General features: G+C 54.4%; 1 protein-coding gene across 1 annotated transcript; it reads left to right on the top strand.

The window, feature by feature from the left end:
• The first annotated feature begins 12,086 nt into the window (after window positions 1-12,086).
• On the top strand, window positions 12,087-54,371 carry Ccdc187 (coiled-coil domain containing 187). Its single transcript, XM_074052660.1, is given in 26 exon segments — window positions 12,087-12,552; window positions 16,311-16,403; window positions 17,431-17,538; window positions 21,275-21,409; window positions 21,908-23,058; window positions 23,167-23,261; window positions 26,202-26,385; window positions 26,387-26,903; window positions 27,234-27,318; window positions 29,749-29,769; window positions 30,951-31,063; window positions 34,873-34,970; window positions 35,330-35,443; window positions 36,562-36,686; window positions 36,814-36,905; window positions 40,458-40,528; window positions 41,029-41,225; window positions 42,117-42,204; window positions 42,798-42,944; window positions 43,790-43,950; window positions 45,994-46,127; window positions 48,153-48,263; window positions 50,281-50,396; window positions 50,761-50,870; window positions 51,313-51,389; window positions 51,946-54,371. Coding segments are annotated over 26 exon segments (6,810 nt in total). The 3' UTR covers window positions 54,147-54,371.
• The last annotated feature ends 2,352 nt before the right edge of the window (window positions 54,372-56,723 follow it).

Raw genomic sequence — 56,723 nt, 5'->3', positions numbered from 1 at the left:
ACCTCCATCCCCAGGGGCAGGGCCCAGAACCTCCACAGTCCCTCCCTCTCCCCTTGGAACTAAGATACCAAAGCTGAGAGCCCAGCTAGTTCTGCAGTTAGGGGGTGGATGCGCTGTTCTTGTCCCAGGTGAAAACACCCCCTACTGACGAGCCTGCAACAGCCACAGAGGATGGAGCTGAAGCCATTAAAATGTGGAGTGAGGCTGGAGATGACCAAGGTTGGGGGATGCCAGGCAGGCAGACGTTCTGAGCAAGTGTGGCCTGCCAGAGTGTCCCCCTTAGTTGAAGTAGCTGGGTCTTGGTCCTCCCTTGCTCAGTCTCTGGACTCAGCTACCCTGGGAGCAGCATGGTTATGGGTGAGTTGGCTCTGTAGTTGAGGGAGCCCCCGATGGTATTGGGGCTGGGGGTGTCTATCTACTGACCATGCCCCTTCAGCTGCACCTTGTCCTCTCTTGAGGGGTATCCATTCTTCTTGGGGACCACTCCTCACTTGTGGGTCCATATGAAAGAGTAGCTGTCCAGGATACCTATGGGTCATGAGTCTACTCCAGCCACCTTAGTGTAAGTGGTTCCCTTATTCTGGCAAGATGTTGTGGGGGACCGGGCACCCGAAAACCTCCGAGGGTGGTGCTGGCTGAGGTCCTGCATCAGCAAAGGCAGACCCATGCCCAGAAAATGTTGTTCCTGTGTGAAGGAACCACTGGCTCTTCCAGAACCAAAGAACCAGTGTTGTGACTGAGCTTCAACCGCAATGGGTCTCAGGGAGCACAGACCCCTCGAGGCTCTGTGGCTGGCAGCTTGGGCCTCTGCGGATAGCAGTGCTGGACCAACCTTGGTCCCTAAGGTCTCTGCCACTGAGGGCAGCTCTATTCATGAGCTGTTGGCCAGCAGTAGGGTAGTAGTGATGCCCTTGACGGCTGGCAGTGCAGTGGACATCATTGCTTGGTGTCTCTTCTCGGCAGATGCTCTTGGTGGGAAAAACCCACAGTGCACAGATTGTCACACATTGCTCTGCTCCCATCGCCATACCTGCACCTTTGTGTCCTGCCCCAATGGCTCAGTCTTTCTTGGTTTTGGTCCCCAGCTGCCTGAGGAGACCATTTGTCACTGCCTGAGACTCTTCATACTCTCCCCTCTGCTCTTCTCTTCCCACATACTGCCACAAGCTCTCCCCCGGAGCATGCCCCTCACCTCAGCCTTCCAAGGCTGCTGCAGGGGAGAGTGATGTATAGCCGCCATAATCTGGGCTTGTGCTGGACCAGCCCATCTGTGACTAATTGTGGCCACCTACTCCCATCTGGTCCCACAAGACCACTCTACAGCCAGAGGAGTGACTGAGGGAGGGTACAGATGCCCTGGGACCCTCTGACCCTGCCAGAGCTGCATCCCAGATGCACCCACTTTCACTGGACAGTGGACACCTTGGGCCCACTCACCTTGTGATTGGGTGGGTATGACTGTACCCCAGTCATGACGACTGGTTCCCCGGCAAATGGCCAGAGCTTGTTACTGGTGTGCTGCCTCCAGAGTTTGAGCTGGCCACTGGATGTAGTGAGCCTTCTCTGTGTGGCAGCAGGTTCTGGTGCAGCCAAGTGGCTTCTGGGAAGAGGAGGTCCAGAAATATTCCTGACAGTCAGGGGCTCTAGAATTGTTACAGATGAGGCTGACCTTGGAATCTCCGGGTTCCCAACCATCATAGCTGAGTGACTGAGTTCCAGGAATGCAACCACCACGAGGCCCAGAGGCCACCATACTTTTGGGTGCATGTGTGTCACCAAGGTCTCTTGCTCAGAGGGCCCAGAGACATTATCCACTGAGGCAACTTGGAAGAATGTCCAGATGGCCAGGCAGGAGAGTGAAGCCTAACCCTGGGCTGGACTGCAAATCCATGTCATAGCTGTCATCTAGAATGCGGGTGAGGGACTCTACACAGCAGGGCTCAGAGGATGGCCTGAGGCTACATTGTACCAGCAAAGGCCTGTATCTGCCTGGAGGCTGTGAGCTGGCTGCTGCATGGTGGAGCTCTCAGCAGTCTGTGTAATGCTCCAGGTTTGTCCCTGTAGTAGGGACAGGATTAACGAACAGGTAGAGATGTGAAGGTGACTGTCACCCCTACATTCTCCATATCTTCAAAGATGGCACGAGTCCTATCATCCTCCATATGCCAGGCCACTCTGCTTTACAATCTCAGCTGGGGGGGTGTGGCTTTGTAGGCCTCTCCCTGACCTCACCATGCTCATGGACCAAGGAGTCACTGTGTGGGCGCCAATGGCAAAGTCAGCCACTGTGCCTGAGACTGAGTTAACATTCCCATAGGGAGCACAAGGGCGGCCAGGTCCACAGCATCTGTGCCAACCCTGACCCTACGTTTTTAAGTGTCTGATGTCCCCTTTCCCAGCACAGTTTCTACAGGTCCCCATGGAGAGGGACTGGGGTATCACTGTGTACTCCTTCCTCCTGGCTGCTCCTTAGGCAATGGGATCCTGGACTGAGATCAACTTTTTATTGGAGTGACATCCTTGACCTCTCAGCAACTTTCTTAGTCTACCCTGTAGCTGCCATCGGCTTTGCCCGGGGGGGGGGGTGCCATGTTCTACCAGCCATCTCCACAAGTCTCCAAGGTCACAACCTGCCTCTAATTATGACATTTGCAACCTCCTGGCTTTGGGTAGATAAGCCTCACCTCTGTTAAGTTAGGGTCTTCCCATCCTTGCCATCTGTGACGGCCCTATTGACTTGTTAGAGAAGTGGTCTCCTGACCAGCACCATCTATGTGGACTGGAGACATTGTAAACTGGTCTTTCTAGATTTTGCATCCACAGTCCATCTGGTCTGGTATGCTTTAGACTTCTCAAAAAGCTACACAGGTAGCTGGGCACTGGTGGCCACATCTGTAATCCTAGCCAGTTGGGGAGCTGAGATCAGGAGGATTGGGGTTCCAGGCCAGTCTAGGGGAAAAAAATTCCTGAGACCCCATCTCAATGGGAAAAGATCTGAGCACACCTGTCATCACAGCTACAGTAGGAAGCATAAAATAGAATCATGATTCAGGCTGACCTGGGCAAAAAGCAAGACCTTATCTCTAAAACAACCAGAGCAAAGGTCTGGGGACTAGCTCAAGCAGTAGTGTACCTGCCTAACAAGTTTGAAGCCCTGAGTTCAAACCCCAGTACCACCAAAGGGAAAAAAAAAGCAATACAAGAGCTGTAAGTGTGCAAATGGCTTCACATTTCTGAAGGAAAATGTTCTCCAACTGAGAATTCTGTCCCCAGCCAAACGACCATCGCAATGCTCACATGGAGGGTGGAACAAAGACATCTCCAGGCCAGCATCTTTTCTCTTGAAGATGGGAGGGTACATTCTGCCAAAGCCAAGGAGGTTCTCCCTGAGAAGCATTGGAACCCCCAGAACAAGCGTGAGGCAGAAAGATGCTGGGGAACCAACCCTGTGCCTGATGAGGAGGGCAGTGGTCCAGTGGGAAGTGCTTCAGAAGATTCTGGAGCATTATAAACCCCCGTGAGCCCAATATCCTATAATTCTCCATGGTTATGGAACAAGTGACTTCAGGGAAGGGACAGCCACACAGGCCCGGGAGCCAGTTACAGAGCACTCTGTGTGTGTGTGTGTGTGTGTGTGTGTGTGTGTGTGTGTATGTGTGTATGTGTGCATTGGGTGTGTACGTGTGATGGGTGTGTGCATTGGGTGTGTACGTGTGATGGGTGTGTGCATTGGGTGTGTATGTGTGGTGGGTGTGTGCATTGGGTGTGTATGTGTGGTGGGTGTGTGCATTGGGTGTGTATGTGTGATGGGTGTGTGCATTGTGTGTGTGTGTGATGGGTGTGTGCATTGGGTGTGTACGGGTGTGTGCATTGGGTGTGTACGTGTGACGGGTGTGTGCATTGGGTGTGTGTGTGTGATGGGTGTGTGCATTGGGTGTGTATGTGTGATGGGTGTGTGCATTGGGTGTGTGTGTGTGATGGGTGTGTGCATTGGGTGTGTGTGTGTGATGGGTGTGTGCATTGGGTGTGTGTGTGTGATGGGTGTGTGCATTGGGGGTGTGTGTGTGATGGGTGTGTACTTGTGTGTGTGTGTGTGTGTGTGAGATGGGTGGATGTATATTGGGTATACAAAGTGTTCGAGTGTCAGGGGCAGAAGCCAGTCCATGAGAGTGCACTGGTCAGAGATGGCCTGGAACAGCTTGACTCTGTTGGCTCAGAAGGAGTTTTTTGGCCTAAGTCACTGGGAGAGTGAGTTCTAGGCTCACTGCTGCCACTGGAGCCCTCCTGTCCCTCTTCAAGAGGGCCAGTCATATCCCTGAAGCCATAGGTCAGACAGAACACAGAAGAGACTGCCACAGAGGCCAGGATACCAGGACGAGAAGAAAATACAAGGGCCAGAGTCTGGCTGGGGTCCCAGGTCTGGGATGGAGAGTTCATTTAAAGATTAGAGATCATTTTGTAGGCACATTTCCTGTTAATGAAGAAAAATGCTTTTTGGAAGTGAAGCCTCCTGGCCAATTGCCAAGAATCAGTGGCCACCTGAGGCCCATCCACACGCAGGAATAAACCTTTGGGTTCCAGATGTTTGGGGCCCAAGCCTCGGCCTTCGTTCTGGACAACCAGAGCCTGACAGCCTTTGATGGCTGAGATAGCCTAGGCAGGTCCACAGAGCTCTAGCATCTTGTCTGCTGACCACAAGGGTCCCCCTCTCACACTGTCTGCATCGGATGGGAACAACCTCTAGCAAGATCTTGCTGTGTGGGGGTCCAACTGAAGGGGCCTTGCCTGGGTCGGCATTGAGCAACTATCCAGGAACCTGGGGTCACTGCCCCTCACGTTGCCTCTAGCACAGCAGGGCACTCCTGAGTGCCCCCTCCCAGTCTTTGACCCTAAACCAAAATTTCCTAAACAGCTAGAGGAATTTGACAAAAGTCTTTTCCCAGAGTGTTTTCTGGATGGGAGGGACAACACCATCTTGGGGATAAGACAATGGGTGACAGAGACTCCCTACCTTCCCCTGCAGCCCCTCTCTGCAGAGTGACTCCCAGCAGAGATGGGTGGAGGGCGCCACCTGCTGGCGTACATCTCAGCTGAGGAGGACCCTACATTTTTATCAGCCCCATGGCCTGTCCCTAAGAGGGACTCCTAGCACCCCCAGGGCACCTGCATTTGGAGCTAAGACAGGGCGTAGGAGCAGCAGCCCTGCCCTTCACACTTATTAGCATCCCAAGTTGAAAAACTCAAGTCAAATGGCCCATGGGAAAATGCAGGTTCCTCAGCCAGGGATTCAACACCCAGAGTAAAGATGACAGAGCCTTAGGCCAGAATCCTCCCACCCCAAAGCCTGCTGTTGCTGGCCCCCCAAGAATGCCCATAACTGCACTCAGCTATAAGAGTGCCCTTGCTGGTTTTGAGTTTGGTATCACTGGACCTGGGAGAGCTGTGCTGCCTGTCTCTGCTATCTGCCAGGTCCCCTCTGCCTTATCTCCTGGACTTCCCCTCAGGAGAAACTCTGGGCTAGAATCCCCCACCTGCACCTGCTAGCTCCTGGCTGCCAGACTGCACTGCCACAGCCAGACTGCTGGAACTCCCTGGGAGGTTGAGGCAGTGAGCTGGGAGGGGAAGGCCAACAACAAGAGTTAGGGTCATCTCTGGACCAGGGCAGAGACCTTCACCACTATCCTGGGACCCAGCAGGGGTGTCCCAGGTGCATCTCCTCCCTAGCCATGGCTGGGGTGGTGCTAGAGGCCCCCCTTTGTTCTTCCCTACTCTCTGACCCTTGGGGCTCAGTGGGGTAGAGAGCCACAGGTGTGCCCCACCACACACACATGGAGCAGCTGTACAGGTGAGGCCCCTAAGCAGGAACACAGGTCCCCAGGGCTGTGCAGGGATGAGAAGGCAGAGCCTGTATTGACGCTGAAGGGGTTTCTCTAGCAACCTCTGGGCGGGGCAGGCCTCCTTCCAGGTCTCCACCTGGCCTCTCTCTGCAGCCTGCCTACCCTCCTGCCTACCCGGAGTGGCTAGCGTCCAGGCTCTTGCCATCTGTGCCGTGCTGGTCTTGCAGACAAGTAAGTACCTGGGGTGGGGTAGGGGTTATCTACCTGAACCCTTCCCAGTCTGCCCAGGACCCTGGGAGGGGGGGGCAGGGCAGAAGCCTACTGCAGAGATGGGGTGGGAGGACAAAGGCAGGGGGACCACACAGACTTGCTGCCCCTCCTTGGCCCCACAGTCCTCTGGGCTTAGGGCCCATTGTGGCCCTGTGTCCTAGATGGTCATTAAATGAATCTCAGTTTCCCAAATGGGCTGACGTCTTGCTCTGCATTTGGCTCCACCTGGCGAGTCCATCATTTTGATCATGGGATAGAAAGAGGAGGGGCTGCACTGGCCAGGAGTGTCCAGCTCAGCATGGATGCCACAACCAATGCTCACTGGGCACACAGCCCAGCTCCTTAGCTGCCCCGTCCTACTGAAAGAGTCTCCATGGGGTCTGGGAGTTAGAGGTTGAGGCACCAGTGGAAGGAGAGCCACAGCTGTGCTCCCCCCAAGGCTGTGAGCCTCAAACCACAGTTCCAAATGCTTGAGTTAGGTTTGTTCTTGTCCATGGCTCCTTTCACGGTGCCATTCCCTGGCTGCTGGGTCACAGGCCACAGGCTTCCCCAAGGAATCCTGGTTAGGGGAGGCTCTGCTGGGGATGTCTCTGTTCTGCATTGTGTGACTGTGGACACGGTGACAGGGCCCTAGGTCACCTGGGTAACATGCTGGGCGTGGGTTTGCATGCCCGGGCAGCAGCCAGCTTAAGAGCATTGCTGTCCACAGCAGCTGGGAAGGTTGGGCAACTTGCCTCAGTGGGGCTGCAGCTGATGCTGACCCTGGCTGCAGAGGAGGTTGACCAGGCCTGCGGTGGGTGCAGAGGGGCAGCAGCACCAGGTGGTGGCAGGCCTGGGTCCTCTGCTTGAACAGGTCCCATGCATTGGGTCTTGCTGGCCTCCTTGGTTGGCATGGACAGTCTCTCCCAGGCTTTATCTGGGCTGCTGCGTCATGCTTCTTGGTTGCTTAGCCTGGGGGGGTTGCAAGAGCTGAGACCACGGTTGAAAGGCTGCTCACAGCTGTGGCTGCATTTCCCAAATATCACCAACCCCAACTGCAGCACCTATGGCTTGAGGATAGTCATTTGTCTGCGTGATTTATTTATTGCTTGATTGATTTTTTTAGACAGTCTCGCTGGGTAGCCCAGGCTGGCCTGGAACTTGTGATCCTCCTGCCTCGGCCTCACCAGTGCTGGGATTGCGGGTGCACAACACCTCATCTGGCTTTTCTGTCTGATTTATCTGCCTTATCTCATTCCTTTTAGCATTTCCATCTGGCTTCCTCAACAGTACCCTCCTCACAACAGTCTTCTCAAATCACTGCCTATTGTGCCACCTATTCCCGCCCTTGCATCTGCCACCTCTGTATGCTCCTGTCCCTCAGAGCCCACAGCCAGCCTGAGGCATCAGTCGACGTCCCCAGGGAGGGGGGACAGGCTGCCCAGACTCAGATGCGCACTCAAAACCCCTGACCACCCAAGCTGACTGGCCCCGGCTCTGTAGACCCTGGTGGTGTGTTGTGTGTGTGTGAGTACGTGTACGTGTGTGTGTGTGGTTTCCACCTGTGCTTTCCACCCACAGTGCCCAGGGGCCCCGTCTGCGTGCTATTTCCTAGGTGGGATCTGCTTCAGCCCCTGAGGAGCTGAGTGGCTGCAGGTGCTTCTTTGGGGACCCTGAGGCCCTGCTCTCTTTCCTGGCCATCCATAGCCTGGTGGCCTCAGGACTGGAGGTGCTGATTGGGCTGCAGCACCAAAGGCAGACATGGTGGCAGTTGGGTACCATGCTGATGCCAGGACAGGCCTGTTGCAGTGGATCGTGTTGCAGAGGGAAGTGCGTGGGGGGATTAGAGGAAGTGGCGCTCTTCTCCCCTTCACAGTCCATTGACTGCCCCAGCCTGTTCAGCTTGCTCAGGGTTTGCTTTCCCTGGGACGAGGCGGTGAAATGTAAACAGTGTCGCTAATTAGAACAGAGACATTGCCAAGTTCCAGAAGGAAGCCCCTCCCCACCCACTGCCGCCCACCAGCCCGCCAGGCTGCAGCTGAAGCCTGCATGTGGCACAGGCTGAGCCTGTGCGCTTTTCACAGTTGCAGGGGTGGGGGGAGGGGAGGACTGCCTCCACGCCCGCTGCTGGGTGAGCAAGCTTGAGCAGCAACTCCAGGCAGTGGTCAGGGGCCTGGGCCAGTAGTCTAGGCTCTGGATGCTCTGGGCGAGCTGGATGAGCACAGAGGAACCATGCAGCAAACTCCCCAGTGTTCTTTTCTTCTGTGCACAGCCCAGAAGAGCATTTTGTCTTCCATGCGTCTCCTGACCTCCCAAGAGCCCTACATAGGAGAGGCTGATGCTTTGCCCTTGGGCTGAGCAGCACACTCGGGCCTAGAAGGCTGGAAGGCTTGCCCGAGCTCACCCGTGGTTACTGGTGTCTCAGCACAGCACCTGTTGAAAGGAAGGATGCATGCCACCCCGTTGGCTTTTCCTCTCACTCCCTCCCTGCCAAGAAGCCATGCCTCTGGCTCCATATGGCCCTGGAAACCTTCAGGTGGTTGCTGCTGTTTCTTGGCCCTGGGAGTGTGATAGGGCACATGGCTTCTGGCCCTTCCAGGACCCTGGACACGTGACTTAGGTTGAGCCTCAAGTCACTCCTTTAAAATGGAGGTGACAGTGGACATCTCTCCCAGGACTGTCATAGGACAGGCACAAAGTTGTCAGTAGCTGACACCATGAATGCTTGCTGTTAATGAGGAGTGTTTGCACACCAGTGTCTGCTGCCAGTAGGCTGTCCCTGTGCTGGAGTGCTTCTAGCCCCATGGGAGGCAGACAGGGATCTGGCACATACCACTGAGGGTGGTAGTGGTGTGGGGGTCCTAGTCACACAGATGGGTGTACAAGGAACATCTTCCCAGAGAAAGATGAAAGAGGGGGCAAAGGATGGTGGGAGCTGCATGTGTCCCGTTACCAGGCTGGATCCCCATATGGGTGAAGGCAGAGGGAGCAGGGGGGTTAGTGAGTACCAGGACCCCAGGAGCAGGAGCAGAGCAGTAGCTGAAGGGGCACAGACCTCCAGACCAGCCTGCAGCCAAGCTCAGAGTTGGCTGAGGTGCTGCTGGGCCTACCCAGGGGGTTGCTCCTTGACCCAGGCAGTAGCTCCCAAGGCTTTCTGAGAGTCTTGCTGCTTTCAGTCACCCTTGGCAGACCCAGTTCAAAGTTCCACCTTGTCAGCCTGTGTAGTAGCCCTGGGGGCAGGACAAAGGCAGTGTGTGTGCAGGCTCTGCTGTGGTCTGGACATCAGCAGACGACGGCCCCTTGATTTTGGGAGCTGGTGGAGCTGCATCCGGAAGCCTCATGACGAACCAGGCCTACAGGATGCAGAGGCCTTCACTGAGCCACCAGCGCTGTGATGGGCAGGACAGCAGCAGGCGGTGGCCTCCTCACCTGCAGGGTGCCAGCGTGTCTGTTCACTCAGTGTTTTCTCAACTGTGCCCTGATTGACAGACCAGCGTTTACTCTGACTGCCATGTGGTGCTCATGAAGCAGCTTCTTCCAGAGAAGTCAGGGTCTCCAGGTGTCTGGTGGAGATAGCTTAGCACCAGGGCTGTCTTCCTGCTAATGAAAACACAGTTGCTGGCCCCTGGATAGGATAAACTTGTCCAGGCTTGGCCCCTCTCCTGCTCAGAATGACCCTGTCCTCTTCCTGTAGAGAAGGAAACCCAGGGAGCCTCAGGGAGCCCAGGACCTTGACTGCTCTGGGAGCCTAAAGGCCCAGCAGGGAGGAGGTGACCATCATTAAGGCCTCTGGTGGTTGAGTGGCCCTGGGGCTGCAGGACCAGGTGGTCTGCAGGGAAGCAGGGTGGGTGGTCAGTTTGGTAAAGGCCACGGGGAACTTCTAGGTGTTGGGGGTGGGCTTCCTGGGAGAGGCTGAAGTGGAGCTGTCTTTGAGAGTTGCCTCCTATGTGTCCAGGCTCCCACGGTGCTGTCCAGGCATGCTGTTGTCCTTGTAATGTGTGATGAGCCAGACCTGGTGCCTAGAGTGTAGCAGTCTGAAACAATCCCAGCCAGCTCTCATCATGGAAATATACCTGATCCTTGTAGCATGTACTAGATGGGTCTAGAAGGTCCCAACACTTCCCACCTCTGAGGGCTCCCTGCTGTTGCCCTGGGGTCTGCTCTCTGAGAATGCCAATCTCTTGCAAATGCCATCAAGGATCACACTGGTGAGGTCTGCTCCAGTTCATCCTTGAGGGGAGACTGCCCCATGGGAGCTGATAAACCAGAGCAGGGTCAGGCTCCAGGCTGGGCAGATGCGGCCAAGTCGAATGGTGCAGTCAGGAGGACTTCGCTGCAGAGGTATGCCATGTGTCTGGGCTGCCAGGTGTGCACTGAGGCCCTGGGGCCGGAACTCTGTGCTCTGCTAGCTCTGATCTATGGGGCTGTGAGGGAGGGCTGGGACAGCTGGTAGGGTGCAGTACTCCAGGCAGGGTCTGTCCCTGGACCCCCATCCCCAGGCCTTTGTGTCCCCTTCCTTCCCTAGGTCAGGTCACTTTTTAAAAAGCCTCAGGTAGGACTGGGGTGCAGCCCTACAGCACTTATCCAGTGTGGATGAAACCCTGAGTCCCATCCCCAGCGCTGCTGAAAAAAAGAAAAGGTTTTAGGTATTCGCCAAGCTATGTGGAATCAGGGGTCCTTTGCTACAGAGCCCCGTTCTCTGGAGATACCTGGAAGAAAATGGTACCTTTAGGGCAAATCTCAAATCCCAAGACTAGTAGGATATTCCTAGTCATCTCGGCATCGTCTCTGCCCTCTCTGGCAGAAAGGAGGTGACACAGCACAGCTCACAGGGTGCTCACAATCCCCAGGGTGGGTGGAGTCCCGGTGCCCTAAGTTACCCTCCTGGGGGGGCACAGCTGGTCCTTGGGACCATGCTGAGCCCAGGGTAGGCCAAGCACAGAGCCCATGTTCTTCCTACCATGTTGTCCTCCAGGATTGTCACAAAGGTGACCGGAAGCCCCCTGAGGTGCACTCCCAAGAGCAGCAAGGAATGAGGAAACAAGATGGAGCTTCCTGCTACAAGCAGCATCTGGGGTGCTGGATGGAGCTCCTGTAGGAGTTGAAGGCCTCTGGCTGTCATTGAGTGACACGGGGTTATTATGCTGTCATGGGCCATCTGGAATTCTCTCCCATCCCACCAGAGGCAGCTTCATTAGGAAGTCCCTCAGCCATTGTTAGCCTGGAGCCACACCCGCCTTCCCCACCTACTTTCAATGACTGCCCTGAGGATTCCGCTGTGGGCCAGGGCATCAGCACAGACCAGAATCCAGAGCCGGACAGTGGCCTGTCCGTCCTGAGTAGGGTGGGTGCTGGGAGGTAGACCTGGAGGCCACCATGTGAAAGCACCATCAGGCCCAGGCCCCGTAGTCGCTGGCGCGAACCCTGCACACTCACCCACTTGGCCAACACCGGCCATGGGAGTTCTGCCTGCCTCCCTGGGGATAGCACTGCAGCCCTGCCCTGGGGAGAGCCAGTGGCAGGGCTTCTTCTCCCTTAGGGAGCCCAGGGGCCCAGGGAGAGCAGCTGAAAGGAAAGGCTATGCAAGGCCCAGGTAGTGTTTGTGTGGCCACAGGCAAGTGTGTCAGTGTTGGTGGTGGTCACACAGCCACCTTTCCCCTGAGGGCACCCACCCCAGTGTGAGGCCGGAGGGTGTGGAGGTCAAGTGTGTGGGTCTCAGGTCTGCCCCTGCTGTGTGCCTCTCCTAGGCTTGGTTTTCCCATCTATAAAGTGGGCTTATCGTGATGCCTACCTCAAAGAGTTTGGTCAGGATCCGAGAGAGAGTGTCAGGGCATTGTAGTAGGTCCCTCTTATCCTTGGGCTGGGAGACAGAAGTGGGGAGCAAGTGGTACTGTCTAAGATCCTCTGCTCAGCATCAACGGCCTCCAGCCTGACTGGCTACACTTATTGTTCTCTCCAAGGAAAGACGGGGTCCATCTGCCTTCGTCCAAGAATGACCTCATGGCTGCCCCGAGGTGGCCTGGGTCCTCTCAGCAGTCGGACACACTTCAGGAAGTTCCCCATGTAGCCTGGTCTGACTACATTGAGGAACCAGGCCCATGGGTGAAGGCCTGCAGCCTGCCCATCTGGTCTGTAAGCCAGGAGGACAGGGATGAGGATAGCTCGGTGTCATCTGACCGCCTCTCTGGCTCCTCAGGGGGCCATGAATCGTGTGCTCGTTCCCATGGGCCCTGGAAGGAGAGGCCACCTCAGGTGTCAGGGCTCCAGCGGCAGCCCAGAAGGAGCAACCCACGGCTGGAACATCTGAGGGACAAGATCCGGGCCCAGGCACAGTGGCGGGCAAGCTGTGCCTCCCTGGGCACCTCAGTCCCCTCCAGTGCCTCACGCCTCTACAAAGCCTCCTCTCCAGTGCTCCAGAGAAAGACCCGCGAGGTGACAAACGCCTGTCCAACCCCCGCACACCCAGGTCAGTGGCCTCTTTGTCCGGTGAGGGATAGGCAGGCAGCAAGGTCACCAGAGGGCAGGCAGGATCAGGATGGTACAGGCTGGGCAGGGCACCTGGTCGGACAACTGGGGAGCTGTGTGCAGGCCCCAAAGGGGTTTCTGGCCCAGTGAGCCAATGCAGATTAGGGGGGCTCTGAGCAGGCCCCAAAGGGGTTTCTGGCCCAGTGAGCCAATGCAGATTAGGGGGGCTCTGAGCAGGCCCCAAAGGGGTTTCTGGCCCAGTGAGCCAATGCAGATTAGGGGGGCTTCTGAGCTGGGGTTAGGATGAGGAAGATTTCTCGATGGAAATGAGCGATGGTGGCTTAGAAGGATGGGGTACAGAGGGCCTCCAAGGAGTTGTGGAAGGGACCCAGTGTCCTGTGCCTGGGTCTGTGCTTTTGTCCCTGCAGCCTTGGGGAGAAAGGAGAGGGTTGAATGGGGGTTTTAGCAGACCACCCTAAAAGCCAGTGTGAAACTTAAAGGCCTACTGACACACTCCCAGAAAAGACGGGGCATGTTTCCTGGCCCTGGAAAGGCTGGGGCCAGGGTGGTAATAATAGCTGAAGAGCTACCTTGTTGGAGGGGTGGTGGAGACTGGTGCTTTCTAAGGAACAGGGAGATGTTTGCCTTTTTTTTAAAAAAAGATAATGGCTTATTCTTTTTAATGCAGCAAAGTACATATAATGTAAAATTTACCATCTTAGCTGTTTTTTTCTTTTTTCTTTTTGGCAGTCATGGGTCTTAAACTCAGGGCCTCACACTAGTTAGGCAGGTGCTCTACCACTTGAGTCACTCTGCCAGCCCGTTTTTATGTTGGGTATTTTTGAGATAGGGTTTCATAACTATTTGCTTGGGGTGGTCGTGAACTTTGATCCTCCTGATCTCTGCCTCTCGAGTAGCTAGGATTACAGGTGTGAATCACTGGCACCGGACTTACCTTAGCCATTCTTAAGTGTTCTGTTCACTGGCACTAACTGTATTTGTTGTGGCCAGCTATCACAGAACTCTCCCATCATTCCAAACTAAACCCCTGCTCCTATTAAACACCAATGTCCTATCTCCATCCCCAACCACTGGTACCCACCTTCCATTTCCTGTCTCTGTGAGACTGATGACTCTGGGGACTTCACAGGAGTAGAATGCTACAGAGTTGGCCCTGCTGTGACTTTTCTTTTAAGGTAATGAATTTTGTTTTGAAGGTGTCACTAGCTCAAAGAAGCACTGTTCCCTGTGTACCTTCTATTCTCATTTACCCTAGTTACATTTTGGTCCTTGTCCCTGTGTTAGTCAACTGTTTAGTTGCTGTGACAAAATTCCTGAGAAAAACAACTTAAGGGAGGAAGGATTTATTTTGGTTCATGGTTTCAGATGTTCCAATCCATGTCACATGGCTCCATTGCTTCTGGACCTGTGGCGAGCAAGATGGTTGGACAGGCATGACAGACATGTCACCTCATGTGGACAGAAAGCAGAGAGACAGACAGGAAGGGGCCAAGGATGAGACGTACCCTTCAAAGACACACCCCAGCGACCTGCTTCCTCCTCAGGCCCCGCATCCTAACAGCCCATTTGGCTATGAACTAATCTGTGGGTTGATCCACTGATGAGGTTGGCACCCTCATGACCCAGTCATCTCTCAGTTGTATCACCAGGTAGGGACCAAGCCTTCAACTCATGAGCCTTTGGGGCCATTTTATATCAAAACCATCCCAGCCCTGACTTGCAAAGGCTCACGTCGGTCTAGTAGTGCCGAATGCATTCAGTCCATACACAAAAGTCCCCAAAGTCCCAGCCAGTGCAATGTTGCTCAAAAGCCCAAGTCCAACGTCTCCTCTGAGAATCAAGGCAAACTCCCGGCTGTAGGCTCCTGTAAAATTCAAAAAGTAAGTCATATGCTTCCAAGATACAATGGTACTAGGTAAACCTTCACATTCCAAAAAGAAGGAATAGAAAAGTGACAAGAAGGAATTGGGCCAAAGCACCACCGGAACCCAACAGGGTACACGTTAAATTCCACAGTTCATGTCTAGCACCCAGAGCACGTGGTGGTGTGACAGCAGCTCCAAAAGGCTCAGGAGTCCTGCCTCTGTGGCCTTGCCTACTGCACAGAGTGGGCTGGCTCTGCTCCTGCTGGTGGCTTTCCTTGACAGATGTTCCCCACTCTCAGCTTCTCCAACTTTCTGGGGTGTACACTGCAGTTTAGGTTTCGCTCTCACAGCTGCACACATTGCCCTCTCAGGGAATCTGATCCTGCTACACATTATCTCCACGCCTGCCTTTGAAATCTGGGTGGAAGCCTTGATTGCCTCATAACTCATGAAATCTGACTGCAAGACTAGTTTTATATGGACAATGCTCAGACTTGCAGCCAGCTCAAGTAGTGATGGGATCCACTTGGATCATGACATATTAGTGCTCTGAGTCTTTCCTGAGATTTCTCAAGGCGTCTCTTCTTTGTCCAGGGGCAAATTATACGGATCATTTTTAATGGCACTAATCTCTTCAGCAACTCGACCTTCCTTTGCCCCAACTTTGCATGTGCCTCTTTTTTGACCAAACTGAAAGCTTTCAAATATTTTTCTCTCTGCTTTTTGCTCCCAATTGTCACTGTAAATCTGGCTAAAAGCAGCCAGTGGTTCCCATGTCACTTCGCCTCACACAAAGTCTCCAGGACCGACAAAATGCACAGTTCTTTGCCAGAGTACAACATGAATGGTCTCTAGTTCAATTCCTAATGGAGTCCTTATTCCAGTCTGAGGTCTTATGAGCACAGTATTGACTGTCTACATTCCTCTTAGCATCCTGGTCTTCTGGGCTCACACCAGAAGCATCCATTAAGCTTACATTGGGGGGCTTCTCTGGCCTGCATCCTAAACATTTCCAAATTCTGAGTCAGTTCTGAAGGCTTATGAACCACATGGGAGGTTAGGTATAGCAGGGACCCCACTTCTCAATGTTAACTTGCTGTGTTAGTCAGATTTTCGTCACTGTGATACATACCCGAGAGGAACGTGGTATGTTTATTTCACTCCATGGTTTCAGAGGTTTCTGTCTATGGCCAGCTGACTCTGTTGCAATGGGCTGAAGGTAGAGGCAGAACGCCATGGCAGCAAGGCATGGCAGAGGAAAGCTGCTTACCTCGGGGCAGCCAGGAGGCAGAGATAGAAGGACCTTAAAGGATTTATCCATTAACGGTGTGTTCCCAGAGACCTTCTTCCTCCAATCAGACCCTGCTTCCCAATAACGTCATTGAATAGGGGATCAATCAACGGGTTCATCCATTGGTTGAGAACAGCCATGATCCAACTGCCTCTCAATAGCACCACCAGCTGGGACCAAAGCTTCAACACATGAGCCTTTGGGAGTACACTCCATATCTAAACCCCAACAGTCCCTCGCATCATTACTTCTCTCTGCAAAGATGGGACTTAGTGGACCTGCTGAGATGCCCTATTCTGGGCTGCATGGTCCAAACCATGCTTAGAGCCCAACACGAGGCACACAGAGCCCTGCTCACTGCTGGCTCGAGGAAGCTTACGGGGTAAGATGGTTGTGCCAGTTTTGGTGGGAAGGAGATGCTGCTCCCCTGCTAAGTGCCTGTGTGTGTCCAAATGGCTTCATAGGATGTGTTCCTGGTCTTGGAGTGTTGGTCAGGGGTTTAAAGGCTTCGGACGATTGCCAAATTAGGACCTTGTCCTGGAAATTCTTTGTGGAATCTTTTTGCCCTCTCTCCCCTCTTAGGCATTCTTCATGCTGCTGAGCACAGGGTGGAAGACAAGGCATTTCCTGGCCTGGGACGAGACCTCTCCAGGGTCACCCAGCGCCAAGCTTCCGGTGAGTGGCTCTGGGTTGGATGCTTGGGCCATGGTGTGGACACCATATGTTGGGTCCCACTCACAAATGAGGACCCTAGCTGGGAAGGGGCTGAGTGGGGATTGGGAGCCGTCATTCTCTGGAGCCTGGATTCTAACCCTCGGCCTCTCAGGAGAAGGAATCCAGGCAGGCCGTGCAGGGGAGGGGAGCTGGGCAGGGGCGTCTCCTACGCAGAGGAGGAGGATTGTTTCCACCTCCTCACATGGCAGCCCCAGGCTGGGCCACAGGTTCTCCAGGTCCCTGCTGGTCCGAGGGCTTGCTGAGCCATCTTGCAGATGGGAGGCACTGCACATAGAGAGCTCTGCCTGGAGTGGAGATGCTGAAAGGTCAGCAGACTTCCAGGTCATGGGGATGAGACCAGGGGCTCAGGGGATACTGGGGTTTTATTCACTCATTCATTCAATGATGGAGGGGCTTAGGGAGGTGGAAGGAGCTGGTCAGGGAGCCCAGAGGGCTAGGTCATTGAGAGCATTGCCTCATCCCACAGTGGGAGCTGTCTGAGGATGCTGACCTCTGGTGGGCCTGCTGTTTGAGGGCAGGTGTGGGGTGGAGTCTGTTTCTACAGGCTAGAGAAAGGCAGACCCCTGCAAGATTTCGGAGATCCCAGAGTGGGAGAGGAGAAGAGGCTTGGAAGCAGAGGTGTTTTGGCACAACCCCCACAACGACTCAAGTCCCATATGCCCTTGGTTTCTGAGTTGTCCAGTCCAGGGGGATAGCAAGGGTGCCCCGTGGGGCTGTGGGAAGCAGGTAAAGAGAGGGGCAGGTTCCCAGCAGGGTGGCAGTAGCTGGCAGAGTGAAGGTTGGTTAACACTGTAGCCCGAGCCATGCTCAGGCCAGCTGTCACTCCCTGGGTTCCCTTGGGGCTTAGCTTATTCAGTCCTTTCTTTCCTCAGCAGAGAGGAACTCATGCCCTGGGTGGCAAGCACTCTATTCCTGTGTTGTCTCACGACTCACCTTCCTTCCCTTCCTTCCTCTCTCTTCCCTGAAGTTTCACAGGAAAACACCAGAAGGACCAGAAGCAGTTCTTGCAAACGAGAGAAGGTCCCCAGGTCACCACCCCCCAGCAGAGCTGCCAAAAGCAAAGGTGAGGTTTGGAGTCCATGATCCCCACTGGTGAGGGGGGAGGAGGCTCTTGATTCTGTGCAGGTGATGGCTGGCTGCCTGTGCTGCCATGTGCACAGGGATGGGGGGCACCTGGGATCTGTGGGCTGGCCTGAATGTCAGGGTCCTATCCCTCATGACTGGCAACCCTGGACCCCACAGCACAGAGACAGCAGGTGGTTCCCATCCATGCCAAGCTGTGTCCCTTGGGGTGAAGTGAAAGTCTATAAGCCCCCAAGTGCAGTCTACTGTCCTGTCAACCCCTGCAGACTGGGAGTCTAGAAGGACACAGGCCATCCAACCACACTCCAGCAAGCACTGCCAGTCCAGCAGGGCACTGGGAGGGGCTGGGGAGGTATGACTGCTTGGTCCCCTCCTGCAGCAGGGAGCCTGTAGAGGCTGGGCATTCCTGGCAGCAAGAGCAGGATGTACACTTTCAGGTCAGCACTGGGCGGGAGGAAGGGCCTAGGCAGATCCTGCCTCTCCCATGGTTCTGGGGACTCACAGCTGAACATCTGCATGAGCTGAATGTCATGGCATGTCCTGGAGGGCTGCACTAAGTGGCCTTGTGGGTGGTAGGTGGTCCCAGTAGGATTTCTAACTCAGGCATCTCTTCCCTGAGGTTGGGGCCTGCAGAGGCCCAGCCTTGTGGTCAGGTGCTCACGGACTGAACCCAGAGAGGTGCTCCTGCCCTCCCTTTTCTCCAGGGAAGGGCCAGATGTGATTGTCTGAGCATCAGCGGGAGGGAGGTGGGCAGAGTCCCCCGGACTCCCCTTTAGAATATCCTTGAGGTCAGGTTGTGTACCCATCCTATAGAACCTCCAGGAGGTTCAGCAGCCTGTCCAGGGCCTTACAGGCACAGGGAGCCAGCTTGGGGCCAGAGCCAAGCATGTGTACCAGAGACTGTGCCCAAGGCCCCTTGTCAAGAGCCACCAGGAGCTCTCATGGGGAGGAAGCTACCCACTGGGGCTGAGGTCGGCTCTGTGGGGCTCTTACTGTAAGCATAGGCAGGGCTAGAGGCCAGGATATAGTTCCCGAGCTGGCCTCTGCGAGTCTCTGTGCCTCAGTTTCCCCCCACTGTGAAATCACAGTACTAAGCAGTGGGTGATATGTGCTCTGTCCACACCTGCACCTGTGTCTCTGTCCAGCGTTGTCAGACACCCGCTTCCTCTGCTCCTGGGCAGAGCAGTGGCTTTTAGTGGAATGAACGAGTATCCCTTCTCCATGCCACACTCAGCAGAGGGTCCCCCAGTGAAGTGGGGAAGCTTAGCAGGGCTGGGTGGCATTGGGCAGACAGGTCTGTTAGCTGGCAGAGGCGACACAGGACAGGAAAGAAAACCTTCACTGGAGCCCAAGAGTGAAGGACACTACTGGGCTCTGAGAAGTTTCCAGAAGACCCCCTGAAAATGCATAAAATATAACCACTGTCCACGTCATCATCTCCCTACCCCCAGCTTTTTGGTTTGTTTTGTCTTAATGGCTTGCTTGAAAAATGACCTGCCTTCACGCCTGACATGGGGTCAGAAGGGCGTGCCACCGGCCGCATTCATCATCGTAACCACGGTGTCACCCTGACGGTGGTGACCATTAGTTTCTGTCAGTGACGAAGTCACAGCTGGGCTAAGGAGATGAGTTTGGGTTCAGAGGTCAGAGCCACAGGACTTGGGAATTGGATGAATTAGAAATTTGCTGTAGTTAACAAAAAATTAAATCACAATAGTTATAAAATATTCATCCATCTGGGCCAAAGGAAAATGAAGCCCAATATTTAATTTCAGATTATATCACCTCGCTTTGCATTTTTATCATAGATTAGGTCGGCCCGGAGCGTTGACAGGGCACTTGGGGCCTCCATCCATTTCCACAGATTAAAAATCCTCTCGTAAAAAAATTAATTGCCATTAAACTGCTCAGCAGAAGAAAAAAAATGTGCCCATCAGGACCCATTCATCGACCGGGATCCCTCTGGTGGGCTAATGGGGAAGCTGAGTGGCCCGTGATGGAGGGGACCGAGGGGGTGCAAAGGGGTTGGTGGGCGAGTGGCCCTGCCCATGCAGGGTCTCTGAAGTCTGGCCACTTTTGTGCAGGGGAGTAGCTATGGGGCAGAATAGAGAAGCCCAACCTGGCTGGTTCCCCGATCCCAGAGCTCACCTGAAACCCAGATGTGGACAGTTGGGCCAAGCTGGCCTCTGTGCCTCGGGTCTTGGACTCCACCCTGAGCCAGCAGAATGTGGACCCTATTGTAAGCCCACTGAGAAGCCTGTGACCTTTCTTTTGCCTTTGTGGCCCCTTGGGAGGTGCTGCTGGATGTGCTCCCCATTTTACAGATAGGGAAGCGGAGGCCAGGAGAAGTCGAATCTCTTGGTCAAGGTCCATACCTGGTGAGTGTTAAGGCTGGACTCTGAGACCACGCTGTTGACCTCCCCTGGCCTGGGGTTCGGACCCCCCAGTGAAGACATAGCCTGGACGGCATGGCCAGGTGCGGCTCATCCTCCATCCTGGAGAGGTAGTTTTAGGCTTGTAACTGATGACTCAGGGTCAAGGCAGCTCTGGGAGAGGTTCAGAGAGGACCTTGACTCAGCCAGATACCTTGTCCAGGGTCAGCACTCTGGGCGGTCCTGGCCATGAAGCACCCTGACTTGGCAGTAGTCCCCCTCCATGGGGGGCAGGGCAAGGCTTGGCTGAGACCACATGGAGGTCTTGGTCCAAGGCTTCTATGTGGTACTGCTCTGAGCTGGACCCCAAGGAAAGTGCATGGGGTGGCCAGGAACCCAGCGCAGGTGAGATCCCAGCCTTGCAGAGCCAGCTGGACCTTGGGTGCCTGTGTGTATGCAAGCACGTGAATCAACATGTGTGCACACATGTGAATGTGTGTGAGTGAGCGTGTGTGCGAGCATGTGTGAACACGTGGGCCTGTGAGACTGTGTGAGCCCACATGTGAGCACGTGTGTGTTGGGGAGGGCACGTGGATGTGTTATATGAGCACACGTGTGTGAGCCTGTGAACGTTTGTAGAGCCTTGTGCGTGACTGTGAACACGTGCAGCTTGCGTGTGCATACATGTGTGCGCGAAAGGCCTGCTTCCTGCCCTTTCTGGGGCCCTTGTGGATGTGTCTGTAATGATGGTGGGACTGGTATTGGCATCTGGTGAGTGAAATCTGGGATTATGAAGTAAAACCTTGATAAATGGTGTTTATTGCATGTCAGCGTTTATTAGAGAGAGCTCGTTTGTGCATGGGATGAGGTGGGTCGTTTATTTCCACAACATCTAGGAGGCCTGGGAGCCGGCATTGATCCCACCTGTGGCTGTGACTCCCACTGACACAGATTCATCTGCAGCTGATGTACCTGGTTGTAGCTTGGCTGGCCATGGCTCAGGGCTGCCCCAGGGTTGCTGTGTCATCGCTGTCCCTGGCCAAGCACGGGCGAGTGCTGGGTTGAGTGCTCCCCAGGCAGAGTTGTCAGGAGTAGGTTTCGTCGCCCTCGCTTTACTGAAAAGGATTCCGAGGATCAGAGAATTTAAGACTCTTGCTCACTCAGCCCCCCTGAAAAACGCAGCCCCATGCTGGCTAGGGTTCGGCTCTGAGGGGCCCGGATGTGGAGGATTGTACTCTGAACCCTTCCAGGGACGTGCAAAGTGGTCTCCAGGGGCTGTGGAGCCACCCACCTCCCCATCCAGGCCAGCGTTCAGAGGGCCCCAGTACCCACCAGTTTGTGTTTTCTCTTTCTAAGATTCTGAGTTGGTTGGTGTTTACGCCTGGAGGAAAGGACAAGCCCTAGCGAGGTCGCTGCTTGGGCCCCCTCCCGTCTACCCCAGGCTCCACAGCAAGGCACCCTCCAGAGACCGGACCCCTGCCATGAAATTAGGTACCTCATGCTTCTGCCATGGGCTCCCTCCACCTTTGCTTTGGCATTGCGGGGTGGGCATGGAGGAGGAGATGCCCCGTCTCCACAGCACCAGGGAAGAAGGCACTAGGGTGCCTCTCCCGGAAACCCATCAATCACTCTCTAAATCCACCATTAGAGAGGTGACTTTGGGAATAATTATATTTAAAAACCGGGGGAAAGGAGTTCTGTCCCTGGAAGCTTCTGGTCTGCTCCTGCGAGTTTCCACCTGGGCTTTCCTGACAGAAAGAATACAGATGGGAGCCAGCCACTCCTGTGGCAGATCCCACCCCATGTGTGCTTGGCCGATGCCATGTCCAGAGCGGGCAGCTTGCCCACTGCATGTTGATGAGTGCTAAGGCTGAGAGGGAGCTCATGGGGCAAGGCCCTGTGCCACACCCCCAAGTGGAGGACATTCCTGCCCTTCCCTCAGCCTGCAGTACCCGATACCCTGCTGCTTGTTGCTGTCTGTCTTTATAGGACGTCATAAGAAAGCTACAGTCACCAAGGGCTCACCTGTCCACACCTGGTCGTCCAGGGTCACCTCTGCCCACAGTGACCAGCAGGTGTCCAAGAACACACCCAGCCTGGTTTCCCACAATCAGCCAGATACCATCCAAACTGCTATGGCCATCCTACAAGACCTCCGCCAGCAGGTCCAGGCTGGGCTGGAGTTGGCCCAGCGACCCAGGAACTGGCAGAAGCTTGGGTCATGGAAACCAACGCCACAGAACCTGGAAGGGAAGAGGCAGCAGGGCCCACAGAGCACCTGGGACATGCAGGGCTCCTCCTCAAAGAATCCTTGGGCTCTGACAGACAAGGCTACAGGCTCCTTTGCCCAGCAGCCCTGGGACACCATGGCTGAGTGGGAACCCTGTCCACAGAGGGACTGGGAAGCCCAGGCACAGGACTTCTCCTTCCAGAGGCCTGGGAGCCCCCCTGAGAGGTTGGGCCCATTTCCCCAACGACCCTGCAGTGCTCTGGATGGTCAGGCCTATCCACAAAAGGCCTGGGCTGCTCTAGGACTGGACCCCTCCTTCCAGAGGCCTGTGAGCCCCCGTGAAAAGCTGAGGTCCTCCTCACAACGGCCCTGGAGCTCCCTGGATGGTCAGGCCTATCCACAGAGGGCCTGGGCAGATGTGGAAGACCAGCAGGTCCCTGTCTTCAGACCATGGAGCCATCTGGAAAGGCCATGTTCTGCCCCCCAGCAGCCCTGGAGAAGCTTCTTCGTGCAGAGGGCTGACTCACCCTGCAAGGACAGAGGCACTGTCCCCTCTGCTTTGAAAGCCAAGCAGGCCTGGTTGAGGCCCACCCAGGACTTCCCCCAGAACCCACTGAGAAAAAAGCAGGAAGAACGGCAGCCTCCACCCTGCCCCAGGCTCCAGAGGCCCCTAGGCCAGCCACATAGCTCTGAGTCTTTGCGTGAGTTCATACGCAGGAAGGCCCAGGCCCGGAGGCAGCAGGCCCTGGAGCAGAAGGCCTTGGCCACACATACACTGGAGCTGAGAAACCAGAGGCTGCAGGAGGTCTACCGGAAGCAGAGGGAAGCAGTGCTCAGCAAGGTGATCCCTGTGGTCTCCCAGACCAAGCCCGGCATCGTCACCTTTGTCCCCAGTTCTGCACAGGCCAGGGTACGTGCTAGGTGGATGAACAGGTTGCATGGCCCAGACTCGGTGCCTGAGAGATGGGCCCATGGGGTCTTATGGCCTGAGGTTCTAACTGCATCCTCTCTACTTTAGGGCCTGGAAAACCCCCAGAGCTGTGGGTCACCTGTGCTGGAGTGGAGCAAGGTGACATCTGGAATGGTGCTAGGTGACCAGGAGGCCCCAGACAGGTGGGTATGGGGAATCCCTTGGTAGAGGATGAATTCTGAGACTCCTGGGGGGATTCTTCTCCACTGCCCATGGCACCCCCAGCCCTGCACAGGGCAGTGGTCGGTCCCCACTGTGTTTTTACTGAGGAAAGAGAACAGTCGTGAACTTAAATTATCCATTTTTAAGTGCACAGCTTGGGGGGCACTTAGTGCATCTCTGTCCAGCTCCAGAATGTTTCAGCACCCCTAAAGGAGACCCCACACTCTAAGCAGCCACTTCAGCAGCCCCACCACCCCAAGCCCTGGAAAGCAGCTTTCGGCGAGCAGCTTTTGGCAGGCAGCTCTGCGGTTCACCTCTTCGTGACATTTCTTGGGTGACTTCTGTCACTGAGCATCACATCCTCGAGGTTCACCGGTGCCCTCGTGTGAACCAGGACTTCCTTCTTTCTGTAGCTGAGTGTGCCTTGTTGCATGTACACGTTTTGTTTGTCCATTGTTTGTTGAGGGATGCTGGATTTCTTCCACCTTGTGGCTACTGTGAACAGTGCTGCTGTGATCTGGCTCACGTACCTGTTTGAACACCTGTTTTTATTTCTCTCGGGGATGTACCTGTGTGTTCAATGATAATCCAGAAAGACATGTCCTGAGTGCCACCACGAACAAAATCCCTGACGTCTAAAATCTTGAAAATCACAACCCTGAAAGACTTAAATCCCAAAACACAATTCTAGAAAAAAATTTTGTTTTTTAATTCAAGAGACATTTTCCTTTTCAAGGGGGGATTTATTTGAAAAACAGAAAAGCATGACAGAATATTTCATCAGCCACTTTACACAATAAAATATGCAAATAAGTACAAACGAATTTTTGCAAGCATAAACTCTCAGGTATACTGACAATACTCACAAAGAAATAAGTCAAAATCAAAATGTATAAACGTATCACCACGGCTGGTGATCATGAGCACCTGTTTAATATCCACGATTGTCTGAAATGCCTTGAGAGACGCCTGCCTCTTAATGGGATCCATCCCAGTCCACCACAGGGCCGCCCAGGACACGCAGTTGACCAGGGGTGTATTTTACCCTTCATGAAAGCAGACGTGCAGAGAGAACTTCTCTTCCTGCACCGGATGTTTCAATGTTTAATGTCCTGCAAAATGCTCGTGCACAAAGCCGGAGTTGTGATGATAAACTTTCCTGGGGTCCAACTTGCAAAAAGTGCACAAAACCAACTAGAACTCTAGGTTGTTCCACAGCGCCTACTCCAGTATTGGCGATGGTGTGAGGATGAAACACACAGCCAGCCGGTTGTAAACGACAATGCCGACAATTTAAAACAGCAGAGAAAAAACTAAAATGAGAATAAATAAACACAAACTGAAAAGGAACTGGGTGGGGTGGCTCAGCCTCCAGGGAGGCTGAGGCAGGAGAATCTCAAGTTTGAGTCCAGTCTCAGCTACATAGTGAGTTCTAGGCCAGCCTGAAACTACAAGGTGAGACTCAAAAACATAATGGAGCTGGGTCACAGGTCGTCGCACAACAGAGGCATAGCGTAACAACTGCCGCCTTTCCTGTTCACGCTCCACAGTTTGGAAGTCTCTCATCAGGATGGACAGCTGCTTTTTTCTTATAGGACCTGGTTCTTCCCGGACACTACGTGGTGCGTCTTCCCCACCTGGCCCACTGTCCGTGGAAACATTCTCACAGACACGCTCAAGCCACGCTCCCCAGAGTTTCCAGGCCTTCTCCCACCTACCACGAAGCGGCCGTCCTGTGGAGGCCCACAGCTGAAATCACGCTCCCCCGTGCGCAGAGCTCTGCTCTCCACCCTGCCCTACAGCCCTGGAGCACCAGATTTCAATGTTCAGGATTCAAGTCTTGCAGTACTGGGATTTTAGACTTTCAGGAGTTTGCTCTTTTGGGATTTTAACCTTTGGGATTATGGCGTTTGAGATTGTGATTGGTGCTGCACACGTGGGAGGGGGTTGACAAGGTCCACAGCGCCTCTCGGTATATACAGCTTTTTCAGAAGTTCCCAGACTTTCTCGGTGGCTTCCCTGTCTTAGGTTCCCACCAGCAGTTACTTTGCATGTGCTGACTTACTTTCTGGTCCTTTTCCTTTTTTGGTTTTGATTACCTGTATTTTAATCAAGCCAGGGCAGTTCCTCTCCCAGCAGCATCCTGCAGCACATGGGGTGACTGATGGCCCTCTCCCTTGATCTGTGGAAGGTGTGCCTGTCCCACTGGCTCTTGTCTGGGAAGGGCTCCACAGACATCACAGTGGGCCTCAGCAGTGCCAGTCACTCCTTAACCTGACCTCATTATGGCTGTCTGCCGAAGAGCTCGTGACCAGTCCAGGTGGTGGGGGAGCTGGCACACAGCTGGGGTGGGGCTGTCCCCAGGAGGCTCCCACCAGGAAGGGTGCTGCCCTGGGCTTGCCTGGGGCTCCCCGAGAGTGTCTTTGGCAGCCAGTGTTGGACGGGGCTTTGGGCTGAGCTCCTTGGTGCCCAGTTCCCATGCCTCCTTGAGTGTTCAACCCCCAGATGGGATGGGCATCCGGTTGTTTCCACCTCTGGCTCTTGTGAAGATCTATGTTCATGCCTTGCTTTCCATACTTTTACCTAGAAGTAGACTGGCTGTCATACGGCAATTCGATGTTTAATGTTTGAGGAACCATCAGACTACTTCCCCCAGCTGCCGCACCACCTGTCACTCCTGCCAGCAGTGTGCAGGCTCAAGTCACCACACTTGGTCCTCCGTCTATATAACAGCCACATGTGGTTGGAGGAGTGGATGCCTCAGCCCTCTCCCTGGTCCACTGTGAACAGATACTGGCTCTGTCACTAATGTCCCCTCATTGCTCCTCCCTGCTTCACACATGCGTTTATCACACATGTGTTTTGCACACAGTGCCCAGAGGGGCCTGGCTGAGCATTTGTATACTCTTCTCTTTCCACAGCTTCTGTCTGTGTTTGAACCAAGCCTGGAACCATGCTGAGGGCCTGGACACCCGAGGCCCCCGGAACAGTGTGAGTGGTTCCCCTCTGTTGCTGTCTGCTGCTTTCTCCCTGGGTCCCCTGAAGCTCCAGGACCTGCCCCGGGGGCTGTGCATCTACCTGAACCCCCAGGTGTCCAGGTGTCATGGAGGCTGAGTGTCTGGGCCCATTGGGCCACCTGCACTTCCAGTACAAGCAGGCTCGGCTGCAGGCCCTGGAGACCATGGCTGGTGTCCTCAAGGAACGCATCGACATCCTAACAGCCAAGCTGCACAGGTCGGAGTCACTGGACACTGCTGGAGTCCTGACCTCAGACTTGCCAACCTTGGGCCTCAGCACCAAGGGGCCTGCTGTCTCCACGCTTGCTGCTGCCTCCACACTCACTGTTCCCACCTGCCCTGGGGCCTTGGTGTCCAACAGGGACAGAGGGGTACCCCAGGACTGGGTGGACATGCAGGCCAGGCCGCTTTTCCCCGCCACCTACCTCCTGGATGGTGAGATGCTGTTGTGGAGCCCAGGGTGGGATCTGCAGAGCCTGAGCCCGAGGGCCCACCTCGAAAATCAGTCCCAAGGTGGGGCTGGGGCTCTGGGCACGATGACTATCGGGTGGCCTGGGTGGTCTGTGGGCTGGGAGCAAGGGGGCCCCCCTCTCCACCTGCCCCTTGGTTTCCTCTCTGGAAAGCGGGATAGGAGACAATAGCCTGGAGTTGTCCAGGGGACATGGGGGTGACAGTAACTGACCTATCTGGCACAGTATGTGACACATGCCATAACTGTCTTATCTATGCCAAAGAAGGGGTGAGGCCACTCCTGCAGCCCTTGCACCTACCACCTCTCTGTCCTGCCTCCCACATGGGGCAAGAAGGCCAGGTGAGGCCCCCATGGCTCTGCAGTGCTGTGTTAAGACACTCCTGCCAGTGTCTTGGGTCACCCCTCATGCCCTGCAGTTTCTTGCCTTCTCAACTTATCATGAAATCATGGTGGCCTTTCCAAAGGTGTCATGGAGGAGGGAGACTGGGAGCTGGAGAAGAGGCTACATAGATGCTCGTCTTCCTACCAGGCCCTCTGCTCCTGTGCAAGGTGAGTGCAGTATACGTGCTGTGCTGCGGCCATGGGATCAGGGCTGTCTCTGTGCCCCATTAACTTCCCACACTGGTCCAGAGGTCAAGGCCAGGTTCTGAGTGCAGACTGGGTGGGGAGTGACGCAGCTCCTAGGACCTGGACCTGGTCATGCTGGTTCTAAGGCTGACCAGGGCAGGAGATGCCTTTGTCACACAGTGGCTTTCACACATTTCTGTGGCTGGGCAGCTTGCAGTGGGCCCTTGACTCAAGCCTCCCACTGGGCAGTGAGGCACCTCCAGGAAAGACCACCCCCTGAAGACACCATCATCTCCCATGATGGCTCTTTCTTATTTGTTGTTGGCAGACTGCCTGTCTCCAGGGATCTGACTCAGAGATCCTGTACAGGTCCCATGTCAAACATCTAAGTTCCCAGAACCACCTAAATCTCACCTCACCTTCTTCCAGTTCTGTCTGCAGGTATGGCCTTCTTTGGCTTCAGTTCACACAGGGGGAATTGGAAGTTCCTTTTGCAGGGTTGCTGTACCTGCTCTGTGTCCCCAGGCGCATTTTTTTTTTCTCAGTACGGGGGCCTGAACTCAGAGCCTATACCTTGAGCCACTCTACCAGTCCATTTTTTGTAATGGGTTTTCTTGAGATAGGGTCTTGCAAACTGTTTGCCTGGGCTGGCTTCAAACTGTGATCCTCCTGATCTCTGCCTCCTGAGTAGCTGGGATTACAGTTGTGAGCCACTAGAGCCCAGCTCCCCAGGCCCATCTTACCCCAGCCCCCCTTCTGCTCTTAGGAAGAGCAGCTGTGCCATCTCAAAAACATTCCTTATCCCTGTGGCCTGCCCAAGCCCCTCTCTTGCTCGGACCAAGGTTGCTGTGTAGGGCCTTCTTGAGCCAGCAGCCCTGCTGGTCCCCAGTCCCTTTCACGCCTCCTTCCAATGGCTCCCTGCACTGCTTGCTGCCCTAGGCCCCTCTCCTCATTGTCCTTGACCTGAGGCACCTGGAGAGGAGACCCCATCCCAGTCTAAGCAGCTTTTCCCCAGGCATTCCAGGAACCTGGGGTTTAAAATCTCAGAGCTGTGCCCAGAGAGACACAGAGTTGAGGGTAGGGGTTCCTTATGGAACCCTTGGGGGTGGTCTTGGCTTGATCCATGTCTGTGCTTGACAGAGTCCTCCAGGAACACCCCAACATCAGTTCAGTCTCTAAGAATAGGGGTCACCATAGCACAGGCCTCACCTGGTCTGTCTTCAGCTTGGCAACTTAGTGGGCTTAAGAGGCAGACCGCTCACACGAGCGTCTGCAAGGCTGAGGTGTGGGAGCCAAGCCAAGTGCTCAGTGCAGTAAGGACTGGGGCTTCAGGTCAGGTCACTAGAGAGGCAGCTGTCATGTGGAGTCAAGGGTAGTTGCTGCTAGATTCTGAGGTATCCCCAGGCCTGGGGCACAGAGCCCCTTGGGGCTTTCCGAGGACAGGGGAGGTAGGTTCAAATCCCAGCTCTGTCAGCTGACCTTGAACAGTCACACCCCTAGCCTCAGAGGCTCCCAGGGAAGTGGGGTGCTGAGAGCATCCCACCTGCAGAGGAGGGAGATGTTGAGTCGTCTTCTTCCTCCCCCTTCACCCTCCTGTTGGGACATTTCTCTCCCAATACCTCCCCTGCCACCCTCTAAGAAACTCACCTCTCCTCTCTTGACACCCGCAATCTCAGGGAGTCGTGGGTTTGGTGTTGTGTTGGTCCTGGGAGTTGTGTCCTGACTGACTTACTGTGGCCAGTAGGGAGCAGCATCACGCCAGGCGCTCCCTCTGCAAATGTGACCTACTCCCTAGTGAGGGAATCCTGTGTGCGGATTTTTGAAGAAGTTAATTTCAGTGCTCCAAGTGCCAAGGTGGACAGGCTAGGTCTGTCCCCAGGGGCCCAGAACCAGACCCAGAAGTTCCCAGTGTTCTTGGCTCAGAATCACAGGGGGCAAAGGGCAGAGGGAGCAGCCTGGGCTCCCCTAGGCCTTCTCCCCAGTGTTTCCACCCTGAATGACCCAACCCAAGGCAGCCACTGGGCACTACACCTCCCTCCCAAGCCCAGCAGTGGAAGAGAGACAGGAAGAAGCAGGAGTAATTCAGAAGCTGTACCACAGAAGGACAGGGGCTCTGGGAGAGCAGGGATTAGGGATGGGGCAGGGACTTGCTAGGCCCTCCGGAGCCCCACCTGTCTCTTCCGAAGTACTCCCTTTCCCCACTTGGTGGGGCTGGGACTGGGGCCAAGTGTCCATGTGTGTGTGGCTGGGAGTCCTGGCACCTCGCCCCTGAGGACCAAGTTCAGTGCTTCCTTCTCCTGGCTTGTGGGCTTCCCTCCATGTCCCTCAGATGCGCCACATCCAGGGCCTGGTTCCCGCTGCCTCTCGGGGTAGTTTCTGGGTGCGGGTGTGACCCTTTCCTCTGCCCCACAGGGACCTGGCACTCAGTGGCAGGTGAGGACCCATCCCATCGCCAGCATCTTGAGGTGAAAGGACGCTAAGGGTGCCAGGCATCTGTTCACTAGGCTTGGCCCCAACCATCTCAGCATTCTCAACTCACACCCAGGGCTGCCGCTGCTTTCTGGAAACTTCTTCCATGCCTGTGCTCCCTTAGTGCCATGCAGCCCCTTACGGCCTCAAAACATGTCCATCTGTCCTGGAAAACCCTGAGAGCCCTGGGCAGTAGGTCACCGTATCCCAGGCCCCACACAGCCCCCAACTTGCAGCTGGTACAAGAGACAGATACCCATGGTTCCCATCCCCCACCATCCCCAGTGCTGGACACAAGTGTGGGCGGATCACCAGTGACTCAGGAAGATCCCAGGTCGCTGTGTCCAGGGACAGATGGTGCCCTAGGAGAAAACAGAGCTGTGGTCACCGCCCCCACATGCTCAGCGCACGCCCCATTTACACTCTTTCCGTGCTCTCAAATCCTCTAATCCCAGCAGCTGCTGCCAGTGCTTAGCGGCACTCCACCCACCTTGGCCGCTATTGCCTGGGCAAAGGCCTACTGCCCACCTGTCTCCTCACCCTGATAGCAGACAGTGCTGGTCAGCCTGAGGGAGGGCAGTTGTCCAAGTACAGCTGGGCCTTGGTCCTTGGTTATGGCTGGAGTAGTCCCCATACAGGTCAGGCCTGCCCTCTCAGGCCCTCTGTAGGGCAGGGCAGCTGCGCCAGCCACAAGAATGGGTAAGAGGTGGGTCAGAGCTGATGCATAGCTCTTATTCCATCCTAGGCTGGTGGGTAGTCCCCCTAGCAGTTGGCAGAGGTGACCAGGTTGGCCATGCTGGCAAATAGGGTTCTGACCTGGGCCCCAGAGCCCAGTGGTGACAAGAGCTGACCTAGAGGTCTGGCTGGGTGTTGGTAGAGCCCTGTGGTAGCAGTACCTGGGCTGTGCATCACAGATAAAGACTGGTGACCTCACCTACATGGGTGCTACCTGTTCACTGCTGCTCACTGGGTCACGGCCCTGTCTCATGCAGAACCCTGGTCACACTGCCTGGGTCTGAGAGCTGCTGAGGGCCACAGGAGCCTAGATTCCTGCTGAATGAGGGTGCTGCCCCACAGATCCTGCCTCTCCTCATCTCCTCCACAGCCCAGCCTTGCTCACTCACCACGTGCTTCTTGTTTTCCAGCTCCTGCGGGACGCCAGCCACAGCAAACCCCACCTGTACCTCCCTTCGGCTGGAAGAGGAGCCGTCATCCAGAGTGGCAGACTTGATAATGCCCTGGACCACCCAGAGCTGCGGTAAGGGCGAGACTGCAGACAGGCTCTGGGCTGGCTGGTCGGGTGGCCAGGGGCGTCCGCTGGGGACCCTCTCCACTGCCTAGCACGAGCTTGGCCCTTCAGGGTAGAGATCCTTTTCTATGTGGACAGCATCCACACATCGTATTAAAGTGTTTTGGAGGCTTTTGGCCCCTGCTGCCCGCCCTGCTTCTGTGCACCTGTTCTGACTCGGCTCCTCACTTGTTTCTTGAACAGCCATGGTTCTGAGTGCAGCTCAGGTTACCATCCTCGCATCCATCAGCCTTTTCTTTGACTACTTAAGTTTTCTCATTTCTGGGGTACAGCCAAAGAAATGCTCAGGGCTGAAGAGCTGCTACCCGGAGGGGGCATGGGGCACCCCCACTTGCTGCCCACAGAAACCACTGAGGCCCTGGGGATCCCACTCCATGTTTAGTCTATGTGCTGGCAGTGGTTTGTGGTCTGCAGGTGGGAACCCTCCTGTCCAGCATGGGCTCAGGAGGGCAGCAAGGGACCAGGCAGCAGTACAGTGGTGGGGACCCAAGTGCAGGTTCTGAGAAGGCCTGGGACCCCATATGCTATTTCACTGCTGTCTATTGATTTTCTTTGAAAGAACAAGTTTTGAATACAGTAGTAAAACATGATTCAAGGCTAGCCTGGCCTACACATCAAGATCCTGTCTCAAAAACAAAAACAAAAAAACAAACAAACAAAACCATGATGATATCTGGCAGACGAGCACAGTAGGAGTGAATATTGACCCTAGCCCTGCCCCAGACAGAATAGCCCTAGAAACACTTCACCATCCTTACAGAGTAGGCAGTGAGGCCTGTATAGTGTGGGGGCCTGAGAAGGGCTTGGAGAAGTTAGCAGAGCCCCAAGCTTCCTCTTCAGGGTTTTGGCGGGGGGGTGGGGCAGTGATCCTCAGACCTGGGCTCAGAGTCCTGGATATACCTGGTAGTTGTGGACTGGCAGAAGGGTGTGTGTGTGTGTGTGTGTGTGTGTGTGTGTAGAAGTGGGCCTATCCGGCGCACACCTCATGTGTGTGTGGGGGTATGGATTGGTGTGCAGGTGAGGGCCTCTTGCCTCTGACTTCTGGAGACCCTCCAGCCTAGAGTGGGGCAGCTGGGGGGCTTCTGGCCAGTGCTGCTGACCCACCCAGGCTGCAGGGGTGAAAAAAGCCTTAGCAGACTGTGGGTTTATTATTCTTCCTACAAACAGTGCACATCACTGCATGTCTGACACTGACTAGAGTCCATGCCCCTATCCTGGCGGTGCCTATGTTTTGGGGGGTACAAGCAGGAAAATGAGCAGGTGGGAATCTACAGGGCATGGGCTCCTGAGCCAGGAGGGACAGAAAGAGTACTCCTGGAGGATGCACCGCCAGGGAAGGCCCCAGCAGGTTTCCAGCCTGTCTTGGTCTGTTTGGCTGCTGTAACAAAACCTGAGACTGGTTAATTTATACAGAACAAACACTTACTGGCTCACAGGTCTGGAGGCTGGAGTTCAAGAGCAAGGGGACTGCCAAGACATATGGCAGAAGGAGGAAGAAAAGGGGAGGGAGCTGAACCCTTTACTCTTTGAGACCTCTCCTGTGATATTGTTCCACACATGGTGGCAAGCCCTCATGGCCTGATCACCTCTCTCTGAGAGGTACATGCCCTGCTCTCCTGAAAATGTGTGCCCAGAGACGGGCAGTGAGTTGCCCCGGTGCCCAGGCCTCTGTCTGCCCCTCACTGGGTTTGCATGCTCTCTCCCTAAGACTGGCTGAGCGGGGCACTGGCTGCTCTGTGAGGGTCAAGGGCCATTCCTTACTGCAGCAGGGTGGCCACCTCTTGGCCAGATCTTCTAATGCTGTAGGGTCAATCAGGCCCTGGCCCTCTCCTCACAAGGGGACAGCCCTCAGTTTTACCTCAATCTCAATCACCATCTTTTGGGCCAAAGGTGCCGGCAGCCCATGGGGACAGCAACAGGAGTCCCCTGGCTCCAGCTTTCATTCGTGGGGGCAGCACTACTGAGTGGAACTAGACTTCAACACCTAGACCACCCTGCTCACGGACTGTGGCTGTCAGGCCACTGAGCTGAGGCTAGTGTGACTCCAGGGAATTCTGTCCCCCAAGTTTAACGGTAAACAGCAGGGTGACTGCACTGCCTTGCTGGACACGGAGCTCAGTACTCAGGTGTAGCAGGTCCCCCTCCCAGAGGCAAGGCATCCAGGGGAAGCTGTGATCCGGGACCCCATTCTGTAACTGAGCACACACCTAGCCACCATCAGTCTTAGCAGCAACAGCAGTGGCCATGACCACTGTGGCTTCAGCTTGGGGTGGCAGGAGGTGCTGAAATCTTAGGGCCCCTCACTGGTTGTCTAATGAGAGGAGCTGGGGATAGAGGCCAGGGTCTTCCTCTGCTGGTTGGAATGACTCCAGCAGTCTCTGGAGGCTATCTCAGCTCAGAGCTCAAGGACATGCAACTTGTGGTTCCCTGGTGACCTGTTGGTGCTGACGGGGCCAGAGAGGACCCTCATGCTGGGAGGTCTTCAGGGCCTCAGGCCTCTAGAACTCTGGAAAGTGAGTGGGGACGTGGTCACCTTCTCTGGCTTCAGCATCCCTTGAAAGCCATAAACAAAAGTCGTGGAAGATTTTCTTCACTAAGGAATTGTAGCTCAGAAAGGTTACAGAAAAGTTTCATAGCAACTTCCTGTTGTGGCAGTTAGACGGGGCCCCGAGGAGCCCTCTATGCTGAGTGTGTCCTGTGTTCAGCGCCCCACCTACCCCATCTCTCTGCCACTGCAGAAATGCCCTGGAGCCAGCGTGGCTGCTGCTCACAGCTCTTCAGCTGAACCTCTGAGCTGCACTGCCCAGGAAGGAATGTGGGCTGCTTGGGAAGACAGTGTTCTCTGGGCAGGCAGAGCAGGGATTTTGGCCTTGGGCCCTCTCTGCATTCTGGCCATCAGTGAATAAGGATACCTAGGGGCCGTCAGGAGGGTCCTGTCAAACAGACCAAAGGTCGGAGCCCAGGACTGAGCTGACCATCTTCCAGATCCTCCTCTGCTAGGCCTCAGCAGGACCTAGGCTGAGGGCAAGTGAGGAAAGAGACACTGAGAGCCCCTCCTGCCCTGGACCTTCTCCCGGTGGAAACCTCCATAGGACAGAGAGTGCCAACAGCACACTATCAGAACCAGGCCCCTGGAGTATCACCAGAAAGAAAGAGAAGTCCTCCACTGCCCTTGGGGACTTCATAACCGGAGGGGGAGACCCTTACACTGGAACAATCCCAGAAAAACCGAGGAGGACCCCAGACAGGTCCCTCTGTGTTTAAAATGCACTCCCACCTGGGCTGATGTCATTGGTAATAACTTGCTGCTACCCGCAGGCATTTGCTAACTATCTTATGGAAGAAGGAAACTGTCTCGAGGCTCTGGTTGGTCAATGATTTGTTCCAGTTCGTGGGGCAAGTGCAGCACAAACCTGAGACTGGGGACCTAGGTCTGTCTGGTGGCTCCTGTCATGTCCGCAAACATGTCTTTGTTCCTGGAAGGAATTATGGCAGGGGCAGGCAGCATGAGCCTTGATATGCGGGGGGAGGGGGGTGATAGTGGTGGCGGCAGCTGTGGGGAAGGGGCTCTTTTTCATGTGGCCAATTCAGCCCAGCCCCAGGAGTGGGGCACCTGCCCTCCTGGCCTCTGTGCCTCGGTTTCCTTGCAGGTCGAGAGGCTGCATTAACCTGCCATGAAGCACTAAAACTGCAGCAAGGAGAGCGAGGCCCAAGTGTGCTCCCTGGCTGCTCAGCTGCCCCTCCTCCGTGGTCTGCAGGTCAGCAGGAGCCTGCAGGGCCCCGTTCTGGAGACCTGCAGAGCAAGCACCTCGCCAACTTCCAGCTGAAGTCATTGAGCTTTCTCAAGTCCCTGAAGGTATGTTTTACCCTTGGGACACCAGGCTGATAGCAACCACGTCCCTTTTAGGCCTCTTCTATTTGGCGATGAGCTGGAAGCAGCTTTTGTCCCTGAGGCTGAGCAAAAGTCTCCAGAGCACAGAACTGTCCCCTGCCCTGTGTGAATGACTGGGACACATGGAGGTGGGGAGCAAGCAGGCTGACCCACCAAGCCTTCTGCACCTGGCCAGGGAAGCCCAGACAGGGAAAGCAGTGGGGTTGCCCGGAGGGATGAGCGCTGCCCAGGCACGGGGTCTCTGGGTGACTGTTTGAGGAAGAGTCCTGTTCTGAGTGGGACAGGGGCTTGTCTGCCAACCCCGAGGTGTGGGCTCTCTGCAGCTGGACCAGCAGAAGCAGGAGCAGGCCCTAGCCCTTCTGCGGCAGCGGGCAGAACAGGAGGTCTGGGAGACACAGCTGGCCCTGGACAGGCTGCTCTTCAAACCCAAGCTGGAGGTCAGTGGGCAGTTGCTCCACTCTCATGTCCCCTGCCCCACCAAGCCTGATGATCTTCTAAAGTGGATGCCACTCCCCAATGCAGAGGGAGTGGCAGGGCTGGGCCGTGAGACAGCACAGACACCATCTGTGTGAGCTGTAGGCCCTGCAGCACCTGCAGAGGCTGCATGATGGGCTTGCTCAGGATCCCACCTTAAAGCAAAACCTCAGGATGGAGACAGGACATGGGGTGCCCATGGCTAGGACCAGAGCTATGTTACAGGTGGCCATCTCAGCCTCCCACCTCTCCCTTACCAGGCTTGTTAGCACCTGAGCTGTGAGTTCTCTGTCAGAGCCCAGAGCTCATGACCCAAGATGTGTGCAATCCACAAACCCCCAGTGATCTCTCACAAGAGGCCTCATCCCAGCCATGCTGTGCCAGCACTGCGGAATCCCATCAGATTGGCAGCTCTGGCTGCTCAGGGGAGCCCAGCATCTTCCCCACGAAGGGAAGGTGATAACCCCAGCCAGTGGAGTATTAACTCCGCTGGCAACCGTGAGCTGGCTGGATGTGAGAACCTGGGAAGTGGTCCTTGATTCGCTGTGTTCGTGGCCCAGGGATGGTGGAATGCACATTCAAGTACATTTTGGGAGGCATTCCCAGGAGAGTGATAGAACCCAGAGGGACAGTGCACATGCATGTGAGCAAACGTCCTGTGTGTGAGCATTCCTACGCTCAGACCTTCTCCCCGTCCCCTCTACTCACACTCTCTTGTTCCCCTCATTCTTCCTCTGGACTCCAGCATCACACTGCTGGGCCTGCGGCCACAACTGGATGCGCAGCTATTCTTTCCATCCTTGGTCCTCCATGCCTGTGTGCCACTGGCCCCTGGCCGCCCCACCCCATGCCTCTTGGGCTGCTGCTACCCCTCCAGACCTGGCCTTGCTCTGCCTGCTGGGCATGCCACCCTTCCCCAGCCCTATGGTGTCCAGTCCTTTATAGGAGACAGGAAAGGAGCTGCTGGCCCAATGGAGGATGGAAAGGAGGCCCCTGATTTTGAAGACTAGCCTGACCTCAGGCTTCTCCCTTGGACCCGGCCTGGCCTCACTTACCCTTTACTGCCTCCCTGTCCTCACAGCAGCTGATGAAGAAACACTCAGACCAGGACAGAACAGAAAAAGCGTCAAAGCTGGAGCAGCTGCAGAACTGTGGAGGCCCCGAAGTAATGAAACCCTCTCCTAGCATCATGACAACCAGAACCAGGTGAAGCTGAGGTTGGGGCCAGCTGTTCCTTCCTAAGGAAGAGGAAGGCAGGGTGGGGCAGCCTTTAGTGCATTTATTAGGTGCTCACAACGATGGCCCTAGTTCTGATGGTTTTCTCACCTGGCAGATCATTCCCACCCCTGGACAGAGATACTGCCAGGTCCTCCCAGAGTCATGAGGAAGTACCTGCAAGTGGGGCAGACAAGGAAGCTTCTGTAGGTGAGTGCCCTATGTGATGTTTCTGGCAAATAAGGACCTGTACACAGGTACAGGGATGGCATGGGAGAGCCTCCAAGAAGACTGTGTAGCCCTGGGGAGCTGACCATGTGGAATACTCTTGGCCCAACTTCCTTCACTTTCCTGGGAGGCTTGACTCCTCTCTCCATTTCTGGTGGCCATGAAACATATTTGCATGATTCTGGTTGTGACCAGACTTGAGTTTTAGTTAGGGTGTTCCATGTACTCATGAAAAGAATTTGTGTCCTACAACTGCTGGGCACAATGTCAGCTGGACCCAGCTGTTTGATGGTGCTGTTCAAATCTACTCTGCCCTGAGTTTTCTGTTTCCTGATCCTATCCATACTTGAGATGGAAGTGAAATATCCAACAATGACTTAGATAGGGCTTTATCTAGTTCTCCTGGCAGCTCTACTAGTTCAATTAGCACATACTGATTTAGGATCATGATGTTCCCTTGATGAACGGGCTCCCTGTTGTTATGGAACAACCCCATCATCCCCAATGTGCTTGGCCCCAAAGCTTACTGTGATATTCATAAATCACTCCAGCTTTCTTTTAATTGAAGGTACAGACCATCTCTTTTCCCACCTTCTTACTTTCAATCTACTTATGTCTTTGTATTTGAAGTACATGTGTTTCTTTTCTTTTTTTTTTTGGTGGGACTGAGGTTTGAATTCAGGGCTTCATGTGCAAAGGAGGTGTTCTACCACTTGAGCCACAGCTACACCTCCAGTCCATTTTACTCTGGTTATTTTGTCAGAGCAAAATATTTGCCCAGTTTGGCCTCTGTGATCCTTCCAATCTCAGCCTTTCAGGTAACTGTAATTACAGACATAAGCCACCAGTGCCCATCTTAAAGTGTGTTTCTTGTAGGCAGCAAATAGTTGGATCCAGATTAAAAAAAAAAAAAAATCCAATCTCTGCCTTGTAATTGAGGCAAGGAATGTGATTGTCCTCATGGTTAGGTTTGAGATTTTCATCTTGTTGCTTGTTTCTTTCTGCCTTTTATTGTCTCTCCCACTTTTTCTGCCTCCTCTTGGGTTAAACTTTAATGATTCCATTCTATCTTGGCTTTATGAGTAACTCCTTGATACTTTAGTGATTGCTTTAGAACTGGTTATATATAGCTACCTTCAAGTTATGTTCTACCACTGGCACAAGGCTCATGGTACTTCATGCTAATACCATGTATTTTATTTTGAATATGTTGCAAACTGCACAATACATTGTTACTACTTTGTTTAAACAATTGTCTTATTACAGGTTTCAAATAACACAGGGGCCCAGAGCAAGGTGCACAGTTCCCTTGCCAGCATTTCTGGTGCTCCCATTTATCTGTGAGATCTACATTTCTAGCTGGCATCATTTTCCTTCTACCTGAACAACATCTTTTACCATCTGGTAGTCATGCGTACTGCCGACAATTAATAAATTTTTTTTTTACAGTACTGGGATTTGAACTCAGGGCTTCGTGGCTTGCTAGGCAGGTGCTCTACCACTTGAGCCATGTCTCCAGCCCATTTTTAAAAGATTTTTTTTTTTTTTTGTATGTCTGAAGACATCTTATTTTGTCTTTATTCCCCACATAGTCTTTGCTGGCCATAGACTCTGGGTGGACATTTTTCCCCTAGCACTTTAAAGACATCACCCAGGGCTGGGGGTGTAGGTCAGGGGTGGAGTGCTTGTTCCATCCCTAGCATCACGACAAACAAAAACAAAGTAAAATATGTAGCCCATCCCTACCGTCTTCTTGCTTATAATGTTCCAACAAGACATCTGCTGTCACCCACACCTTTGCTCTTCTGTATGTAACTGCCTGCTTCCTCTGGCTGCTCTTTCATCTCTCTTTGGCACGAGTTTCCAGCAACTTGATAATGATGTACTGTAGTGTAGCTTTCTTTCATGTTTCTTATGCTGGAGCTTGTTGACGTTTTTGGATCTGTGGGTTTATCACTTTCTTCAACTTTGGGAAACTTTCAGTTTCCATTTCTTCAGATACTTTTTCTGTCCCCCTCTCTCCTCTCCTGCCAGATCTCTTGGGTCTGAGGCCACTTGAAGCTGTGAGTTCTTTTCTTATGCAATGTCAAACCTGCTACTAATCCCACCAGGTATGCTTTATCTCAAGTTTTTGCCACTTCAGACCTTCTGTTTTTATGCCTTCCGTGACTCTACCTACCGTTTTAAACATGAAGTACAGTTATGACAACTTCAGTGTTCTTCTCTGCTGATCCTAACCTGGTGCCACACCTGGGTCAGTTTTGATTATTCTCCTCCTAATGGATCATGTTTTCCTGCTTCTGGGCTTACCTGCTGGACATAATGAATTTTACCTTGTTGAATGGCAGATATTTTTGCACTTCTATACTGGTTTTTTTTTTTTTTTTCCAGTGGTACTGGGGCTTGAGCTCATGGCCTCGTGCTTGCTTAAGCAGGCACTCTACCACTTGAACTTTCCCCCAGTCCTTTACTGTTATTGTTATTTTTGCATAGGCCTGTGGATTGTGAAGCCTTCCAGCCTGGTGGGAACAGCACCCTTCTGGATGCTTGAGCATTTGGTTACATCTTGACATACATTGATTGGTCACTTCTCAAAGGAGATACTGTATAGAGTGGGGTTCCTGGTGAGCCTCTCTGATCTGCTATCCTGTCCTCTTCCCAGACATGGCTCCATCTTCTCTATGTAGGGGGTTTGCTAGACTCTTACCTCAGTTTCATCTCCTGTACTGCAGCTTAGAAACTCTCATTAAGATATAGCTATAGGCCTTACTCCTTTAGTTTAAATCAGTGATCAGTTATGTTGCTTGCTGTCCAGTGTCTGGAAAAATGTTCTTTCATGTGTGTGTGTAGGACTGGAAGTATGGCTCAAGGAGTAGAGCACCTGCTTTGCAAGCACAAAGCCCTGAGTTCAAACCCCAGTACTACTAAAAAAAAAAACAAACCCACATTACTATTCATATGTGTGTGTAAATACGTATACACATACAAAAATAGATACTTATGAATATGCAAATCATTGTTTCAGATGAAATGGTAAATCCCAATTCCTTTTACCCTTTTTTGGTGGGAAGCAAAAGCCCTTGATTATTATTATTATTTTTTTTTTTTGTAACAGTAGGGACCTTTCTCCCTGAAACCCAGCACAGCAGGTGGCCAGCAGAGGTCAGCAGCAGATAACTGCTTGAGCTGGGCATCTGTTTGTGTTGTCCCTCTGCCTCTCTGGCCTCAGTTTCCCCTTCTGTAGGAGCAAGGCAGCTGTCCTGTCATCCTGAGCTCCTCTGTTATTTGGTCTAGTCTTCCTCATGATTGTGGGGTCACACACCAGAACCTCACATCAGAAAAAAGGCCACTGATGCCTTCCAGCGTGATCTTGTGAGATCTGGTGTGAAGCTGTGCATGCTGAGGGTCAGGTGGGGGCATTACACTGCTTCTGACGTCCTACCTTTGTGAGTCCTCCCAACCCCCATAGGAAAGGCCCTGGACGCAGGTGCTGACCCCCTAGGTGACCCAACCATGGCCTGCTTTCTCTCTCAGAGCTGGGGCAGCCCAATCCAGCAACCCCCCAGCTGGCCAGGCTCTGCCTTCCAGACAGCTCCACCCACCAGGTACGGGGAAAGTGGGGGTGAGGGGCAGTTTTGGGGTTACACGGCACAGGCAGTGTCCAAGGGACCTCCACTGGCCCTGGGTTGGGACGTTCTTCCCACCACTGGGTCACTCACCCTTCCAGGTGACAGATGCCCCAGCGGGTCCTCCCATTCTGGGTAACAGATGACGGCCAGCAACAGGGTGCTTTGGGCAGGATTGTCCCCCTCCCTGCCCAGCTTGCCTTTCTGGAACTCTCTGAAGCACAAAGTGCACCACGTGCATGGCCTGCATGAGGGCTAGGCGTGGGGCCCCCACCTGCCCTGGGGGACCTCACAGTCGGGAGGGGCACTCTGCAGATGAACCGTGAACGGCAAGTGGATGAGCTGGGCGGGCAGTCCGGGCGGGCTTCCCAGAGGGGAAGCCTCCTCTCCGGGGCTGGGCGCGGCTCCCACTGGGAGAAACCGGTCCCAGAGCGGCCTAGGTGCTCGGCGGTGACGCGGTGGGTCTGACTCGCCCCCAGCAAAGCGCAGCGAGGCGGGAGAGGGTCGAGCTCAAAGCACCTACAGCCTTAAGGAACTTTACCATCGCGATGCTGGAGCAGAACCTGCGGGAGGAAGACCTGCGTGCGCAGCACTACGCCGCGCTACTGCGCCTGCGCGAGTTGGCGCTGGAGGAGAAGGCGCGCACGGAGCTGACCTGGCTGGGGCACCAGCAAGAGTGAGCGCATGCGCACGACTGGCCACGCCCCTTCTCTGCCCCACGCCCTCCGTTGCCCACCCCTCATGGCCACGCCCCCTCCTGGTGGTCACGCCCCTCTTCTGCCCCGCCCCCGCACGACCACGCCCTGTCTGCTAGTCACGCCCCTTCCTTGGCCCAGCAGGCGGTAGGAAGAATAAAACATACTAACCCAAATAGGAATAGGTGACCGCAGGAATTTAGGGGAGGGTACCCCCAAAACAAAAATGACGTCACCTCTGGGAGACATCCTTGTGCGCACAGTCACTGAAATGTGGGACTTAGACTGCACATAAAGGTTTGCAACTTGAGTTCCATTGGGATGCCGGGAAACCTCACACCATCCCATATGCGTTGCAACGCCCAGGGGCCCAGCCTTATCTGTCTGTTCCCTAAGAGGACCTCGTAGTTGGGTCCAACTTTTTACCATTATTAATGAACATCCTGCGAGACTACTTCCTTCAGGTGAATTCTCAGAAGTGGAATTTCCATGACAGTGAGAATGAACTTGAGACCTCCCGATATTGCGGTTGACCGTGGAGGGTTATTCCAGCTCATATCCTCTCCCGAAGCTCATGGGCGTGCCAGGCTTTAATGGGAGTCCATGGTGGGAGTGCAGACGCCCTCGGCTGGGTCTCCAGGGTAGAAAGTGCTGCCATTGGTCTGCCTTTGTCCCTGATACCCAAAAGTGGTCCAGGACAGCTGGGGCTGGTCTAGCTGCAGAGCCTGCCAACACACAGCTACATTCTCCTGATGTCCGCAAGGTGGGAGAGTATCCCAGGTGGACTCAGTCAGCAGTGCTGGTCTGGTCCGTGGCTCTCCATATCCACCTACACAGACTCAAGATTGGCTGTGACCTTCCATCTCCTCCAGGTGTCTGGAGAGCAAGGGGCACAGGGCAGTGAAGGAGGCCCTGTCGGAGAAGCAGCAACAAGTTCTCAACAGGCTTGAGAAGGAGCGGGTAGGCATGGACTGGGGGGCAGCCACACAGAGACGGTCCTGCCACCCTGGTTGGGGATCAGAATACCCTAGCCAGAAAGTCCCTGAGCCTTGCCACCCTCCCAGCCTCACAGGACCCTTAGGTGCCTGGGAGAGTCCATGGTCTGAGGGGACAGCAAAGCTAGAGTGGAGGGTGGTCTGCAGCCCTGACTCCTGGCCAGGCTCAAATCTCAGACTCCCATCTGAACAGTAGTGTCTGTTTCCTAGGGCTTGGGAAGGTTTAATAGGGGATGAGTTACAGATGTGGGGCAGCGCCCAGAACCCAGAGAGAGGGGAGACTGTGTCAGCCCCACTTGGAGAATGAGCATCCAGCTTCCCTCCCATCTCCTGCTGCTGCCCCCTTGGCCAAACCTGGAGGGAGCCAGTGCCCAAGGGGATAGGCAGAGAGGTCCGAGCAAAGAGCATGTGGAGGGGGGAAAGAAGAGCCGGGCAACATGAGAGCCAGGGTTTCTCCAAGAACACTCTTCACTGCCCTTGGCCCTCCTCCCTTCCCAATGTGAGCTCCTTGGGGTTGAGGGTTATGCTAACTGAACGTTTGTACTCTGACTGGCTCAGAGGGAAATCCAGTACCTGAGGAACTGTCATCTGTTCCTGCACCGAGGCAGGAAGCAACTCCTGCAGTATCAGAAGGCCATCCTCGAAGCTCAGAAGTCTGCAGCCGACCTTCGGCAGGAGCTGCAAGCTCAGATCCAGCTGCCGCGGGTGTGTGCTCTTGAGGGTTCTCACCTGGCCGCTTTGTGTCTCTTGTAACACCTATGACCCCGAGTAGAAAGGAACTTGTGGCTGCGGAGGGTGGGGTAGGTGGAACAGATGGAGGGCAGGAGACTACCCTCGGGGTCCCTCCAGGAGGTTTCCAGCCCAAGTGCCCTGGAGGAGAGGCTGGATCCTTGCTTTTGCCTTTGTGAAAGGTGCTCCGGATCAGGAAGGAGGAAAAGAAGGACAGGCTTCACTCAGCAGGGGCAGTGTTGGAGGAGGGGCAGAACAGGCCCAGTGGAGACCTCTGTGGCCTCCTTGGGGAGGCCAAGCCTTAGAATGAGGCAGAGTAGCCACTGTGTTCTTGGAGCTGGCCTGCTCCCCTCCCCACAGCTGACAGCATGAAAGAGCTATGTGGACAAGGAACAGCGAGCCATCCCGGGCAAGTTGTGTCCCCTTCATCTGAACATACATGTTATAAATTGGGGGGATGGTGGTGTCACTTTGAGGGTAGGGATGAGGATTGAAAGAACTAGACTCTGAAGTACCCACCGGAGGACAGCCTGTAGGAGAGGGGACACTGGCTGCCGTATTCTAGAGCTCTCCAGGTGCTCTGGTCAGCCTTGGGCAAGGACACCCACTCTGAACTTCCCCCTGCACCCATCAGTGGGGGTGCAGACCTTGCCAGGACATGATGACCTAATCCAGCTGGTGTCTGCTGCAGAAAGCATGCAGTCCACCATGCCAAGGGCTGCCCTATGGTGGCTGATGCCCCATGCACCTGCCTCCTGCTTTCCTGAAGAGGGGATGGGCTGAATGTGGCCATATCAAGCTCTGTCTGTACTCTTTCCTAGAGTCCCAGCCCCAAAGTCAAAGCTGCCTGGAAGGGGAACTCTGAGACAAGCCAGCAGGAGAAGGGAGCTCTGTGCCCCCAGACACCATGCAGGCCCGGCAGTCCTCACAGCACCCCCGGCCACCAGCCCAGAAGAAGCCCTGAGAATCTGAAAGTCACACAGTGAGTTGGTCCCAGGCAGCCCTGGTCCTGGTGCTTGTTGTTAACAAGTCTTCCACACGTTTGCTTACTGCTGTATGGCTGTGCCTCTCCCAGCCCCACCCAGGAGAATGGAAGGATGTGGAGGAGCCTGCTTCTTCTGTGAGTCCAGAGATGCCATTACACCAAGGTTTATGCAAACATCAGCCACACTTTACTGGCTCTGTGGCTGGCTGGGGTGTGGTCACGAGAGATCTCACAGGGCTATTTTATGGGGTGTGGAGGGACAGGGCAGGTGGACAGCCTGGCTCAGGGTAGCAGATGGTATGTGCGTGATTGCCTCAGTCTCTGGGCAGCTGTCCAGGGACTACTGGCCTTGGTTTACAGCAGAAGGGGCCTAGGACTCCTGCCTAGTCTGAGTCACAGGGGAGGCAGGGACCAATGAGTAGTTCTTCTTTGCTTTGGGCTGGCCTTCCAAGAAGGGAGGCTTGTCCCATCAGGAGCTTCCTGTCCCCATGCTGGGAATGCTCTTTTGTCTCTCCTCCGCCAAGCAGCAACCTTGGGATAGGGCGGACACTGGAGATGGCCCCCATCCTGGGAGGTGTCTTCCTTCAGCTTTCTTAGGGACCCCCTGTCTGTCCTGGGGAGGTCATCACTGCCCAGCAGCTCTTTTCCAGCCAGTGATACCTCTCTCAGTTCAAGAAGTCATTGTCCACTCACCATTGAGTCATCAGCCACCAGGGTTTCTCCAGGGCAGTTTTTAGCATCGCCTGGTTTATAAGCTCGTTGCTGTTAAGCAAAAGTCCTGAGGCTCAAGAAACCTTCCAGGCTGACTTCCTCTTGGCTTCCAAGAGTTTGTCCAGCAGGCTAAGGATGGCCAGCTGGTACTCATGTGATTGGTGGGCCTGGACCCCAAGATAAAGAGGCTTATCACACTAGCAAAATAGTTGCTGTCAAAAGTTAGAAAATAGAGAAAGACAGGGCAGATAAGGAGGGACTTAAGAGCTCTTGTAACTCCATCCCTGAACAAGTGGCTTCTGATATTTTGCTGGGGATCAAGGTAGATGGAGAAACAGGCATACTAGGTTCATTTGTTCTGAGTTTGGAGTGTGTCGGATATTCGGGCGGATTGGTGAACATGTATCTGTGGCTCCCAGGTCAGCATGTTAGAGGTGAGGACAAGGAGATGAAGTGCCAAGGTCTCAGACAGATCCTGGGTTCTGGGAAGGTCCCGGTAAAGGTTGATGAAGCCTGAAGGGCTTCTGTTCCTATTCCGCTCAGCATTGAGGGTCAAGTGGGCAGCTGGAGGGATGTACTCCCACTCCAGTTCTGGGCAGACACTGGTGCAAATGGGTACTGCTTCATCCAGAAGACTAGCTCCAGCCCTCAGCCCTCAGTCCTTCAAGGGCCTGGAGACAGTCTCCAGGTTGAGGACCACCCTCCTGGGAGCCCAACTCCTGCCACGTGTCCTGCCCAAGTGTAAATGGGGAGGAAAATACTCAGGGTTGCTCTGGGATAGGGAGTGTGTAGGTTCTTGGGGTGGGGGCAAGCAGGTATATCGCCTGGGGCACCCGAGAGCGTGACAGATGTTCTAGAGCAGGCCTGTTCTCAGGCCTTGAACTTGACCTAGAAGGACTCTGGAGACCTGGCAGGCTTTCCTTCCTAGTCAGCATCTGGAGGATTCAACAGGGCGGTTTCTTGCTACCCTGGCATTGTGGTCCCAGGCAGGTAGAACTGGGCTGACAGTAGGTGTGGTGTGCCCCGGGCCTCAGGCCCAAGCTCCATATATACATGGGTGCTGCCCCACAAAATAGGCAGTGAATCTCCATGCAGAAACCTAAAGGCGCCCCTTCTGGGGAGACAGACAGACAGCAGTCTGGGGGCCCAGGCTCTGCTTAGGAAGCTGCCAGGCAGGGAAGGACCAGAACCTTCTTGGCCACTGCCACAGCTGCCCCTGGATGTGGCATAAGGCTACTCCTGGGGACAGGGGCTTGTCAGAGCTGGGCACCCTGGGTGGCAGCAGCTGGGTGGGCAGTCACATCTAATCCCCTCTGCACTGCCTTGCAGCCTTCCCTCTGAGCAGCCACAGGTGACACCTCCCCAGACAACCAAGGATACAGCCAATCACCTGAAGCCTTTGAGGCCAATGGGAGAGGACACACCTAAGGCCAGAAGCCATCTGGTGGAGAATATCAACCAAGGTAGCTGAACAGGGCAGCAGCAGTGACTAGCCCAGGACAGATGGTCGCTCATTCAGTGGTCCCCAGCATTGAGTGGGAACAACCTTCTTTCTGGTCACCATTGCTGGGTGTGTGACCCAGTCCTCCAAGGACTCCGTTTTTGTCCAAATGCAGCAGGGTGGGCTTGCCCACAGGAGGGTCACCCCATGCAGCACTTTGAGTATGGGGTGCCAGCAGAGAGCCACCCAGACAGGCCCTTTTGCTCTGGGAGGGCTCCTAGCAGGTGCAGTTGCTCCCAGCTACTCTGACCTTCTGCCAATGCAGGCTGAAACTGTTGCCAGGCAGATCCAGAAGACCTGCCAGAGCAGCACCACCTGGCTGCGTCCAACCTCTGCCAAGGTGGAAGGAGGATTAGGCCTGGGCCCACCCTGCCCTTGGATAGGAGCCATCTCTCCCCGGCTCAGAGCTGAGCCTGCAGGAAGGAACATGAGTGGTAGGGGGTGGTGCCAGAGAACTGTCATGGCCCCAGACTACCTCATCGCCCATGAGGATAGCTGGTTTGCTACCTCTCCTGCTAGGAAAAACCAGGAGGTATGGAAGCTGCCCCACTGTCAGCTTGAGGGTCACTAGTGTGGCCACTCAGCCTGTCCCATTCTACTCTCACCATGTCCCTTTCCCCCCGGCCTCAGTCTCCCCCTCTAGAGAATGATGGGATAGAATGAGGATAGGTTTGCATTTCCTGAGGCTGCTGAGACAGAGGTCCATAAACAGATGCACACAATCACACATTGGGACAGCAGAGGTCTGATATTGGTGCTCCCTCTGAGGCTCCAGGTCCTTCCGGCCTCTGCTGTCTCCTGACTGGTCCTGGAGACCCTAAGGGGGTCCTGGTGACCCTTAGGCCTGAGACTGCATCCCTCCAAACTCTGCCTCTGTCTTCACATGGCTGTCTCCCCATGTCTGTTTCTCTTGTGTCCACCTCTTGACTCCTCTGTCTCTTAAGGACACTAGTCAGTAGATTTAGGGCCACCCCAGCTCCACAATGAGCTCATCTAGAGATCCTTGACTTAATCACATCTGCAGGGATCCTATTTCCAATAAGGTCCCAGGTCCAGGTTCCGCAGGGTAGAACTTGGACACATCTTTGGGGAATGATGCAGGCCACCTCTAAGGATGCTCCTGTCCTAGGCAAGGCCTGTGAAAGGGACTCCCTCTGCCCTGCCCCTGCGGCCTAAGATGCCATCCTCAGCCAGTCCTGTGCAGGCAGTTGCTCACTGCCACCCTCCTGGCTGACCTTGCTGTTCAGTTTCTCCCCATTCCTCCAGCTAGGATGCTTGTCTCAATTCAGTGTCCTTGATCTAGAGAACCCCCCCGCCCCCGCCGTAAGCAGATAAATGTGGATGTGTAGATGGTGCATTGCAAAGATGGGCTCCAGGGACTGGCTCACTGGATCCCTCTGGCCTATGGTGTGGCCACTAGACAACATCTTGGAATCCCAGGGTACCCTGAAACACAGTCTGGGAACACAGGATCAAGCCAGCACCACTAGGATGCTGGCATCTATGGTCAGGGGAGAAGAGGTTCAGGGGACAGGTCAACCTTAGGATGGAAGGAGAGGCAGGTGTGAAGGAGGGGAGGGTGTTAGGAGCAGCAGTTGGGGCCTGGGGTTCATGGAGCTCTGGGGTCCATGGAGGAAAAGGCAGGTAGATAGCTGCACCCAGCAAGCAGCTCAGCAGGGTCTCCGGGTACTAGGATTCCCCACCGATGAGCCAGTGCCAGTGACTCAAGACTGTGTCTTTCAGAGCCTAGGAAGCAGCTTTGTGTTCCCCTGCACTCGAGTACTCTGGACATTGGACCGCCGCTGGGCCTGGCCTTTCTTGTATGTAAGCCCCTAGGAAGCACTTTGCCCCAGCCCTGACTGTTTGGACTCCCCCCACAAGTCTGTGGCTTGATCTTGGTGGGGACCCCCAGGTGCTCATGTGTCCTTGCTCCCATGGTGCTGGTGGTGCTCCTGGTCATTCAGGTCCTGGGTGCCCTCTCCCCAAGTGGCCCCTGCACCTGGTGGCATCTCTCCTCCTGTCTTGATACAGGCCACTGAGGCAGAGAGGAGCCCCCCAGCTGAGCTCAGGCCACAGGAGGCCAAGGAGCCGCCCCCAGGTAAGCCCTCTGGTAAAAGCCCACGGGCCTCCCTAGTGTGGATCTTGCCAGGAGCTCCTCCCCCATCCAGAGGATCCTGTCCAGGGCTGGAGCCCAGTGGCCAGACAAGGACAGGAAGGGCCCTGAGAACAGCCAAAGAGGATGGGGTCTCTGCCCTGACCACAGACCCCTTCACAGCTAGAAGAATGGCCGGCTCTACCTCCTGTGGAAGTTGACATGGCTGCTCTCTGGGGAAATTAAAAATCACTACTTGCTCTGATTGTTTTAGTTGCAACTTGGTTTATCTGGAACACATTTTTTTTTGGCAGTACTGGGGTTTGAACTCAGGGCCTCACATTTGCTAGGCAGGCACTCTACCATTTGAGCTATTTTGTGTGTGTGTGTTTGATCTTTTTGAGATAGGCTCTTGAGAACTGTTTGCCCTAGGCTGGCTTTGAACCACAATTCTCCTTATCTCTGCCTCCTAAGTGGCTAGGATAACAGGCATGAACCACTGGTGCCCATCTCCTTTTTACTTGAGTTATTTTTTGGATAGGCTCTCACATTTTTGCCCAGGATTGCCTTGGACTGCTATCTTCCTACTTATGCCTCCTGAGTAGCTGTGGTTACAGGTGACCCTTTATTTGGAACTCATTTCTACATGCTTGGAAATCAGCATTATCATGAAAAACATGAGGGTTTTTCCTGTATCAAATTCTTCCCTTGCTGACCGCTGGATCTTGTTCTACAGTGGGGTTGAGAAATCTGGCTCACAGCTCTAGGGGATTCCCTGGGGAGATGTCTGGTGGCAGCTGGCTGGTAGTGAGGGGTTGCTTAGACTGGTCTGAGTGACAAGATGTCACCTCAGAGCTCCCCATCCCTAATTCCCGGCCCTGCGTTCAGAAGTCCCTCATGTCCACCCTTGGGAGTGGGAAGGGTGCCATTCTCACCAGTGAGTCTTTTGGATTGAGATGCTTCCTGGAGTTGGGAACCAGGAAATCAGATCAGAACCCTCAGACTCGCTCAGCATATATTCTGTTTGCCTGGGAGAGCTGGACCAGGTGGGACTCCCAGGGGTGGCGGTATTGATTTCCATAACCGACCCCCTTGGCCAGCTGCTGTTCAGGCTTCTATGGCCTCTATGGGCTCTTGTTCAGCCTGAAGCGCCCTTGCTGTCAGCATAGCTGTCTACCACCCTATGGCTATGTCATGCTGCACCATCGGGTGCCTATCTCCACTTAGAGACCTGTGGTCTCTTGAGGTGAATATGCTCATTATACCACTCTGCAGATGAGGAGACTAAGCAATAGACCAAGATCACGGAGCTTGTTAGTGTGAATGGTCCAGGACCCACCCTGAGTCTGACCAACACCAGCCACTCTCTGGTCAGAAGATTGTGCTCGCAGGGTCTCCCTAGGCAACATCCCATCATGATCACCAGGAAGCCCAGGATCCTTTCTACACAGCCCCCATCGCCTCCACCTTCATGAGGGACTGCGGATGAGAACTTTATTCACATGGCTGGTAGCCTTGGGCCTTGGGTCCAGGGCCCAGTCAGAACCCTGGTGTAGGAAGATGATGGCATAAAATGGGCAGGCTCTGCTGTTCTTCCCTTTACCTTACTTTGCTAGTCTTCAAGCTGTGCCATGGGTGACCTGCCCCTAATTGGTCTCCTGTGTTCCCAGCAGAGCTGGACAAACAGGCCCTTCTCAGTAGAGGAGTAGGGAGGGGACAGGGGAAGGGACAGGCTCTGGCAAGCATTCCAACCACCTGCAGGGGAAAAAGTCTGCACATTTAAAATTATTTCTCTGTAAGATTTGTTCCTGGTGACTTCCTATTACTATGTATCCAACAGGGTAGTTTTAGGAGATTACTATTTGGTTTTATGTCTTCATACTGACCAAATACTACAAAGAAGTCTTGCATCGTTTCAAATTTTTGGATTTTTTTTTCATGTGGCTTTGGAATTCCTGGGGCCACTCCCCTGCCCCCTTCTTCTGTCTGTGCCCCCAGTGCTGACAGTCCCTTTGCCCTGCAGAAGACCTTCAGATTGAGCCCAGTGCCTCCGTAGTAGACAACCATGCTGGGAGCATCCACGGATGGAGCCTGCAGTCCCTGAGTGGACAGAGTCCTTCTGATCCCCAGGAAGCCAGAGTGAGCCAGGGCATGACTGAGGGGAGAAGTAGCCTGCTGTGTGCCTTGTTGGGGTCACCTTATCCATCCCATGAGGTTGTTATGGGATGGGGGGCTCTGAGGACATTCCAGGGGGTTCACACGGTTCTAAGGCGTACAAATTCTCTAGGTCTCACCCCAGACTCACCTGGGCAGAAACACAGTCTCTTCCATGGCGGGAGGAGGGTCTGGGAAGTGGGGTCTCAATGGCCGTCTTTAGGGGATGGTCTTTGTTCCTTAGTGGTGGTCCTTGGATGCTTAGGAGCTTGATCCCCAGCTAGGGGATATGGGCAACGCCTGAGCAGAGACTACACCCTGACCTGTCGTCCTGTCCTTTCTCCATCAGGTAGCTGAAGGTGGCACAAGACAAGAGGTGGCAGAGTCAGGGCTGCATGTTGCCAGGAGCCCCGAGGGGAAGCCCCAGAAAGTGGAGAGCTGGCAGTCAGAGGAGCAGAGGTGGGGGCTTGGGCAGGAGTGGGGTCATGAGACATGGAGACCCCTTGATCTAGTTACTGAGATATCCATCCCTGCTGGCCTCGGCCCAGCTGTGTACCTACTTTCTGAGTCTGACCCCCTTTTGGAAGCAAAGATACTACCCAAGGTCCAGCTGTGGGGGCAGCATAGGGGACTGGCATGGAACATGTGTCTCTCAGCCCTCTGGGTGTGGTGACCCCCCACTCTGACCTAGGAGGATTGAAGCCAGACACTCCCCAAAGGCAGGCCACTGAGATACCTGTGTGCTGATGGTCAGTTCAGATGGTGGTAGAAGACTGGGAGGGCTGTTTCCAGGGTATGGCCTAAATGACACCCCTGCAGGTCCTGTGAGCCCTGGTGTGTGTGGTGGGAGGACAGGGCTCCCTGCAGGGCATCCAGGACTTCTCCACCACTGTGCTTGCAGGATAGAGGCCTGTCACCAGGAGGACCCTGGCATCCCCTTCACTCGGCTGGAAGCTGCCCAGCCGGCTGCCTCCCCAGGTGATGCCCCCATCACTCAGGCCCCTAGAACCAACTCAAGGACCATCAACTCCCTGCTTAAGGGCCATCCCAGACCAGTTCCCAAATCAGAGCCAGGCTTCTTCCCACACCCCTGCCCTCCCCACTACCCAGCTGGAGGGGGACCTTGGCCATGCTCTTCACCTCAGGTTGCCACGTGGGAGGTGAATGCTGCAGCCTGCTTCCCTGTCTAGACCTGTCCATATGCAAATGGAAAACAAGGCAGACAGAGCCAAGCACTTGACCTAACAACAGTTGTGGTTCTGGGAGGCTGGATCAAAGACTTGGGAACAACCACATAACATGACTCACTGCAAGGGGAGGGGGATGCGGGGAGTTAATGTCTGGTTGGAGTCAAAAGCCAGACACCCATTTTTCCTGCCTCTGTTGGGGTCTTTCTGGTTTTGAGTTACCGGCTGTGGGGGCCATGGTGGGGGTTGGCCCTTGCTGCCGAAGGGCAGTGCTGCTTCAGGGATGGGGTCTACAATGCAGGATGTGACAACTAAGGATTGTCCCCAAACTCACCCTGTCTCAGCAGCTCCTGCAACCCCTGAGGAGAAGGCACTGCCTGCCTTGTACCCAGGCAGCCCCCTGCCCCAGATTGCTGTCCCCTTGGACCTGGGCTCCAAGTCTGCTTCTGCGATCTGCTCAGGATCTTCAGAAGCCCTGGCGTCATCCCCCACCTCTTCAGTGGGCTCTGCAAGTGGCCTGTCCTGTTCTTCTCTTCATGACTTTCAGAAAGCCACAGCCACCCTGGTCCAGCTTTCTGACAGCTCCCAGTCCCTGTCCAGCTTGGAAGCCAAGATCACCCCAGATGCAGACTCCAACTGGTCCAGGGAGTCCTCTCCTCAGGATCCCTGGGAGGATCTTGGCCTACCTTTGTCTTGGGGGCACCACCAGGGTCATCCTCAGCTGGGTAGTATTCCTGGGGACATGGGACAGGTGACCTGGCAGAGATCGGAGGGCAGGGGGGCCCAGCCTGCGTGTGGCTCCTCTGTTGAGGCATCTGTGGTAGAAGGCCCAGGGCCAGAGCATGACTTCCTTCAGGCAGGCTGCCCATTGCTTCTCGCAGAGGTCCCCTCTCCAAGGTTGGGGTCAGAGCTTTCAGAGGCCTCCACCCAAATCTGGGATGAGGACATCGATGAGGACCTACCAGAACTTTGTCCTGATGCTGGCTCAGCCTCAGGGTGCTCCTGGCCTGCAGATGGCTCATCTGATCACAAAAGCAGCGGAGAGCCCCTTACGGCTTGTCCCTCCCCGAGCCCCGGGGGAGAACAAGATGCTTCTGGAAGTGGCAAGAGCCTGACTGGTGGACCAAATGCAGGGAAAACCCAACAGGCATCCCCTGAGGTAGCCTGCACAGTCCTGCTGTCCCAAACCCATTCTACCAGTGATTTAGATCCGTCGTTGACCTTTCCCTCAGAGACCTCCACCTCTGCAGGGTCAGGTGTCTGGGAAGCAGAGACAATGCCTCCACAGGCCTCGGTTGACTTCTGGGAGGGGCCTGGGAATGCTGACCTGAGCCTGTCCACCCAGAGGAAAGCCCTGCAGGCCTCACCTGAGCCTGAGGTCCCCATGTCCCTACAGGCTCCTCCAGAAGCACCCCCAGTAGCTGAGAGCCAAATGCCTAGGTGTGGGGGCAACAGAGCTCCCCTTGTCCTGGAAGAAGCTGTCTCCCCCCTTGCGGTCAGTTTCCTGACTGAATTCCTCTCTCCTGTGGATGAGGAGCTGTCCTATGGCAGTGGGGACCTCCTGCCATCCACCCACAGGGACACCCATCTCCCTCCACCTCTTCTCATCCCCCGGGCAAAGGATGAGACAGAGGAGACCAAACAAAGCTCAGATGATTTCCCCTCCCCACCCGAGGTGCTTCCTGGCTCACTGGGCCCCCTGGGGGGGGCCACTTCCATTGCCACTGGGAACTTGTCCTCCTTATCTGAGGAGGCTCTGGCAGAGGCCCAGTTCCTGGGGCCCCAGGAATTGGGGCGCTGCCTGGTGGCATCTGGGCAGAGAGGAAGCCTTGTGGGTGAATTGGGCAAATCAAATTCTGAAGTGGGGTGCCAGGCTGTGGGCAGCCAGGGGTCTGAACCCACTGACTGCCCAGCATCTACCTTCGGTGAAAGGGCAGGCAGTGCCTCTGGGAAGCTCCCAAGGCTGTCAGCACAACCCCCAACTCCTTCCCAAGAGGCTTGTGTGACCCAGGAGAATTTGTCAAGGTCATTCGTGGCTGGCAACACAGAGGTGCCCCAGGCTCCTGATCTGCACTTGGGGTCCTGGGCTGGTATGGTCCTTGAGGGGGCCTCAGGCAGTCTAGGCAGGCCCTGGGAAGGGTTGCAGTGTTTTCAGGGTTCAGAGTGCTGGCAAGGGTTGGGGTACCTCTTAGACAGAAGGGCAGCTGCTCCCTCACCCCCCTGGCCTATAGCCCCCACAGCCCCTCCCCCGGGCCCAGTGCCCTTGGTAGCCCATGGCCAGGCTGGGTCCCCTGGGTATGCTGGTGAGGAGGGTGAGGGAGGACTGAGCTGCTGGGCAGGGGACCAGCCAAGGCCCCAGGACTCCCTGGGCACAGAGCAGCTACTAGGAACAGACTCGGCCCTTGGTCCTGTCTCGGGCCTCTGTGCTGAGCTCCAGGACACAGAGTGGGATGAAGTGGTGGACTTGGTGTCCACTCAGCTAAGCAGGAGGATCCTGTGTGACTCCTTGGCTGCACTGTCAGGGCTGGCCCCTCAAGGCAGCCCCTAGGGGTGTGTTCTGAACCAACAGGGCGTCACAGACATCTGAGATGTCATGTAATAGTGTGTGTATCTGTGTGTAAGAAACTTCAGGAAGCCTGGACCTCTAGGGTGAACTGGTCATACAGAATGGCCAACCTGCAGTTTGCTGTGCAAGGATGTTTATCTGAAATAGCCACAGATAGACAGGGACTCCTTCATGTCAACTGTAGAGGCTTTGTGGGGCCAAGAATGATCAGAGGGCTGGGCCGTCTTTAACAATCCCAGTGTAGGGCTGGCCACAGTAGCTCAGAACTGTAATCCCAGCTATTCAGGAGGCCTGGGTAGAAGGATGGTGACACAGTCCACGCTGGCCTGACCCTATCTGAACAATAAGGTATAACATGGTTGGGAGCATGGCTCAAGTGGCAGAGTGCCTGCTTAGCAAGCACCAGACCCTGAGTTCAAACCCCAGTACCACCAAAACAGAGTTCCAGTGTGAGAGCACACTGGAGCTTGTGCTAGAAGCATTCTCAATGTGCCACATGTTGCTGGACAGAAGTGTCCTGGTGTGTCCTTTTCTGCAGTTTTCTTTCTGTCCTAAAGTGTATCTTGTGTGCCCTCAGGGAAGTAGCTTTTAAAAGAGCCCACGAGTCAATTCTGTTAAGAAGGAAGCAGCTTTCAAATCTGTGTTCTGATTCCAACACAGGATTTCCTGAGAGGAGGCTTGCACGTGTGACTGGACCTCTGAGGTTGCTTCCCACACCCCAAAGCAGTGTGTGTTGTGTGTGGGTGTAGGTGCATATATGTGTCATAAGTATTAAAAGTATATGTATGTGTGTAAATCTATCACCTAGCTATCATTTATCAATCATCCATCTATATGTTCCTTACAAATTCACTTATTTTAATCATTAAAAACTATGAATAATTGGTACCAATGCCCTTGACCTATGTCACATGACAAAGGCAGGTCACAGAGGTGTAAGAAGGAAGCAACTTTGGAAAGACTGCACCAAAAGTCACTTGAAAGCATCACAGGGTACCTCAGTAAGATGTAAACATTTTTTAAAAATTTCAAAATCCCACCTGAATAAACTATAAAGGGCTTGCCTTCAGCAAATGGCTCTCCTCTTCTTTTTGTACTTCTGTATTTTCCAAAGTGTCCATGGATGGTGGTACATTTTTAATAACATCTTTTAAATTTTTTTATTTTCTTTGCGGTGCTAGGGATCAAAGCCAGGGTCGTGTGCACACTAGGGATTGCTCTACACCAAGCTACACTTCAGTTCTTAACTTTTTACTAAGACATAACTTGTATACTGTGAAACTTACTTTTTAAAAAACGTACACATTAGTGATTTTTAACATATTAATAAAATTGTGCCCCACTTTGGTGGAGAGTTCGGATGAACGAGCATCATGGGGCTTCAGGGATGTTTGAGTCCAGCATTGATCCCTCCAGGCTCAGCTTCTCCCTCCCAGGGCTCAGACTTCCCAGCTATAAATCAGATGCTCCTTCATCTAACTATGCTTTTGGCCCCTCTTCTATCTGCACAGACTTTCATGCCCACATAGTTTGAGTGGGAGACATCTCTAAAACTGGGCTGGCAAAATCGTAAGGTGCCAGGTCACGGGACATGGAACTACCTGTATTTCCATGCCCCATTGCTCTGGTGAGGGATCCCAGGCTCCTCAGAATAACTTGGGTCCTTGCTATGAGCAGGAGCCCCTCCCCACACAGCCCCTAGAGGGGTCACTGCTGGCCTGGCCTCAGGTGCAGCCTCTTAATGCCAAGTGGGCACTCAGCAGGCTGACCTTCGTGGCAGCACTGACTCCTTGGGGAAGTGCCAGCTCAGACCACTTGCCTAGTTTTACACAGAGCTCACTCAAGGGTGCAGAAGAGGTTTAGCTCTGATGGGAGTGGGGAGTGCATTCCTTCTCTGTGTACATGATTTCAAAACACTTTTGAGGTACAGCTTTCCTATTGATTCCCTTCTAGTATTCTGAACGAATTAGTCTGTAATTTTTTACTTTTTTCTATTTATTGCTGACCCTTTTGGATTTATGAGGCCATGCGAAAGGAATTATGTATTTTACACACACACATTTGGCATGGTAATAAATCTCCCACATGGAAAACCTGCAGATTTGCCTCAAATTCCACAGTACTTGTCTTGCTGCGTGGGGTTGGTGCTGATGGTTCAGCAGACACTGAGGCTGTACCACAGTGGAACCTTCCCTGGGGCCAAGCAGGTTCATCATGGCACTAGAGTCATTTTTTGGCCTTGGCACAGCACTCTTGAGGGAGGCTGGCTGTGGGGATCTAATAAAAATCCAGGCCATGTCTTCAGATGACAGACAGAGCTGGAGGGGGGTGGGGCTATGAAATGACTCTGGTGGGCAGAGCAAAAGTATATCTACCGAAGGCACTAGACACTTTTCATGTCCCCAACACCGTGCACGAGCTGAGAGCTATGGCATTCAGATGTATTGACCCAGGCAAAGCTTCAATGCCGGATCCCCCCCTCCAAGGTCTCGGGCTGTGCCCGCACTCGTTCTGCTCCTTGATAACTGCTTAGGTCAATAAATCTTGACACCAGCCTCA

Source organism: Castor canadensis, chromosome 13 (genome assembly GCF_047511655.1).
Source record: "Castor canadensis chromosome 13, mCasCan1.hap1v2, whole genome shotgun sequence".
In the NCBI taxonomy this organism is placed as follows: Eukaryota; Metazoa; Chordata; class Mammalia; order Rodentia; family Castoridae; genus Castor; species Castor canadensis.
The sequence above is the reverse complement of the archived record's forward strand: the minus strand, read 5'-3'. Positions and strand labels throughout refer to the sequence as shown.